Source organism: Gossypium raimondii, chromosome 7, assembly GCF_025698545.1.
Source record: "Gossypium raimondii isolate GPD5lz chromosome 7, ASM2569854v1, whole genome shotgun sequence".
Taxonomy (NCBI): domain Eukaryota; kingdom Viridiplantae; phylum Streptophyta; class Magnoliopsida; order Malvales; family Malvaceae; genus Gossypium; species Gossypium raimondii.
Genome location: NC_068571.1, coordinates 49,996,531 through 50,068,619, shown reverse-complemented (window position 1 = coordinate 50,068,619; position 72,089 = coordinate 49,996,531). Strand labels below are relative to the sequence as shown.

The window sequence follows — 72,089 nt, the reverse complement described above, 5'->3', positions numbered from 1 at the left end:
TTGCCATGTTCTCACACACCCGACATATATTTGCTCCAAGAAAAATAAAATGACTTATGGAAAGTGTTCTCTTTCAAATATGTGGTGTCTGCGAATGTAAGATTGAGTGTGTTAAAAAAAGGTTAGAATATGAAGATGATAAAACCGCTCTTATGATGAAACAACAAAAAATTGGCATAGACAACCAGCAGTGGTTGTCTGTGATTCAAGGTTAACTACAGGTTTCCTAATCTTATGCAGCAAACTATTGAAAGCAGATCTCCAAAAAAATTCAAAGAACAAGGTAACAGGGAAGCTAGAATATGATAACATTCTTATTTGCTTATTTGGACTTCCACATCAATTAAGGATTGGGTTCCGTGTTGTCTTATATTCAAGTTGGGCTTCTCTACTTACTACTAATTGGTTTTAGGCCGAATGCTTAACATGGTATTGAAGTTCCCAACTGATCTCAAAGTGACACGTTAAGGGAGTGTTAAATGGTGTTACCCCACATAATTATTGAGGATTGGCTTTTTATTGTCTTGTAGTTAATCTGGGCCTCTTCTGTTATCGCCAATTGTTTTAAGTAGGATCCTTAGTAGCAAGAGTAAATAACATGCACCTGAAAGGGTAAATTACTTGGTTATTCTGAAAGATGATGTCTTAAGTTCCACGTGGTTATTTATTTGTTACTTGTCGCCTTGTACTTTTCCCTGGAATTAATTACTTCTTAATCAAGTCATATTTCTATTCAGATTTATTAGACCTTTGCCTTGACTGGCTTTGGTGAAGGAACTTAATCATGTAAATGTATATATTTATCAGACTTTCTCCCCTTATGGGTGTTATTCTTTTGCAGATTCTATGAAGGTGTTATTCATTCATTTGATCCTATTAAAAGGAAGCACAAGGTTGACACTTCAATTAAGATACAAGTTTCCTGTTATGTTTTCCTTTTTCCTGCATGTATCATCTGAGGTTTTGCCTCTAACTGTCCATCCTAGAATGTATTAGAATTCATTTCCTTTTTTTGTAGGTGTGCTATGATGATGGTGATGAAGAAATTTTGAATCTTAGGAGAGAGAAGTGGGCAGTGATCTATGATGAGACTGCGTCAGATAAGGTGGGGAGTTTCCTAATTTATATATATAACTACCTTTTATTTGATTCATGTTCTAGGTTGCTAATACTTTGTTGAAACAGGAAGATGGGGCAGATCATCCAAGTCCTGATGGTTTATCCGAAATGTAGGTGGCTCCTATTGTGATTCTTTAAAGCTAAAGTTAATTGACCCACAATCATGGTTCTAGGTGTTGCTGTTATGTATTTTGGCCTTGCATGATGAAACTCTGCTTGGTGCTTTTGTGCACTTTAAGTTGTGATACATCTTCCGTTCTTTAGCAGTCCTAATTCTATGTGAATCCTAGTGTTTTACTCCAGGTTTAGGGATTATTATATTTGGTACTAGCTTTGCATTTTCTTTGCTCGTTTCCTGGTCTATTCCAGTCCACAATATCTTGGCTGGGCTTGTCTTCTTTTTTTACTTGTTTTCATTTCCATTAACAGATCTCAAAAGAAGAAAGCAAAAGCAGTTGATCAGCCAAGCAAGAAAGCTAAGATGGATGCTTTGCCAAAAAGGTTATTGAATTCTTTCAAATGAAAGCCTTTGCTACAATTCATTATTGATTTCTGAATATCTCAGAATTGGATGTCCCAGGGGTGGAGGTGCTTCATCTGGAAAATCCAAGGGTGCTGTCACAAAGTCTGGTCGCAAAATGAAGGAAGATGGTAAAGAGGATAGCTCCAAGAGTGTGGCTAAATCAGAAAATGTTACCAAAGCCAAGCAGCATACCCCTAAAAGTGGTAGTAGATCAGTTGATGGCGCTTCAAAAGTAGGCAACAAATCCAAAAATGAGGACACTGGTGATACACCCAAGTCTACCAAATCCAAGGATGATGTCGCTTCAAAAATAGGCAACAAATCCAAAAATGAGGACACTGGTGACACACCCAAGTCTACCAAATCCGAGGAGGATGTCACTTCAAAAGTAGGCAACAAATCCAAAAATGGGGACACTGGTGACACACCCAAGTCTACCAAATCCAAGAATGATGACAATGTTAAGCCAAAAGCTTCCTTGTCAAAACAAGACACTTTGAAGACAACCGAGTCCAAGCAGGAAGCCCCCAAAGTTTCCTCCAATCCTAAGGACAAGCCTCTCAAAACTGATGGTAAACCAGACAACAATGGTAATGGTAAGTTGAAATCTGGTTCATCAAAGGTGAAAGAAGGTGAGAGCTTAAAAGAGAGCTCACCTGATTCAGCTGAGGTTGTGGAAACTGCAAAGCGGAAAACCCCAAGTTCATCTAAGGGACAGGGAAATGATCCCAAGCCTGCAAAAAAGCTGCGAGATGAGCCGAAAGCCACTTCACCTGAATTGTCATAGCCAGCCAAGCTGGTTCTTGTCCAATGTCGAACTTATCTGAATCCTAGTTTTCATTGCAGCCTTTTTAAATGTCCACAGTGCAGCTAGCCATGCATTTAGTATTGACATATGCTTAGGCTTGTGGCTAGCAATTATTCACAGTTACTAGTGTTTTGTAGGGGTCAAAGTGTTTTTTTTTTTTTTCGGTTGGGTAAAAGAAATTCCTGTTATTTAAGGTGCAGCATCAGGATAGATTGGGTTAGCCTTTGTTTTGTCTTTTGATTACAGAGCTGCTTAGATGGATTAATGTAGAACCTTTGTTAAAGCAGTGATGTTGATTACCTTTTTTCTATCCCAAGTGATTGGATCATGGCGTGCATATTTTACTTAATTGTTATAGCTTGCATGTCACCCAAATCCAATAGCCCAATAAAAAGGGACAAAGACCTTCACTGGGTTGTGCGTGTCATATTTATAATCTAAAAGTCTGCTTGCCCGGGAGATGGATAGGTGCTCGGATCAAACCATTCGAGGGTTGATCTTATCTTTCAGGAGAGTGTCTTAGGCGTGTGCTCTTCTACAGAGGTGACGATTGTTTATTTAGAAGCTTTCAGCAGCAGCTATTTTGAGTTGCAGCTTTGTAATGTGAACACGAGTGTCCACACTAAGGAGAGCTCAGTTTGGGCTTGTTTCAGGCCCTCAGGTGGCCTTTGATCCTTTGTAGATAACCCATATATAGATCCATGGGTTTAGAAGACCCATTTTGTCTTTATTGGGCTTATTTTTCAGTGTTCTAACAAAATTATATGTTATTTTAAAATTTAAATTTTTACACAAATGATTAATAATATTATATAGGAATAATTTATATCATGATCATACTAAAAAGTATAGTTTTTTGGCACCAATAAAATAGTGACACATCATTAAATTTTAAAGATAACAAAGTATTATTATACACTCATCTATATCTACTATATTCTCCAACTTAATTTAACTTGAATTAAATTACTTAAAATAATTCATTTTTGAATTATAAACAAACATATTTTCTTATTTATAATTTTTAATCAATTTTTCCAGAATAATATTTTTATTCTTGCGCAACCATTTTTAAAAAAATTAGTTTCTAGACAGTGATTTTTTTTCATTTTTCCATTTTAAATTGTTTTCTGTTTGATATTATACATTTAGAATTGTGTAAATTTTAAAGTTTCTATGTTATTTGATTTTTTATTTTAATTACTTATGTTGGAGAGTAGGTTGAATATAGATGGGTGTATAATAATAATTTCATGCCTTTAAAATTTGATGATGTGACAAAATTTTAATAATGCTTAAAACCCTGGTTTTAAGATCATCATAATATAAATTATTCCGTGGAAGCTTAAATAAACAAAAGAAAATGTTAAATATGCGGTTCTAAGTTTAAAAATTTTGTATGTAGGGTTGTAAGATTTTTTAACACAGTTCCAGATAAGGAGAATGAAAGTTAATTTGTATATATTGCTTACATGCCTTTCATACCCTACTCCAACTCATAAATATGAGTAATCATTAGGATTGATTTTATTTTGATTAATATATTGAATCATCCAACAACGATCTACCATGTTTACTACTTTTGTTTAATTCCACAGTTATATTGTATGTTAGAATACCGTACGTACTCAATATTTTATTACAATAAATTATTATATTTTAATTAAAATGGAGTTTTTCTTTTAATTTGATAAATTTAATGGAAGGACCCTATTTTTAATGGTGGCAAAAAAATTCAGTTTTAGGGTTAAATTTATTAAACCGAATTAACCGAAAATTAGAACCGAATCATGATGTGTTGAATATGGAATTGTAGGGTCTGATTATTAAGCAGACTTAAATTAGATCGATTATTAATTATAGTAAAGGGACTGAATCACGAAATATTGTCATGAGTGTGATTTAATTGAAGAAATGGTGGAGGCCTTAAATGGCAATTAAATCTGACTTAGTGGGTTAGCATGATTCAGGCCGTTGATTGCCACTGAACTTTTTGCGAAAATGATCATGGCCATTGAGTAATTTAATTAGTTAAAATTCATATATTTAGTGGGGGCAACGCTTTCATCTCCTCCTCTCTTCTTAGTCAAACCAGCAAGGAAGGAAGGAAGGAAGAAAATCTAGTGTTTTCCTCCATTTGCCGTTTTCAATTATTTGAGGTAAGTGTGGTTTTCCACTTGGTTTTTAATGAATATTTAGTTTAAGGTATTGGATGATTGAAGCCCAATTTTTATATTATAGAATTGTTGAAGTTGACCTAAGTTTTAATGATCTAATGCATGGTAGATTAGTGACGGAAGATGATAAGATATTGATAGTTGGGTAGATTGTGAGATACAAGTGTGTCGAATATTGGGTTTTGAAGGACCTAATTCATTAAATGCATTTTTCGTATAGTTGTTATGTTTTTATGATAGTTTTTTCGTTATAAAAGACAATGTCTATATACAGAGGGACAAGGGAAAAGCCAGAGTCGTGGACAGATTGAGACCTCGGTTTGTGCTAACATGTTTTGTTTCCAATCACATAAAAATAATTAAATATTTTAGCTTGTGGATTTATTAATGTTAACTATTGCTTTGATTGTAATTTATAATTGTTGTTGATATGAATAATTAAACATATATATATAGAATTAAATGAAGCACAGGGAGTAAATAGCAAAATATTAATCTTTTATATTACGGACTAGTTTCAGAATGCTTCTCAAAACACTTTTTTCAGAATCTGGAAATTAGCTTCTTCCCAAGAGTGTTTTTGTTTTTCTTTTTTTTTCAAAAACACTTTTGAGAAACATTTTTAAACTAGGCCTACGAGTGGAAAGCTGTAATTGAGAATTAACATCTTATCAAATTTATGTGCATATCTCTCATAATTTGTCTTCAATTTATAAATTAATCGGTGGCATGTTATAATTAAACGACATTGTGTTGGAAACAATAGATTTAAATATATATATATATATATATATATCTATCTATATTGTTCTGGTTCGATCTTTTAATTTAAATCAATATTTTATATTACTGTGTTTATTTTACTAACATTGACGGTAGCATGTTTAGAGGTACATATAAGCTCAATTATTTGATTGGATTGGATTGGATTGGATTATGTCTAGATGTGTACATAAGTGTCTACTTTGTGATAAAGTGATGTTATTTAAATTGACAACAGTTTGATATTTGTTTAATACATCTATATGTGTTGGGTATAATATCGTAGCAGTATTTGTGTTATAATATGATGCGAAGCATGTATATATGTAACTACTCGATCTTGATTGTGATATGTCAGGATATACATATTTTTATATACTTGAGATGATGATAATGTTAAGTCATTCAGTTATAATATGTTTTGATGAATTATTGATAAAAAAAAATATTGCCCTATTAACAGTTTGGATAGAGTTACGAGGATAATTAGCATACTATATGGTCCATTTGATTGGTGGGAGATTCAACGCTTTATGTGTTATACTTGATTTAGCGTTTTATGCATGTTTTACCTGATCCGACTCAATTCCTTGAAGGTATGAACGTATTTTGGTGTATTAGTAGTTAGATCTGTATATTCATCCTCAAATCTGAGTCAGTTAATGAAGCAAAATCGATAGCTTTATTAAAGATGAAAGAAACTTTTTTGAAGATGGGAAATTATTTAGAAAATGAGATTTTAAAAAAAACTATAAAAATTTTAGAAAACATAGAAAATCTTAAAAAAAAACATGGGAATTTTTCTAAAATATGAAAAATTTCAAAAAAAGTAAAAAGAAAAAAATTCTAAGAATACTTGGACCTAAAATATTTTTAATAAATTTTGTATATAATATAAGGCTTTTTATTAAATATCGTTGTCATGTCATCATATTCTAACGGTATTCTACCATAAGTATCAAGGTGCATGCAATGGCTTCCAAATTTAAGTATCAAGTCTAAAAATAAAATTCAACATGAATTAAGTAAAAGTTTCAGAAATAAAATATAGATTTTAAAAGAAATCATGTGAATTGACTTAATTTAGTTAGAATTTTATTTTTAAAATATTCTAATAAATTCTCGAAATGAGAATTTGATAATTTTTAAAAATAGAGGTAACATTACCAATATGATAGTTGATAATAGTGATCCATTTTCCCACATAAAGAAATGCAGTAATTTTGTAGTGTGTCGATGGAATCTAATCATATCATATGATATAAATGATACATTAATAACTAACTCTACTTAAAACACACATATCGATGAATGAATGCATGAGAAGTTGGGGTGCAGTCCATAAATATATATAGAATTGGTGGCAAGGGTTGGGCTTGGAATAATGAGTGGTCCATGATGGATGCCAACTTTGAAGTTAGTGTTTCATTGTTAGATCAATGTGGGACATTCGGCCCTTTAAGAGCGTGGCCTCTACTTCCCATAAATAATATAATTTATTATTTTAAAATGATTAAAGTCCTTTCCAGTCTTCCTTACCTTAATTTCTATATATCATATTTTACACTGTTAACTACTGCATCTTTTCAGTTTTTAATATTTCTTAATTATCGGACACTTTTGATGACCGTTCATTTTCTTTTATATCACAAAAAATTAATTGAATTTTAGAAATGAAAATACATTAAAAAATATAGATGATGTGAGGAATGAGATGTATGTAAATAAAGATAAAGTAGGGATTGAAAGAAAAGGGAGGGCCCAGACGGTCCCCGCCCTCTAAAACCGTATTGAAGCCTAAGCTGAATTTTATCCTTTAACAATTAATCATTGTCCGGTCGTTTTCTTTAAAATTATAATTGAGATTAAATATTATAATGTGAGGTAAAAAAGAGTGCGAAAGTGAAAGACCCAATGATAGCCCTAACTAAAAGACCTCCCGAAGCATCAAATAGCAGATCAAAGGTGGCGGATGTTGGGATTTAAAGGATAAGACAGATATGCCCTCGGAAGGCAATCAATATGATTGGTCTACCCTGACGGTTGTACTAACCTCAGCCCGTACTAGGCCGTTCATGAATAGTTCATTATTTTTTGGACTAAATTATAAAGGAAATATTTAAAGATAAAAATATACTTTTTAAGTCTTTATATTATTTTTATGTTTTCATTTTCTTTATTTTTTAGATTTAAATTTTCAAATATGGTTAATATTATTAAATTCATTGATATAATATTTTAAAATTAAAAAAATCAATCAATAACCGTATAACAAAAATGATATTGCAATGAACTTAAATTTAACAAACAATTTGAATAATATTTACAACTCTTAAAAGTTACATGTAAGATCTCTTATTGAAGTATAGTAAAATATTAAAAAATAAATATTTTTTTATAAAAGAGAAACATGATGTTTTTTAAATGTTACTTGTGAAATTCAAAAATCGATATATCAAATACCAACCCTAAATAAAATATCGATTGAGTTGGGTCTTATAAATAAATCAGATTCTAATTTGATAATATTATAAAATATTAATTACTAAGATATTCATATTAATTAAGGAAAATTATGAACTCAAATTGTGAGTACAAGACTATAAACAAAAGTATAAAATGAGAAAATAAAACATATTAAAATATGAAATATAATAATTATTTGCGAGTATTTTTTAACATAAATTTATTTAGTTTTAGTTAAAATGATAAATCAACTAAACGTCTCTATCGCTTTATTTTTTTCATTCTATAGATTGAGTATTTTGTAAAAGAAAATAAATTATTTTAAAATTTTTATTCAAAAACAACTTGAAAATTTAAATGTTTTTTCAAAATTAAACTATTATTTAAAACCATTTTAATATACAATATTTTAAGGAAGGGTAAAATATTATCATTTTTAATTAAGTGAAAAAGAGTTAAAAAATTCAATTGATTGAAAATTAATATTTTAACAACTTAATTTTAAGAGAATTTTTTCAAAAATATAGAAAATAATAAGTAGATAGAGGCCTATTTATCAGAGAATAAATTCAGTTATTTTTTTAATTTTATTTATTTAAGATTATATTATCATTTATCAAACAATCTAATTATACTTGTAATTTAATTTTAAGTAAAATAATAAAAATATTTTATAACTTCAATCTAATGTTTAATTTTTCAATACTTTTTTTCAACGCTTATTTTTTTCAATTGATAAACTGGCAAAATAAGTGCTGAAAAATATGTATTGAAAAAATAATAGAGCATAATTAATAATAAATTTGTCTTAAAACGTGGTTCCTTTATATTTAAACTTTTATAGTTGTAAAGTTATTTTAATTTGACATTATAATATTTTGTATTTTGTTGTGGTATAATATATAATATATATTATCTAACCACAATGATTTATTAGTGACATGAATTTATTATTTGTTACGTTTAATATATGTTTTATTTATACCTATTCATTTTATTTTTATATGAATAAATAAAATTTTATTTAAAATAAATTATACATTCATTAAGGTTATACAATAAAATGATTATATGCTCCTAAAGAGCTAATATTGCATCAAATTGTAAAAAGCTCTTTAAGAGCTTATATTTTAGCTCCTTGTGATGCAAAATTTTGTAAAATATAATATTATTTTGCAGATCAAGAAGATATATGTTGAATAAAACCTTCACGTGTTTTACATTAAAACTATATATATAAATAACATGAGATACTCATGTATTTCTCAAGGTATGATTGAAATATCTAATGTGCTCTTGCAGTATAAATATTGTGAAAATGACTTTAATAGTATTTTGATTGATCTCATACTTTCTAGTGGCTAAGCAAAATAAAAGTTAATAATGAAAACTATGAAATTCTTTCACTAGTTTTGCTTCATTCCCTCAAGTGAATGTAGCAAGACATAACAATTATGAAAAATGAAAATATAGAGATCATGATTGTTGTTATAATTGAGGATGTGTTTGAAAACTAATCATGACAACATGAATAGATAGATTTTGATTTAAAATTCACGCATGTTTTATGATGGTGATTATAAAATAAAAAATATATTGGGACGTTTATAAGTTCGTCTTAGTAAATCTATTGCATTCCCAAGTGAATGCAAATATATATATATATATAAACCAATATTATTCCAATATTTGGTAGTACAAAATTAGTCGAAAGCTCTAAAAGAGTTAATGTATTATTATCTTGTGATGATTAATCCATTGATTTTAAAAGATATTTATAATGGATCTTATATTGAGATTGTGAATGAAGAAAATATTATATTTCATATGAATCACCATTGCTATAAATATATATTTTGGAAGGATGAAAAGAGAGGATTGGGTTATTAATTTATATTTATTTTATTATGATCTTCTTTTGTCATCATTCCCATTAAGGGGTTGGCAAAATATTTAACTGTGAAAGATCTATTTATGAGTAATAAAATATGATAATTTTATCTAAAGCTTTTTATGGTTGGATGCACTGAAGTTGCAAATTTTTTTAGATATTTGAAGATTCGACATATTACCAAGAATATTGCATATAATGTCACAATAGCACTTATATGTGGATACAAAGTAAAAAGAATAATAGTAAAATTATTAATTTGTTATAATTTAGTATAATTGAAACACATGTTAAAGTAAACCGAAGTTTATTGATACAAATGCATTTACTACTTGGCATGACCAGTTAGACCATCCTGGATCATATATGATGTGAAAATTAATTAAGAATTTATATGAACATTCATTAAAGAACCGAATATTCTTTAATTTAAATGAATTCTCATATGTTGATTGTTTGATTATTAGAAACTCACTAGCCAAAGTTGAGATTTAATGAAGTCGAGGTAAGTTCGTATAACTAAATTGTGTATATTTATATGTTTTAATTTAATGTTGTATATGTGAATTTTATAAATGTCATATGTATGAAATTAATCACATATATGATAATGTTCGATAAATAATAAGTCCAGTTTGGATAAATGAGATTCGATGGATACAAGGTTCCCGAATTGGTTGTGGTCCTGCATATGTTGCGTACACGCCACAGCTCGAAAGAGCGTCCTGTTATTATCCATCTCGAGCTTCCCGTTATATGGTTCCTGGGAGCTTCCCGTTAATAGCTCTTCGGAGCATTCCGATCGGTTGTGATTCTGCATGTGTTGTGGACACACAGCAGCTCCTATTACCGTCTCGATATATGGCTCTTTATGAGCTTCCCGATTAAAGGCTCTTTGTGAGCTTCCTGATTAATGGCTCTCCGGATTTTCCCAGTATAGCTCGCTTGAACTTCCCGATATATGGCTATTCGGAGCTTCCGGAATATATCTCTTATGAGCTTCCTATTATACAGCCCAGATAAGCTTCCCGTTACATGGCTCACATGAGCTTCCCGTTATATGGCTTGAGAGAAAGCTTCCCGTTTATGTGCTCGTATGAACATTTCTGAATATGAACTGACGGTTTACAACTTTGTACACTTCATGTGTACTACTCTTGTATTCATCGATATTTTAAATAATTTAACGGGTAAAGTTTCGATATGGGATGATATGAATTCAAGATAAATTATTATGAGAAATACTTGAAATACAAATATATGATATGTACATGTTCATGGACACTTGAAGCGATGAATACTTGTATGTGGATATTGAATATTGATGAGCTCATTCATGTTTCTTGGTATTTATGTGAATTACATGACTAACAAACTTGATAAGGATATGTATTTAGTCAATTGGCCAAATTGGTTTGAGCATGTTTATTTGCTTATTTTAAATGTAAATTAAATGGTAAGTTAATATTCTATTATACGAACTTACTAAGCATTAAATGCTTATTCTGTTTTATTTTACTCTGTTCTATAGTAATTCAGAAGCTCGTTGATTTGGAAGCTTGGCGGAGATATCATCACACTATCCATCGACTCATCTCGGTATATTTAGTAAATCAACTTTGGTTATAATAGCATGTATAGGTCAATATTGGCATGTAAATGTTTTGTTATGATTAGCCATTGGAATAGTTTGTGTTAGTATAATTATATAAATATATATGTATGTGTATGTGGCCTCATCAACTAGATATATATGTGAGTGAATGAATGGAAATGAAATGTAAATTGAATATGCATATAATAAATCGGCCAACAAGGTAAGTTTATATACTTGGTTGTGTGATAAAATGCTAAGTTTAAGACTTGATATTGGTTTGGTTTGAATGTCTTGTATTGGTTATAAATATGTTAAAATGTTTTTGTAGGTGGAAGACAAGTTTGGGTGAGAAATATGGCTAGGAATGACCTTATTTTGTCCACACGGGCAAAGACACGGGCGTGTGTCTCAGCCGTGTGTGACACACGGCCTAGCACATGGGCTTGTGTTTTGGCCGTGTGTCTCCTCCATCTTAAAAATTTCAAAACAGAATGCTCAAAATTGATCATACGGCCTGGCACACTGGTGTGTGGCTTGACCGTGTGACCCCTGCACCTATTTAATGCAAATTTTCATGTTCACACGACCTAGCACACGAGTGTGTGGCTTGGCCGTGTGACCCAAGTCAAAGAGTTGCACGGGTATGCACACGGGTTGTGACACGACCGTGTGCGCTATTTTGAATATCCACATAGCCTGAGACATGGGCGCGTCACATGGCCTAGCCACACGTGCGTGTGTCCCCTGCACCTAGGAAAATTTTATTATTTTACGAATTTTTTGAGTTTTCGGTTTAGTCCCGACTTATTTCTAATACATAGTTTGGGCCTCAATGACCCATATAAGGGACAATATGATTGAATGTGATTGAATTCTGATATGAATAGTAAATTATATAAATTAACTGTATTTGAACTGTAAACTTCGGTAATGCTCTGTAACCCTGTTTCAGCGATGGATATGGGTTAAGGGTGTTACAATGTTGATTTTCGTGTTGTATGCATCAAGCCAATAAGTTATAAATACTCCCCATTACAAATTATTTTTGATCAATAGTTAATCTTTGAATTTTTGTATGTGCGTATATGCTCCAATTGCTCCACCATAACGCACAAAGATGAATGAATCTTCAAAGAAAGTTGGGAATATATATTAATTACAAGTTTCTTTATGTTATTATATGTTTTAAATGTATTCGAGATTCAATTATGACATGATTTAAGATTACAATTTTGATTTGATAGTTTTCCCGTTATTAGGGAGGGAGAAATAATAACTTGTAATGAGTTAGGGGAGAGTAATTTGAACCGAAGTTCAATAAGGATAACTCATTATAAGTTAATTGTTAGATGTATTTATAAACTTAACGAGAATAACTAAGTGTTATATACCATCTAATATTTTAATTTGAATCAAAGCCCCAGAGGACAATAAGTTAGAATAAATAATAGATTGATCGATTCTAAAGATGAAAATTCTTTTAGAAGGTCATATAGTGGAGGCCGATACTCTAGAAGAGACATAAGACATAACTAATAAGTAAAACTCCGAAGAGATTCGTGTACGATATTAAATTTTAAAATAATGAAAAATAAGAGATCTCGATAAGTTATGTCAATTCAAGAAAATATGGAACTGAATAATAAAAGTAGTCGACAATGATTTTGCATGCAATATTATTATTGAAATAATGAAATAAAAGGAGGATCATGATTAAATCTATTGAGAAATATATATGAAATAAATTGATTAAAATAGAAAGACGCAACTCAAGTACAATTAAATTCGTGGAGTTTTTAGACCAGTAGTCCAAATATCTAAAGGTATAAAGCTAGCGAGGGTGCAATTGAAGTAGTTTTGCAAAAGCGAAATAAAAATATGAAGTTTTTTTGCTAAGTCATAGCATTGATTATGAAAAGATATAATATTTTGTTGTGGTGGATGTAATAACCTTTAGATATATTATTAAATTGACAATTCATAAAAGATTTAACTTGCTTCTAATGGTTATTGTTATAACCTTTTATGAATCACTATACAAGAAAGTTTATATTAAAATCCTTGAAAGATTTAGGATGCTAGAAGAATATTGAAGTTCTCGAGAAATTGTTCATTTATATGAATTGAAATAATTTGAACATATGTGGTAAATTTGACTTAGTGAATAATAGTTGAAGAAGGATCATAAAATGATCCAAAATAACTATTTGTGTTTTTATAAAAGAATCATGATTAAAGCTTATTATAATTATTGTTGAATCTCCGAAGATATCAAAATATATTTTCCCAAATTTCTCTCACTCATTACTTTTAAAAGAATGGTAATATAAATGCTTAGAAAATACATTCAAATAGTCATTTGAAAAACTAGTATTCAAGATTGAATACGTAGAATATGAGAAAATATGTGATGTTTTCATGAGGGGGAGTAAATACGCATTGCACTCTTTTTCCCTTAACCGAGGTTTTGTCCCATTGGGTTTTCTTAGTAAGGTTTTTAATGAGGTCGCATATTATGCGTATTATAGATTTTGTACTCTTTTTCTTTCATTAGATTTTTATCCCACAGGGTTTTTCCTAATAAGGTTTTAATGAGGCACATTATCTACCAATGGACATCCAAGGGGGAGTGTTATGAATATCTTATTAAGTGGATGTCTATTATGATCAAGATAAAGTTTTAATTTACTTTAAATTCTAATAGTTATTAGAATTAGATCTTTACTTCTTTTATACTTCTTATGCCTATAAATAGAGACTTTGATAAAGCATTGTAATCACCCATTTTGATCAATAAAGTACATCTTCTATTACTTTCATATTTTTTTGTTCTTTATTCTCTTTATCTCTCTTTATTTTATAACAATAAAAGATTTTTACATTATTTATTTTCTAAATTAACAATAAAATTCATTAAAAATTACTCTCATATATGTATTGTTAATAAAACCATTGACCGAGTTAGTGTCAACCTCAACTAGGTTACCAACTTGGTTGGAAAAATTATGGGAATGCCCTTTTGTAATTAAGATAAGTTATATTATTCAATGTATTTTACTCTTTTCACTTAAAATAACAAATAAAATATGCATATTGTGGGATTTAAACCCACGCCAATTGTATTAGTAATACATTTAATTTATCACGCAACTAAAATTTTATTTTCATATTTTTATACATTTTAATTTTATTATGCATACACTATTATCTCTATCAGTTGTATATCTACACTATTATTTAAGTTTGTTACTAAATTGGTGTCACCTTCAATCGAGTTGGTGGGAAATTACAAGAATTCCTTTTATAATTAAAATAAGTTAGGTTATTTGAGGGTATTTAAGTCTTTTCACTTTAAAAGAATAAAATATACATATGTTGGGATTTAAATCTACACCAATTACATTATTAAAACGTTAATTTACCACTCAACTAAAATTTTATTTTGATATTTTTATACATTTAATTTTATTATGCACACTCTATTACCTTCATCAGATGTATATCTATACCTACTATTAATAAAACCCCTGACGGAGATCATGTCATTCTCAACCGGATCACCAACTTGGTTAGAAAATTTACGAGAATGTCCTTTTGCAATTAAAATAAGATATATTATTCAATGATATTTTAATATTTTCATTAAAAAATAATAAAAATAGGCATATGGTGATATTCGAACTCACACAAATTGTATTAGTAAAACTTTTAATATATCATTCAACTAAGGTTTTATTTTAATATTTTTATACATTTTAATTTTATTATGCATGCTCTATTACCTCAAGTACTTGTATATATTAATAATGTATTTGATTGAGTTGGTGTCACAAGTTAAGTCGACACTAACTTAAGATCGATGATAACATCACGATAAATAATTTATTATAATTTTTAATTTTAATAACATACATATTTTATGCATTATTATTTAATTTCAAATAATAAGTTTGATTATTTATTGTAAACATACTTTTATATTTTCAAATTATAATATTCACGCGTATTAGTATATATAATATGCTCAAATGTAAAGGCCAAGGGCTAAGGGCTCACCACATATTTTATGTTTTTATATAATTTATTTATTTTCATCAAGATTCACCTCATTGTATTTTTTTTATCTCTAACCTAATTTTATATTTAAAGTTTCATGTTTAAAATAGTTTAATTAAATTTAAAAATAATGTTTCATCTATAATTATATTATTTGTACTTTATTGATTACTAATAAATTCTTTTAAAAATAAATTTATGTAATTATTTTAAATAAAATAATGTATAGGTATTATATTAAATAACTTTTAATATTTTATAAAAAATGTATTTTGATATAGATGGAAAAAACCTTTATAATTTAACTTCCATTTTTCATTTAAATAAAACATTAATAAAAATATTATTTGATATATTATTATCATTTTATTAATTTTTAATTATTTTTAGAAAACCATTATTTGAGATAAATATAGTTACAATAAAATTTTAATTATTTATTAATTTCATAAATTTTTAAAATATTAATTTCATAAATGTTAGATTTTAGAAAATATAGAAGATCAAATATGTGACGAGGATCACACAATTTAAACCTTGAATGCCTAATGAGAGCTTTGATAATTGTTTCATAAAAGTGAAGACATATAATTAAAATTTTATTTTATACAAGTTTTAATCTAATGTCTTTAATAATAAATATACTTCCTTTCATATGAGTGTATTATTACGATATTTAGTATTTATTTTTTGATATAATGTCTAGAATTACTTATAGCTCATCTCCAATCTTTAAATAAGAGAATAATACGTTTCAGAGAATTGGAACACACATTCTCTTATACTGCCAACAATATCAATAACACCTGAACTAAAATTCAATCCACTACCACCATTCATTTTAAATCTTATTATACTCAATCTCTTAATTACAATAATTAATTTCCCCGAATACATACGCATTGTGATCAGAAAAGAAATGAGTAGTGATGGGAGCCGGTGTATGCTTGACTTGTCTCCCCAAATGACGCAGTCCAATCAGCCCAATTCCCAAGAATAGACCCAACAAAGCAGCCACAAACGGACGAAAGTACCCCTGGTCCCTCACTTTCCCCCCTTCTCAGGATTCGTTTCCACAACTCATGCGGCGCCCTTCGATTGCGACGCGTACCCTCTAGCTCAATCTCTACCATCCAATAGCTTTGCTACACACATCTCTCTCTCTCTCTCTTCCTCCATTTGTTTTCTGCAAACGAAAGCTTCGTGTACCTTTGTCTTCCCCCCAAAGGCGCCATCAAATCATGATAATAATAACCACATAATAGTTAACAACAACAACAACAAAATCTTAATGAACCTTCCTTTTCTTTTATCCAGAAGATATGGATGAAAAAAATATGTGTATAAAATATATTTATAAGCTTTGATATTAAAATTAAGTGAGATTTATTTGTGATAGTTAAATTTAAAATTTTAGGACAAATTATATAGTAAATCATTAGTAAATTTTATTCTAGTCATATAATTAAAAACGTAATTTAGTCGTAAAAAGTATTCAAAATTTTTATTTTAATCACTGAATTGTTAAAATTTATGCTATATAATTTTCTTTATTTGTACTTTTGCACCAATTGGAAGTTATTTTTTTCCCTTCTTTTCTACAATTTAATTTTTTTCATGAAACATCTTTAGATGTCATGAATCTGTGAATCAAAATTCAAACAATTCTTTTCTCTGATCTCCGACACTGATCGTCAATGGATCTAAGGTATATTCTACTCGTCGATTGGAGCTTGTGGATGGAACTTCCTTTTAAAAAAAACTAATTAGCCCAGTGACTTTAATAAATTTTTTAAAATAGATTATTAACTTAAAAGAAAACTTTCGAATAGTTCAATGACTAAATTATAACTTTTTTAATTAAGTGACCAAATAAAAAAATTTACCCATAGTTTAATCACTAATGGTAGAATTTACTCAAAATTTTAAAAATTATGTGCCTTAAGTTTAACTCTCATTATAAAATTATTTTATTAAAAACATAAAAAGATAAAAGCACATTTATTAATTACCTTTATATATAATGATATTTTAATAATTTCCTATTGCCTCCTGATACTAACTACTTAATATGAATATAGATAAATAAAGATATAATTTTGAATTTCATCTAATTTAAAAAGATTAAAAAGTTAAAATTTATTAGCCTAATTATTAATAAATGTAGAAATTGTTTATTTCTTATTAATTTACTACTTATAAATTATCGAAAATAATTAGAAAAAACATAATTTTTATAAAGTAAATGGTAAAATCCTTTTTAACTAAAGTTGTATTTGATTTTATATAAATAAATAATTAAAACCCCATGTTTTCGATATATATTTTAATTTAGTTCGGCCGCCTATACATGAAGGGAGAGAGGGAGGCTGGGATATGTAAACTGCCCTACTTTTCATTGTTATCGGAGCTTTACCTTTTTTATATATATTATGTTTGATCTAGATTTGATGGTTTTTCTTTTTCGTTAGTGTCTTTGTCCATGGACATCACTGTTGGATTTGTTGTTGTGTATCTGTGCCACTTGGGTTTGTCACCGACATCTGTACCTTGTGCATGATAGAGAGAGAGAGAGAAAGACAAGTGAACCTGCCATAAGACCAGTGAGTGGATGTTGATGATAAGAAAGAGGGAGAGAAGGGGTTCTTCTTCTACTTCTTTCTTTGATTCTTCTTTCAACGTTTTGGGTTTTGGTTTGTGAGAGAAATAAAACCCTTTTTCTGGACACGTAGTTGGTTCTAATACTGAAAACGGCATGGATCGTCGATTTTGAGGTTTTTAACTTTTGGTAACTTTTCCCTAAATGGGGGTGTTACTGTGTTTTTCAGATCTGACTCATTCCTTTTCTTCGTTTTTCTTTCCGTAATTTTTATTTTTGGGGTTCATTTGTTTTCCTTATTGGTAAGCAGGTTTTACCTTTCATCATCATCTTCATGATCTGTGTAATCTCTCATTCATGGAACATAGAAATTGACAGAAGAGAGTGAGCACACAAAGGCACATGTATAAGCGCATACTTTGCTTTTGCGTGCTCACTTCTCTTTCTGTCAGCTTCCAGTGCCGGAATTTGATCCATCTTTTTTGGTCACTTCTCCGCCTGTTTTGTTCCTCCATTTCTATCTCTCTCTCATGGTCGGTCTCGTCGAAGACAAGGAATATGGTGAGTGGTGTGCCTTGCCATGCCATGCCTTGCGATGATCTGACTGTTTCCTTTCTCAATTTATGCTTTCTTTTTTTTAATGCGATTAGTAGGCTTTTTGATGTTATTCACTGTTGTGGTACGCCTGGTTACTGTGCGGATATAGCGGCAAAAACTATGAATAGCATGGGACCATTCACGTTATCCATTTCCTATTAGTAGCTAAGCCTAGTATGCTCCTCACTCCTCCCCTCTACAAACCCTTAATTTCTTCTTCTTCTTCTTTTTTTCTTTCTTTTTTTCCGATCATATTCAATACCCAGAAATTTGTTCTTATTATCAGGTTGCTTGGAATCTCTAAGTGGAAAATGGAGTTTTGTATTCCTTGGTTTAATTTAACCCTACCCTTTCTCAGGTGAGTAAAGAAGAGACTACTAGGACTTGGATTTATGATGATGTGAGTAAAGAAAAGGCAAATCCTTTTTCCTTTCCAAGTACTTGCATTATGCATGATTTATTAATTGACTTGGCTTTACAGGTGGTGCTCTATATTTTGATACTTCCATGATTGTAATTGTATCCATGTCTTTGTTATTTCTTGTATCTCCAATGGCATTTAGTTATGTTTTAGGATTAAAGAGTTAACATTACATGCAATCAACAATTTTCAAACTCTAAGATTACATGCAATCATTTTTGCAGCCTAAATGTTTGAACTTTTGTGGAGATGAAACTTCATAATATATTGTTTGTTCTTCAATGTTTGATATGAATGATTGCTTCTTTTCTTTTGTTGATTCCTGAATTCCAATTTTTGGGAGAAAATTAATTATGTAAACAAATTCTCTTCTGTTACAGTTTATCAAAAAGATTTGAGACCCTTCCCCCAAAAAAAAAAAAAAGAAAGAAATTTGCTGATTTCGATTTCGATCAACACCTCTGTTGTTTATGTGGTTAATTACTTATAGATTGAAATGAATTGCTAAAACAATTCAACTCGCAGTGAACTAGTTAACGTTTTGGTTAATCATGTTATGCAACTATTTGACACCTTAAAGCTAATGTTGATTGCAAGGCCGATACCTATAGAATCATTTTTCTCTGTCAAAAATTGTTATGCTCTTTTCGGGAATATAAATTCGAAGATTGGATTTCATTTGTTATATAAATTGCGAGAACGTTATGCATTCATTAGGTATAAATTAGTTGAGAATCATTATATTTTTTGAAAGTATAAAACATGAATTTCAAATTCTGAAATGTATTTGGGAATTTCAGATTCATTATTAAATAGCCATCTAACAGATCAATGAATTTGAGAACTAATCATAAATGTTATATTTGTATGTGTCTATTATGTAGCTTTCACTATTTTTAAAATCTAAATATTTGAAAATCCAAGTTCACTTATGTTTTGTTTAAGCATATAGTTCTATTGGAAACAATGGTTATTCCTTCTTTTTTCTTAATGATTCAATTGACTCTAGTTGGTTCTAGCTAGATAGCTTGTTCTTGATTGCACGTGCAATATTATAACTGCATGCAAGGTAATTGTTCATTTTCAACAACATGAAATTGTATTAATTTTTTCATCTTTCTTTGTATTTTGTTTATTGGGGATGGGATGTCAAATTCTGATCTATTAAGATATAAAACATTTGTGATTATCTGCTAATATATGTTTTAATTTTTGAAGGGATAAATGATAAGTAACATGAATAAGTTACTTGTAAGTACCTAAAACACACTGATCTCAGGTTTCAAAGTCTTCACTGAAATTGTTTGAAAATTTCGGGCTTTCATGTTTCATTAGATAAAATACCATGGTCGCATCAAATTTTTGTTTGACACATATTCGGATATGAGTATTAGGGTATGGTTCAATCGGACTTGTATCTGTAATGTCTGCTTACTTGAGTACTTTTATGTGGTTATACTTTTCGCAGGGTTTAAATTCCATTGGAAAAACCTTGCCCCATGATCCACCTCCTTAGCCACTCGCATGTTTGAATTGTTTTGCCTGTTTTATTATTATTGAATCTTTTCCTAAACTATATCGTTTGAATTACCAAGCATCCAATTGGTTTAATTCTCCATATCTTATTTTTGTTTTACTCACTACTTTAACTCCAATCATCAGTTTACATGCCAATGTGCAATATATCTTCTCTACCATACACACACACACACACACAAACACATGTATGTATATATATTCATGCACATTGACAATGAATTTTTAACTCCACATTCTGGGTTAAGAGACTGTTATACATGTGTCTTTTTTGGAATATATTTTAAGAATATGTGTGCACTCTACTAACTTTGCTTGTGAAGTATAAAATTTTGCTGGTGATGGTTGAAATATTTTTTCTTTTCAACAAATAGTAATTTATGGTACAGTTGTATTTTCATCGTTTGAGGTATTGAGTGGATACGTTCTTGGTCTTTTGAAGTTGAAGAGTTCACTTATGTTACAGTAGTAAAGTAAAGCCCTTACATTTGCACATTTCTATATTATAATATACAAGCTTTATTTTTGTGCTTGGTGCAAATGAAAGTTTTGTGTTTTTAATTTTTTGGCTCCCGAATTATACTGACCACAAATGAGTTGAATGAATTTGTAGAGATGGTCAAATTATGGGATCCTCAAATGTCAGCCTGTCTGCAAATATCCAGGTACTTAATTCTTAAAAATCATGCAACTTTTGTCGTCGGCTTTGCTGGGAATCCATCTTGGGGGAATATGACACCTTTTTGATGTTCAGAGACAATTCCGATCGGTGTTTCCTTAATGTATACATTGCAAATATCAATTATAGGTAGACTGCATTTAAATAGACTCATGTTTAATGTTTTCAGACTACTGTTAGCATTAATTTTGACAGAAGTGCATCCAATTAATGTTGGTTTTTGATACATACATACATACATACATACATACATACATACATACATACAAACACACACACACACATATATATGTATCTATATATATAACTTTATATAAAACCTCATCTTTCTGACTAATTCAGACATTGCATTTATGGTATAGTTCTCAGACATTGTAAGGCTCAAGAATGCAATAATGGATTTCTCTTAGAACTTTTAAATTTCAAACCATAATATATTTGAAACAATGTCATTCAAGGTTTGTGCCTAGGCACGCCTGCCCCTTGTCCCTTAGCACTAGAAAACAGAAGTGTCTTGGACCCTTTTGGGGAGGTCCATTTGATCAGGCAAACCGTTTGACCATAAGGAAAGGTATCCAACTCTATACTTCCCAGTGTTTGAGTGTTCATATATATGCATAGACCATAAGGAAATTATACATATTGACTAACAAAAAAGTTTACTAGTTTGGTAGATAACTTAGAACACGCTTTAGAGTTCATTACGATTTAATCTTCATATATATAGACACACATATACATATTGTGCTTTTGCTTACTCGGGCTAGTGCTTTTATTGTGCCTTGTGCATGAGGTAAAATAAGAGTTCTGGCACCTAGAGTGCAAGATGCACCCTTGACTACACTGATTTGAACTTTTTAACATTGTTGGACATTTACATGAATCTATGACAGATTTGTTCAATGCCAGAATTAGCAGAAGTTCATATGATGAGCTGTACTTTTAGTTCCGCACTAGATATCATGTCTTGATAGGTAACTTAATTTGTCCTTAATTATAGTATTCTATATCTATGTTCTTTTTAATCATATAATTTATTCACTATATCTGTATCCGAAGAGATCAATTCATCTGCACGACAATTGCACAATATGGGAGCATGATAGTGCTTGGAACCATGTTGGAATCCTTGGTTTTTTACTTCAACTTTTTCAAAGAAGAAGATGCAACGAAATAAAGTATTGTACATGGAGGTGATGTGTGCACATTGCATGGCCTGAATTCTTTCCAATGTAAGTACTAAACTTCAACAACTAAAACCTTTTCATTGGTGGAGTACATTCTAAATATCAATTTTATATAGAAAAGTTTATAGTGCTTCACTTTGTCGACTTGAAGAGCAAGCATTATCTTTGTTATCCGGACTAACTGCATCGGATATAGGTATAAACGGTGAAGTTTTCCTTTGAAAGTTTTTGGTAGGTATATTTAGAAGATCATATCCCATACTCATATTCAAGTGTGGGGACTTTGTTGTGGGCGTTCGAGCACTAGACATAGAAGTTATTACACAATTACATAAATAAGGTGTTGATGGTTGTTTTGTGTTGGATGAAAATGGTATTGTCAAAAGCTGGAAGTTGCTATCAACTCACTCATTCTTAATGATTAAGATGATAAGTAAACATCGAAGTTCAATCTGACATCAGATATATTAACACCAAAGATTTCATTCCGAAGGGGGTGATTCGTTGCTGTATATAACTAACAGAACCTTGAACCTAGAGTTTTAGATTCAAATTTTGGTATCATTTATGCGCTATCTTTTGCTTGTGGTGCATGCATCTATGGTTTAAGGCTAATGTTTGAAGAATTTAAGTTATATGCTTTCAGTGGAATTTAAAAATTTTACAAGCATATATGGGTATAGTAAAGTTATTAAAAAGTTCTACAAGATGGACGATGATTTATGACTAGAACTATATTGATAAAAATATTGAATTTAGAAAATTATTAATTTTAACCTTGTAAACATAAAATTTAGTATCATTTTGAGTAGTTGTAGATAAAAATTAAAAATATTTTAAAAAGAAAAAATATGCTTACATTTAAGCAAGCACAACACTTTAAGGGTTTCAAAGAAGGCTTGGTGCTGTTGAAAATTGTGTTATTTATTCATGTATTACAATTTTACCTTTTAATAGGAAATTTTCTTTTAAAAGAATTTATGAATTTTCTTTTATAATTACATTTATCAAGTTTTACTGACCAAATTTCATATTTGAAAAAGATAAATAAAAATAGCATAGAATTCAACTAAATGTTTTAAGATTCAGTGTTTAGCTTATTGGTCTTGTGTTGTATAAAAAAGAAAGTAATCCTCAACGCAGCGTTTCCAAAAGACAGCGATAACGATTCATAACTAAGATCTTCAGTCAGCAGAAGGGTGGGTGTTTTTCGGTTTTCATTGATAAAAGGAAAATGTTTGAGAATTATTAAATATGGGGGCAGATTCAATCCTCAAATGCCATATCAAAGTGATTTTACTCCATTCCCACTTCGACTTCTTTCCAACCACCTACTTACTGCATCAAATAACAAGTTTATATCATATTTTATCAATTATTTACTATTAGTGAATCGATGGTTGGAGACTAGGTAAAACTGATACTAATTTAGGGTGAATTTGAAGGGGCAATGCGTTTATCTACAATTATTGTAAAAATAGCGGTGGTGATGAGATTAAATATCATAGCAATATTGTAGCATGAAGCAAAAAATAAACTAAACATAACGCACCGCACCTAATCACCCATCTAAACCCACCGAGTTCTGACTTCTTTTTTTATTCTTCTAGCCCTAAGAAATTTCATTGTTTCCAATTGCTCAATGTTTGTAAGCTACTTCCCAACAACAACAACCATCAATAAAATTAATTAAATACACTTCAAAATTCAGTTCCACGACGAAATAAAGGGGCACAAATCTCTGTATTAGACTTTTGCTTTACCAGTTAACATCTCCAGCGCTGAAAAATTATTGTAATCATTGAATGTAAGTTAATATTTCTTAGAGAGCACCCCAGCCGCAAACAGCAGATTCCTCCTCGAAAACTGCACCATATTCCAATTTTATATACACATTCGACCAAGTTAAACATTGCATACTACGTTGAGAATATGAATTAACTTACCCGCAAACTATACACTGGACTAGACTTGGTTGCCAAGGTTTTCAACGATCTCAGTCTGTTGGGATTTCCACTCCTTTTGTTCATTCACATTCCAGGCAATATTTTTAGTTTATAACTTCAAATAAACATATTAGCAGATCAACATTCTTATATCTAACTTACTTTTCTTCGTTTTTCGGGGCCTTTGTGCTTGTTGTGACATCCCACAATTTTACAGTGCAATCAGCTGATCCAGATGCTAGAACCGTACCTTCACAACTGCATGTGCAGTAACGGGGATGAATATCAAGGCACTAACAGGTATCAACATCTAGAAACAAGTGAATTTCAGTATATGATTTTTGGATATATAGGAGTAAGGATTCCCACCTGAAAGCAAGTGACCATACGCAAGAGGTGTGACCCATCAAAGGCGTAACACACCGTCCACTTGAAAGGTCCCACATCATGATTGTGCCATCTTCATCACCAGAAGCCATATAGCGGCCGTCAGGTGACATTGCTAGTGACAATATCATACTCCTATGACCAATGAAAATCCGAACACATTCTCCACTTTGTACATCCCACAATCTTACTGTTCTGTCACTAGAGCCTGTGGCAATATAGTTGCAGTTGGCATGCCATTGCACGCACTGAGACAAGAAGGTTAAACTGTTTATGATTGGATTTGAAATATGATACAAGAGCCAGCACACTTTCAAAAATACAAAAAATAATTAGAAAGCTCTAAAAGATGGTAGACTTTATTCAGACAGGGAGAATGGTGCCCACCCAGGTTGATAAAACATTTAGACTAGCAAACCAGAGAAAGGGATATCAGTACTTACATCAACATCAGACAAGTGTCCTGCCATTATTCTCAAAGGTTGTATTCTATCCATTGACCAAATCCTTGCTGTTCGATCATGTGAAGAGCTGGCAAAATAGTGTCCTACAGGACTAAACTGCAGGAGATAAGGAACATTGAAATGCATTAGAGGCAGAAGGGAAAATCGGTCCCATTCAAGAGAGCGAAAGTAGATGAACTTTAGTAAGGTAAGACTTCATCAAACATAGCGGAAGATCGATCAATCATACCTGAACATCCCATACAGGATAATTATGACCCTTGTAGCAAACAAGATTTGCATTTAGTTTTGTGCTCCACAAGCGAACTGAAACAAGTCCATCATTTTAAGGTCCCAGGAGTTAAAAGAGTACAGTAACAAAAGCAAAAATATTTGAAAAGGAAAAAAAGGAGGGGGAGGGGGAGACGGCGGGGAAAGTGAAGGTGAAGGTGGAAGTGAAGTAAGACAAATGGGAGTGGAATATATCGTACTTGTTGTATCTGCTGAAGAGGAAAGAATAAAATCACCAAGAGGACTAAAGGTGGCTGAATAAACTGGTCCTGAATGACCCTGAAACAATGTATAGGATCTTTTCACACCATTTGGTCCCGCAACATGTTCACTTGAAGTAGAATCATTTTCACCCTGCAAAGTAGCTGCCACTTGCACTAGTTTGTGAGAATATCTATGTAGACTTAGACTAATTCAGTCAAACAGAACTACAAAAATGTTATATTAAAATTGCAGAGTCAAACCCAAAGAAATTCCAAATATTTTTAGGGTAAAACTTCAAGAGATACTGCAATGGTCACAGGGAGATAAATACAAATTATTTTGACTTACAACTACCAGCTTGTTGGCCCAGCTTTGCCATATCCCAAACCTGTGGTGCACAAATCAAAATTAGAAACCAACATGTTTCCAAAATAAGTAAATAAGACACCAATAAAACAGCAATTATATATCTTGCACACTGATTTAAGATACAACCTTCAGTGATGAGTCTGAGAACCCTCCAGCAACCAAAGATCCATCCTGGGATACTGATGAACAGTTCAAACTGAAGACAGATTAAATAAAACACAATAAGTACCTAGAGACATTAAAGGTAAACTTGACCATTAAATCAATCAATCAATAGACATTACCCATTATGCGTGTTGAGGAACGTATAAAAGCTGACAGATGGCAATGCAATGCTACTCAACTGTACACGGTTTCTTAAGTCCTCAAGTATAGACTGTTCTACCTCTGTAGACCTGAAACAATCATTAAGAAAATAATTCAAAGAAATAACATGCAACATGGCAATCTGAGCATTATTGCTTTTGCCATAGATTTCACATCGAGAGAAGTCCACTGCTATATGGCAGATTATTTCACAAGCATTAGCTGGTAGGAAAAAGACCAAAAAATGCATATCAAGTTCTCACAGTTCTAATTCCTTGGCCTAAAACCACACACCTGGGAAGTACAAGCCCTAGAGAGTCTAAAACCAAAACAAGACAGAAAGTAACAACAATAAAGTCATTTGGGTGAAAAAGTTCCAAGATCTGTATAAACAAATTTTAAACCCTTAAATATTAGGAGTAATTGCAAGGGTGAATGAGTGACCTCTTGACGCAAAAATCAAAAAAAAAGAGAGCAACAAACCATGGTAACTTCTGTTTATATTCACGTATCATATCCTATTAAGAACTGGCAAAAAAGCATGCTGATAGAATATTGCACATCCAAGTTCATTTCCACTAACTCTTTTCCTTTCATTTCACAGGAGAGTTAGACAAAAAGTTGATAATTCCGTGATGGTTTTAATTCAGTGAAGGATTAGCACACTACATTAAGCATCAATCCTACATCTGAAGAAAATAATGAAAAGAGGGAATCATTGAAAATACATTACGGGCAAAGTGAGCTCTGGCTTGACTCGTGGTGCAGCAGGGGTGGGTTTAGCCTCAGGGCGAGCACTTTTTGCTGTCGCATTAACAGCTTTGTCCTTTTTCAACTTTTTTGTTGAAGCACCTTGCTTTCCACCTTCTACTGATCTTTTCTGAAAAAGAAACAGAAAGGACAAAGACACAATTGTGTGTATTAGTTAAACATCAACTTCATTAACCCAAAAGTACACTTGAAAAATCAAGTATAAATGAAACGTCAAACATATACATTTTAAATGAAGAAAGGAAAATAAGGAATTGTTACAGGGATTTACAACAATATGTACCTTACTGTCATCTACATCCCCTTCTTTGTTCTCTGCTTCTGCCTTTTCAGAATCTGAAAGCAAACCTCCTTCCTTCTCCAAACGTTCTTCTAAGGAGTCTTCTAGTAACTATGAAAAGTATATGAGCCTCAAAATTAAAGACAAGTAGAAATATGTGAACATGCATGCACATGTATGTCTGTATAGCTGCTACTCAAAGCCCAAGCGAGTGTTGGATACAGATATGTGCCTACCATGAGTATGCTCAATTTTTTCCCAAGTTTTCCCATACATTTGGAGTATCATATCCTATACTCTTATCAGAATACATGCTCAACAAGGTGTCAGACATGAGTAATTTAAGGGAAAAAAAAAGAGTCCAATTAACATAGCTATGGAGTTTGAAGATAGAGATACGATTTTAGCATAGAGCTTATGGCAGTAGGAACCCCTTTGCTTCAATGATAGCGAATTATATGTGCTAAATCCATCGAAAATTCATTTAAAGAGATAATTACAAGAACAGTGACTCACTCCCCAATGTATTTCTTTCTGATTTATCAGACTAGCTGCATCCTGGCAGCTTCCAATTAGTGTTACAACCTCTGTATCATCAGAAATCGAACCAGGCTGTCCAGAAGTAACTGCAAGGAAACAAAGACAACTGTAATCAGATAGTACACCTTCTTCTCTATGTGTTATCCAAAACATCAGCAATCAAAATGACATCACCTTGGAAATTGATATGTTCATTGATGACCCCCAGCATAGCAGTGGACTGTGTTTTATGCAAATATTGCAGCAGAAGGCCATATGAATACTGCCAAGATGATTAAGAAAACAGTTCAGGCAGTTCGATAGGAGAAGGATAGAGCCTGACTAATATCATTAGCAGTCATAAAATAAAGAATTTGCGGCAGTTACCTGACATATCTTGATGTTAACTTTATTCTGCCTAAGAGAACGAGCAAACTCCATCTCCTAATTAAGAAAACAACTACTAATGAGAAGAGTGATTCTCCTATTTAAGCTAAATACAGAAACAATAGGATGTTAAATAACCTCCAAATGAGACTGCGAAAGAACGCCTTCCAACTTTTGAAGGTCCCGTGAGTGCATCAGTTCATGGTCCTCGTGAAAGGCATTAAAAAAGGTTCTAGCTGCAAAAGGAAGACCAAAAATGTTTGAGAGACAAACCTATCAGATATATTGTGTAGGATACATGAGAATGATAAAGTCAAGTTAGTTTAACACATACCCTCTTGCAAATGTCCTTTCGCCACCAGATCCATGAATGAATGTATAAAGACTGGATAAAGCACGCGAAGCAACTCATGCTGCATACATTCAAAATCTAGCTTATGCCCCCGGAAGTGAAAACACATATCAGATGACCAAATATCAAACCAATACCTTGTATAAATCTAGGGAACTATAAGTCCACGACCTCAGTTTGCTATACCCATCCTGGTACCGTGCCACATCATCCTCTGACCTGGAAACAAGCACCTTGATATTAAAAGAAGCAGTGAAATGCAAACAGAAAGGAGACAACAAGAAAATATTCAAATCCTTCATGGATTAGCGTTCTTCTAATTAGCATTCTTTACCACACTGTCTGTCATGACTCGACTCAGCCCACTGGACATGGGCAGTGTAGTGAAAGAATAATCCAGAGTTGTCCTCTTTGGATAGGCACAGATCCCTCAAGGTTTTGTCACCCTCATGTGCACCTTCAGAGATTCGAACCCTGTCTCAACACCCAAAGAGGACAATTCCGGCTTACGTGAGATTATGTTCTCACGACATGACCCATGCTCAGCGAGATGAGTCGGGTTCTGACACTGTCAAAATAGGCATTCATGCTGACAAGAAATTTGACTAATTATTAACCCACACTTAACTTTGGCTATCACCTTGGACATTTCTTAAGAGTTCAGAAGTCGAAATTTGCATGTTGAAAGATAATATAAACTCAACTTCTCTGGAAATTATAACATTCCACATGCTTCTTATCAATATTCTTCATTTTAATGTTTTCTAGAGTTTATATTTAAGTAAAATCAAACATGAATAATTGAGTATCAAAACAGATTTCACCTGAATAAAAAAAATTAAGCAGTTGACAAAAAGAATGCAAAAAGAAAAAGAAAACCGGAATGGAGGGTTAGGGTTTGCATTGAACTTACTGGGAAAAGTGATGAATTAACTTAGCAAGATCAGGGTCGTTGTGGAAATCGATTGGAGCGGACTCCTTCTTCTGAAGATCCTCCAACAATTGCTCCGCTTCTTTGAATCCTTTCTTCTTCAAATAAGCTGTCACGAAGCTATTCACAGCCTGCATATTTTCCATTTTGGATTCTACCCCTTCTTTCAAAAATAACAAACAATTCTTTACCAAAAAAACCAAAGCTCACACTCTCCTCTTTGCTCCTCTTCGTTTTCTTCTCTTGTTTTGCTTCTTTGAGCGACGATGAATTAGGGATTTTATATCTGGGTTCGTGGGCGGATTCGAAATTTATTTAAGGACCCATTATTAATTGGACTATTTTACTGTTCATACCCATAATTAACTTGATGCTTTTTACGGGTTCATGCCCAATCTAATCCAATCCAGTTTTCCGGAAGCCCATGTGATTTTCTTTTTTTCTTTTTATGAGACTCGATTTTGAACCTATAAATTGCAACATTAGTTTTTAATAGCCATAAATTTAGCCCTAATATTAACTTATTTTAAGATTTTAATTTTAATTTTTTTATTATTTTGGCTCTTCATCATTAAATTTTAGTGAAATTGTTATTTTGGACATGCAAATTTTACTGAATTGTTAAAATTTTAACAACATTGACATTGTTGAGGGGAATCAACTCTTTCGGGAGAAGTCTTTAAAGTGTCGTCTGTCAAACAACCAATTTATCCTTAACAACCGAAAGTATTGCCCTTGTGCCCGGATTTTTACCCCAGCCCTTGTGGAGAGTTGTATATGGTTCACAGAGGGGGCACCTTGGGTGGTGGAGATATAACCTGCAAGACTCGGGAGAGATATAAATATAGAGCGTGTAAATAATAATTGAGCTACCTAAGCGTGAGGCGGCTCGGACCACCAACTTGGTGCTTATATAACCTTTGCAACCATGGTACCAGTCAACTATCCAACGAACGACACATAGAAAACTTCTCTTGAAGGAGTCGATCCCCTTTAACGGACATGACAACCTGCATGGTAGTCTATATGCACTTTATTAATGAATTGGATAATTTTTAGAATATATATATATAAACCTTTTTAAAAATTTTGTTGAATAAATTAATTGTTTTTATTAATTATTTTAAATTTTTAGAAATTATATGTTGATTGCCATACGAGTTGTCACATTAGTATCATTAAATTTTTAACAATGTAGTTAACTTTTCCATCTAAGAAACAAAAATTTGATTAAATTTTAAAGATTGAGCATCAAAATGAATAAAAAAAAGCTAAAATGACAAAAGAAATAAACATAAAGGATTAAACTTATATTCTCTAGCCAAGAAGATCTCAATTTTAAATTTTAAATAACCCATTCCTTATTGGTTGTTTAGATAAAAGGTTTTGATAATGTTGTGGGCCATTCCAATGAGTTTTTATCAAATTTAAACATTTAATTTTCATGTCAATTCCTATTAACACATCACCTAAGTATTATTGGTCTATAGGAATTTTATTTGCACAATTAAATAGATTTTTAATTAGGATTATTTATTTATTTTTAACTGCTGTAACTTGGCCTATTAATTGGGACCTTAAACCACCCCTTTTCATCAATGGAATAATTTAAAACCTCTCTCGATTTTGATATTACGTAAATTTATCTCTCTTAAAAATAATAAATTAATTTTATCTCTATCAAGTTTGAAAATGAGTAATTAAAGATAATTAATCACAATAATTGATATTTTTTTGATCAATTATACATAATTTTGATTGATATAATAACAAATTAAGCCCTTTATGTTTACATTTGCTATCAATTTGATCATAATTTAAAAAAACCCAAAGATATGTATAAAATTTTAAAATAGAAAATATGGGGAAAAAAATAGCTTCAAGTATATATATAGGAAAAATATGTAAACCTAAGGATTAGGCTTTTTATTGTACCAATTAAAATTATATAAAATTGACGAAAATCATTTGTATCATCTCAAAAATTTCGACGTAACACGTGGCATTATTCTAATAACGGATAAAATAAATGTTCAAGAAAATTTGGAAATTTTAGAAAATAAAAAATATTCATGAAGGTGAGGTGATTTTGAATATGGGATTTAATGAATGAAATTTAGAAGTGAAAATGTGATAAAAATAAAATCGCAAAATTTTAAAAGTTTGAGGACTAAAATATAAATTTAGTCAAAAAGGAAATAAGAGTTTTATTTCCTATTTGACATGAGGATAAAATGGATTATGAATTAGTAGGGTGAAAATTACTTTTGGAACTAAATTGGAAAGACTAAAAAATACAAGAACCAAATGATAAATTATTAATGTGATTTAATTTAAAAAACAAATTAACTAATTTAGAATCGGTTATATTAATGTGCTTTGATCTTAAAATATTTAATATTAAAATAATATAAAAATTGATCATGATTTGAATATTAATATTAATATTAATATATTATAATTTAAATAATATTATTAATAATTTCTTACATGATGATTATACAAACCCATTTGCCCAGGCCAACAAAATAAATAAGAAGCCCAAAACATAAAAAAGGGCATAGCCCAGACCGATGCAAGAACTAGGGTTTCAAAACCCTAGTCCTTCCTCCAGCGCCGCGCCACCTACTACCATGTGCGTCTGACGCCTCCTGCCATCGCCATACGGTCACCTGCAGACACGCAAGAAGAAAAGCAGAAGCAGACAAGACTAGACAAAAAAATTTAGCTTTCTCTCGGCTATAAAGCCGAATATTGTAAAATGTAAACGGAGGGGATTTTGTATGAAAAGAGATTAAAAAATAGAATACAAAAAGAGGTGATTTTTCGTTTCTTATGATTCTATTCTTTTTTTTTTTGAGATCTACCTTTTTATTTATTTTGTTTTAAGAAAGTAAAAATAAAAAAGGAGAAAAGGAAAAGCTTACCTGAATCGGCCTTTAGATCTGTCGTTATCGGCCCTTCGCCGCCGACGGATTCAAGTTTAGGGAAGGGCTAAGACCTTTTTTCTCCTTGTTTCCCCGTTCTAAAATTTTGGTCTTTGAACACGTTTCAAAATGCTGATTGGGAACACCCTCGTGCGAGGCCGGCCGTCGGTCACGGTGGCGCAAGCAATAGCATTGTTGGCCGGACTTGGAGAGGACGAGAGAGAGTTTTCAAACTCTCTGTTTCTTTTTTAAAAGGGGTGGCTAAACTGGTTTGTTTCCTCTGTTTTTTTTTGTTTTTATACGGGGTAAATACGACGCCGTTTTGAGCCCTTGATCAGTGGCCAAAACGACGCCGTTTTGTCTTAGACCCGAAATTGATTCGACCCACTCCAAGATCCACGTGTTTTTAGCGGAAGGGCTAATTCGCTTTCAGCCTTTCCACTTTTTAATGGTTTTAAAATCAAGTATTCTTAGTTTTTTAATTTTGCCCCATGATTTGTTTTACGTTTTCAATTTAATCCTTGCTCGAACTACAGCGCTTTGGGGAAGGGAAAATTCCCATTTTGATCCCCCCTTGTTATGTGCGTGTTCAGAGTAGTCCCTCCCCTTAATTATATATATATCTTTTATATTTTTATAGTTCTATTCATTTTCTTTGTTTATTTCTTTATTTACATTTTCATCATTATTTGAAAGAATGTTTTGATTTTATTTGCTTGTATGTATATCATTGATTTGCCCTTTTTTATCTAATTTATTTTCATTGCTATTATTTGTATTATTTATGCTACACCATTGTATTCATTAACATTTTGTTACGCATACTAATATCCTTTTAAAAAAAATTTCAAAATGAGACAATGTTTTGTGTTTGGAAATTCGAGAAAACGTGCCCTAATGTGCTGGGTTTCGATTTTTCTCGTTCGACCAAATGGCCAAATATCCTTTTAAAAACTTCAAAATAAGGCAATGTTTTGCGTTTGGAAATTCGAGAAAACGTGCCCTAATGTGCTAGGTTTCGATTTCTCGTTGGACCAAATAGCCGAATATCCTCTTAAATCTTAATCCATGTCGTTCGAGTTTTTTTAGGATCATACTTCAAATCTCTTTAAAGTTTTCAATTTTCGACATTAAGACATTAACTAATCAACTAGGTACCAATTTTTGGGCGTTACGAGCGTGCTAATCCTTCCTCGTACGTAACCGACTCCCGAACCTGTTTTTCTGAATTTCGTGGACCAAAATCGTTGTTTTAATAAAATCAAATCGTTTATTAAAAACAACCACTTTTTGAGGTGATCCAATCACACCTCATTAAAAAAGAATTGGTGGCGACTCCCGTTTTCGTTTTCATTTTCAAAATCAAAGTCGACTCCGTTTTATAAAAAAAATGGTGTCAACAATGATTATTTTATGCATATTGTTAAATTATTTGTTTTAATGTTAAAAAGTGTTAATGTTTGATCTTTTAGATTTTCTATTTATCTTTGGTGTACTTTAATCAACGAATATAATTAATTCTTATTATATTTGAAAAGAATAAATTTAATTTGATAAATGTTATTAATATGTGTCTTTATTTGAATTATATTTTAAGCTTCACAACTTAATAATCATTAAATTTAATATTATAATATTAAAATTAATTTAATTAAGTAAAATCTTAGAATGAAGAGACAGTTTATTTAAAATCAATTTTATATTTAACATATAAAAATTATAAATAAAAGTCATAAAATAACTTTTAAAAATTAAAAGACAATGAGTAAAAGAGTTATTTACCCAAATTGTAAATAAATGTTTCAAATAAAGAGTACCATGTGTCAAAATTTTGTTATGTGAACATGATTATTATTATTATTTTAACATTGTATTTATATAGTATATATAAATAAATCAATTGGTTAATTTAACCTATAATTCAAGGATAGAAATATTTTACTTGTAAACCTGAAACAATAAAAAAAAAAGGAAAAAAATATTGATCCATGTATTCTTCGACGATGAATCTTATGTTGATAATCCGATTGGTCGAACAATTGAAAAAAAGTTTTTGACTAATTGTCACATTAAGCACATAATGTTCCTAAAAGCCTAAATTTCAATCGGAGCTTCAACGACAACAACCGTTGCTGTTAGATCTTGAAATTGCGGCAGTTGGGCGGGCACTCCCTTTGTCGCCATATTGACCATCGAACAGATGAGATTTCAAGACTCCATGGTTGCAAACGATTTCTCCACCTTTTAATCCTAATTTTCTAGGGTTTCCATAAAACCTTGGGTCTTCATCGGTAATAGAATAAATTTAAACGATGACTTGAGAATGTTAGGGCTTTTAGGGGTTGATAACAACAATAACGTGATTCTATTCAAATCCCCTGAAATTTCCGAATTTTCTTAAATATTGATGAGATATCTATAATTTGTTTTAAAATATAAAATCAATGGATAATTAAAAATTATAAATATTAAATAAAAAATTAAAGAGATTGCCACTTGTGCAACATAATGCTTGTCTATCTTATTTGTATACTTCTGCGATGCGATGCGCTGGCTAATACCGTTTGTCAATGTAATTGTTTTTAAAATGAAATAAAAAGTCTTAACCTAAAAAATTAATAATACATATTAGAAGTATATAAAATATATGTTTTATTATGAAGTTTGAAAATGTTACATTAAAATGTTTATAATAAATAGAAATGCCAGTTGTTAAAATAAATCAAAGAAATGTATATTTAAAATATTATATTAAAAGATTATAAAAATAGATATGTCGATGTTTTATTATAAAATTTTGCACTAACAAAAAATTAATTTATGAAAAAATTACAATTAACAGTAACAAAAAATTATATTATAAAATAATAATAAGATTAATTTTAAAAAAGTCATATAAATTGTAATATATGTATAATAATTAAATTATGTTTAAAATAAATTATCTAAGGTTAGGAGTAAAAGAGTAATTTATCCCAAGTAAAAGTAAATGCTTAAAATGAGGAGGGTCACATGTCAAAAAACTGTAATGTGAAAACACTTATTTATTTAGAACATTGTAATATATATAGTTGGAAAACGGATAAATTTTATTTTTGGTCCTTTTATTATGCCTAATTTGAATTTAATATCTACATTTTAATTTATAATATAATTTGGTCATTATATTTTCTTCATGATAAGACAAGGACTAAATTTCAATTCCGATCCATTTTTTAGATTATATAAGAACAATCAAATTTCAATTTTAATATTTAATATCTATACTTTAGTTTTGGCACAATTTAACATCTCAATTTTTATAATGTCATTAATTAGTCTAAATACTTTAATCGACTAAAATGATAATGTTAGTTTTAAGAATTGTTAACACCGTTAAAATTCTCTGTTAAAATCAAATCCATTATAATATTATTTTTGTTACATGGATGTCAAATAAATATATATTTTTAATTTCTATATGTTATACCAACAAATTTAATAAAATAATTTTAACATGTTAACAAATGAGTCTGAAATTTAACCTCTAAAAATAAACACATCAAAAATATAAAAATTGGGAGGTGGGTGAGACTTTATAATAGTTGTTGAGTCAACCGACTTTATCTGATTCCATCAGCTAAGAAATGTGCTTGGGGGGACAAAATCGTGATGGAGGAACAGCCTCTCTCACGATAGATGATGCGATATTATTATTTGTGCCCAAAACAGAATGCCGAAAGGCTATTCATAAAATAATTGCTGTAATTAATCAAACACCAAATTATTGTTCCTACACCCCCAAATCCAATCAATCATGCTTGCTTTACATCCATGCCATCAGAAACTACCAGCGGAATGCTTTTTTTTTTGGGTTAGATTATTCATTTTTTAATATCTAACATATGTTTTTTTATTATGTTTATCATCTAAAATTGAATCTGTATCATTAAGATTATTAAGGTCTCCTTCTTTTATGTACTTTTCGAAGTATGTATCATGTATCTCAATTCCACATATGATTGAAGTTATAACATATATAACATGCTAGTACGATACAACTTTGTTTTTTTTATGCTATACTAAGGTGAATTATTGTTAGAACAACAAATGTTTTCTCAACCTTGAACGTCTCAAATTAAATAATTCATGAACTATCTGTGGTGTTTGTGTCTGAAACCATTCTCTAAAATAATATCTTACCTCACAATATGGTGCAAGAAAATATTTTTTATTTGCATAATTAGCATCGACCTTATAATATTTGAGTTCACAATATGAATAATTTATAGTTTTAATTATAAAACTTATAAAAACTTATTTTAGAGAAACAATTATGCTAAGTTATATCAATTTTATAATACGTAAATTAAGTAAAAATAATATAAAATTTATAATAACCTTTGTAAAAAATATTTTATAAATTATCCAAAACTTGTATAGAACTTCTTACATAACTTTAGAAAGATATTTTTTATAAATAAGTTATGATAAAAAAATTATGACAATTTTTCATGAATAAGTATATTATTTTTATAATATATAGAATGAACAAATAAATAAATTATATCTACATTTGACCATAATTTTTTATAAACAAAATATAAAAGTAACATATAAATTATATTTTATAATAAAAATTTTTGCCATAACTTTATAACAATTTAGGATTTAAATAATATAAATTATTTTGTTATAACTTTAAAAATACACCAATTATTTTTATAATATAATTTTTAATTTTTAATGATAAATTTAATAATATTTTAATTTAATTTGATAAACTAATATAAAGTCATTTCCAACCGGCCCAACTCTTTTCGAACAAGTGCAGGCCGCGAACCGTCTGCGTGGCTCCTTAGGAGCATATAAAGTCATCAACTTCTGAATCATCATTATCCCAATGAATGATTGGGTTCCTGATGTGACCCTTTCAGCACCAATTTATTCTTGCTCTCTTCTCTAATGTATATATACATATATAATATGAAAACCTTAAAAAATTTGTGTACATTTTAATGATATAAAACACCCATAAAATTAAAGCACCTCATGGTTTTAAGACTTATGATAATTGTAAAATTATTAAGTTGAACGAGAACTAAAAATTTGTTCTCTTTTTCCTCCAATACGTTTGTTTCTTCTTCATCTTTTCTTTTCTTATTAGTTGCATTTTTCCTTTTCAGTTTGCAAATTTATATTGTAAGTATTTTTGTTATCTTTACAGATTGTGATTGATAGATAATGATACATGTTGTCATTGAAACTCCACTGATCACTAACAAAAGTGGGTGGCTCTTCATCTGCTTCTTAATTTATTTCTGTTTTGAGAGTATTTCAAAATAATAAATGATTCCACAAGTTGAATTAGACTCGTGTTGTCTTAAGTTTTATATATTCTTTTTTGTTTATTTTCCATTATTCAATAAGTTCCACTTTTAAAAGCTTTTATTTGCTATTGTAACACATTTTTTAGTCTTGCTTATACATGTAGTATTACTTTTGCAAGTGATTTTAGAGATGATTTTGTTGTCGTCTTCTCCAGTTTGGTGGATGCTTGATTCTTTTTCCGATTTTTGCCCGCCACTTTGAATCAGCTGGGGCTGATTTTTTTATTGTCTTAAGTGCTTGAAGTACTCCAGATACCATGCTTGAGTTGTGACAAAATCAATTGCCTACGTGTTATAATATTCTGATGCTTAGGCTGAAATTTTTGTTGTGTTGATAGAGTTTGTCCTACTATTGGTGTTTGTTGTTTTTATCAAATTATATAAGCCCTAGAATAATATCTTAACTAAAATTTATTATTTTCATTTGAATTAAGAGTGGAACTAATTTTATTAAAATTTAAGACTAGACTAATTTAGTAAATAGTGTAGTTCATGCTTTATATCTATTGTTATAGATGAAAAGTTATTGTAGCAAGTAAAAATAAAACATGAAAATCAATTTTACAATAAACTTAACTATTGTAGTAAAATATCGAGTAGTTGCTATATCGATGATTGACTGTATTTCATATTTGTATACTTTTATACAATTTGCATTGAATTTTAATTAATTTATACATAAATTATGCATTTTTTACAAAATATATAATAAATCACATTCAAATTCAAGAATACCAAGTTTACATTTGTAGACGTAAAAGTTCACTAAAAGTCGCAATTTTAAGAGTCAATAACAATATCTATACTACATTTAAGATTTTGATTGAGTTGGTGTCATTCATCAATTGAATTTTAATTCAGTCGTGTAAAGTTACTAAAATCCCTAATTTTAACAACAAAATACATTCTTCAAGAAAAAAGAAGAATAAATTTATCCTTCCATATAAAATTAAAAAAAATTTGCACATTAACCCAAAATGTTATGATCCTTACTATCTAAGTATTATGGTTTCAATTAATGTTATGCTTGATTGTTATATAATTTTTTAAAACAAATTTATTTATGGGTTTGTGGATAATATAGTAAGTTTTATTTATAAAATTAAAAACAATATATATTATTAGTTAGTGTGTAGAGGATGAATTATGTGAAGTTGAAGATAATAATATTAGGTGAAGGGATTAGTCTAATGTAGCAAAAAATGTCAAATAATAATTAGTCTATTAAAGAAAACAAGAGACGATGATGAAAGGGTAAAGCGAGGGGTTGATGGTTCAACATTGTCCGAATTCACTAAATGTCAACATGAAATGGGATAGAGCGCACTTGCTTCTTACTTTGGTCCCATGAAAATTCAAATCTTAAATAAAGACATGATTTCATGAGTCATGTTTATCAAAATAGAGATGCAATAAATAAATATTTAAATTCGAGAACTCACGCTTATGGGTTTAACATATACAAACGGTTACTGTAAAAGGGTAAATCAATCTGTGAGTTTTGAGATTCAACATAACTGGTCATTAAATTGAAGCTTTCAGAATTATTGCTCAAAAATACCCTACAAACATGGTCTTAGTTTCTGATTTAGACGTTGGTGCATGTTTCTTCTGGATCTACAATTTGTATGGTAACTTGGTATACTGTTCTTTTAATGGCTAGTATCTGCTAATAACTACGTTTTAGCCACAAAAAAGTCATTGAGAAGTGTTGATATATTGAACCAACGGATGTGGAGATGGAGAAGATTTTGGTTTAGAAGTAGAAAAGAAGAAAAACAATCCCCTAAGATGTTTGTAAGATTTTATTATATAGGGTTGGATCCTGGATCTAATTATTTTTATTATAATTATATAATAAGAAGAAGAGAATTTGTTATGTTTTTTTCAGAGAAAATTGATAGTGTTTTTTTTTTTGAGAAAATTGATGGTGTTAACGGCAAACAAAAATATTAAATTCACTTGTACACTTTGGACGAATAAGATTGATGAGGCACTAAAAGGTGTATGCAAAAGGGATGGGGAATTTCTGTTCTTGTCACGCGTATTTTAAAAGGGTCACACCTAGATTTAATCATGGACCAGGTTAGGTTAGGCCTATGCAAAATTTTAGATTTTTTAAGTTTAAATACAACTTGATAAATGAGTCTAAAATTCTACTAACCTGATCTAAATTAAAAATGTTAAACTTAAGCTTGACTCGGCCTGCTCATATTATTATTTTTAGATTATTTTTATTTAAAAATAAATTTATAAAATATAATACATCTAATGTACTATAAACATTAAAATAAATGTTTCTCAACAAAATAAAAATTAATTAAAAAAATTATTTATACTTAAATAACACTGAGATAGTTGTAACTTAAAAAATAAATGCATCTAAAATAGTAACAAAGTTGATAATAAACAAGAGTCATACAAAATTCAAACAATAAAAATAAAATAATAATGAAATGACAATAAAACAACTGATTCGGACCTATTCCGCATACAAGGATCGAGAGGAAAAAAAAAAAGTGAAATGTTGGCACGTGTTGGAAAGGTGAGTTTTGTATATCCTTTCTGTAGATTTAATTCCTCTTTTAATTCTCTGCTTCATCCTTTCATTAGAATATTTCTAGAAAGAAATCTATTTTATCAAGTTCTTGAAATGTCCCCAAGATCGGTGGTTTTGTAGCATTTCCTTGAGGACAGCTTAATCTTTTGGTATTCTCTAGTTGTTTTTGCAGCATTTACATTGTCTTCCACCTCTCCTTCTCTTTGTTTTGTAGCATTCTTTGCTATTTCCTTTTTCCTGGATTTGATAATTAATGTCGAGAGTCGCACGAAAGGGAACCGCTAGGGTTTATCTTCATCTGCAATGGTAGATGCTATCCATTGCTCGGTAAGATTGCTTTTAAAAGATTTATTATAAATACAAAGTTTAATTGATTAAGTTGTTTGCTTAATGTGATGATAAAATCAAGAAAAAAATATTATCACAATAATTAGTAGTAAATTAATTAATACCAATTTTTTATTATCAGTAGTATATTCGTATTTTTATATATATCATAAAATTGGTTCACAATAATTTTATTACGCAATATGGATAAATTGATTAATAATTACAAAATTTCCTATATTTGTGAGGCCTTGTTCAAAGAGTAATATACTACCGATCAACTAGTACAAAATGTTATTCAAGTCCAATTCACTTACCAAGTTGTAACCTCACTGCTATACGCAATCTAGATCGCTCTCCCTAAGACTTTCCCTTATTCAAAGCTTACTTGCAAAATGAGGAATAAAAACTATTTGCTTACAATAAATTTGCACAAAAATAAGTTGTTGATAAGCGCTCCATTAATCTCATTAATAAAACAATGGTATACTTTCACTATCTCTTCGAAATAGCCTTTGATATAGTCTCTAATATGAAATAAAGTGCCAAAGATATTCCGAGCATGAATTTTAAAGAAAACAAATATCTTTTATAGGAAAACATGATCATATTGAAAGTTTTCGGAAGAGCCATTACTTAACTTCTTCAAAATATGTATCTATTTAATTAAGGTAATAGATCAAACTAAAATTCTTGAAAACTAGCATTACTTAATCCAATCTCTTCTTCAATTATAATCTAAGTTATTTGTTGCTCAAAATCATCAAAAATATAAAAATAAATAGTCATGATACATTGATTAAACATACCAAAAAGAAAAAATCAATTTATAATATTTCTAAAACTCATCAAAGCCCGTTTAACATTTGGTTGAATAGTCGATTGAGTTTTTAGTTTGATTTGCATGAATGTTATTATGAATACAAGAGAATGTAGTATCATTTTATTTATAAATTAAGAATGAAAAAAATGAAATCGACTCGAATGCATGAATCTTGATGGTAAGGCAAAAACAACAGAGGAGCTTACTTTGCTTTCCAGTGGGGTCAGTCACACTACAGGGCGAGTCCGCTCCTCTGCTTTCGTGGCGATAAATGAGTTGAACAATCCCCACCTTCCAATCACTAATCGACATTTTTCGTTCTTTTGCCGGTTTGTCGCTGAAATAATGGTTTCAATTTGTTGAGTTGTTGCAAGCTTCTGGATCCTTTATTTCTTAAAAAAATAAAATAAAAACTTAATACTTATTTTTTTAGCTTCCTACTCCGGCTAAATTATTATTTTGGTATCTATATATTTTTTATTAATTTGATCATTATATTTTATTTTTATTGTCAAATTAATTTATATATTTTAATTTCGTAATTTTCGTTACCCAATCCAAATTTTATTATAAAATTTCAAATTCACTTAAAAATTAAAAAAACTAAAAATTATTAAAATTCTCAAAAATCTTTTCTTAAACCCAAAAGATTTGAAACAAGGTTGCCCAATCCCTCATTTGTTGATTAGGTTGATTGATACTTAAATGATCATAACAATAGTGGAAAATGTTTAAATACAAAGAAAAATTAAAATTAGGGAATATTTAAACAGTTCCCATGCTGTGCATTTTGAAAATTCAAACAAAAGTCGTGAAATATGGAAGGGAGCGGTTGCCTTCCATCATTACTTTTACTACATTATTTTCAATATATAAATAATCACTACTTATAAATATAATTCATAATAGAAAACTGTGAAAATCACGGAATATAAAGATATATTTAAAAATAATCCACAATATATAATGAAATGTATGGTTTGAAATTAATTAATCGTAATGACATATGAAATTAACAATATAAATATATCAAATTAATAATACTAAATGTATTACATTTATCTATCACGACATTGTCATCAATTGAGAATTACTGTCAAGTTGATTTGTGACACCAACTCAATTAATAACATTGTTAATATTAGAAATCCTATCATACACGTATGCACGTGAAAACCACGAATTTTGAACATAGATGTTTGTTTAAAAATAACATACAATAAACAATGAAACGTTTGGTTGAGTGATAAATTTAAGGTAATTTTATTAATCCAATTGGCACGGGTTCAAATACCACCGTATGCATGGTTAGGGATTTTATTAATAGTATACAAGTATAGATATACAACTGGTGGAGATACTAAATTGTGTATATTAAAAAATGTATATAAAAAAATCAAAATAAAGCTTTGATGCGTGATAAATTTAAGGTTTTACTAATCCAATTACAATTATTGTTAACCAAGTAAAATAATTTGTGGTAAAAATAAGATACACTTGGACCAGAAAAACCGATGCTAAAAAAAACATTTTTGAGCACGGGTTTTTTGAATAAAAAAATCAAATGGATTCAAAATGTATTTAGGGTTTTCTGGATCGTATCAATAAGTTAAACCCATACTTCGAGTTGTTTCATGCCATAAATAAACTCCAACACTCAAGAAATCCGTTGGACAAGCGGATTCACATCTCTTACAACCAACACAATATTCTGTTCTTGGAGCGGAAGCAATTTGCTTAGCTTTACACCCATCCCAATGTATCATTTCTAACACATCATGGGGCAAGCTCGGACAAATTGAGTACACCCAATACATGTATCATAATTTTTTACTGAATGTGACATGGGATCTATAAATTTTGAACATCATAAAGTTTTGGTTGAGTGATAAATTTAAGGTTTTATTAATCCAATAATTGGCGTGAGTTTAAATTCCACCATATATAATTTTTATTAGTTTTTATTAAAACTAAAATATTAAAATATCTTTGAATAATATAATTTATTTTAATTATAGAAGGATAATTGTATAATTTCTCTATCAAATTAGTAACTCAATTAAAGGTGATGCTAATTTAGTATGAGCTTAATAAATAATATAAATATAGAATAACAATAGGAAAAGCAATAGCCTCCAAAATGGAAAATTGTCTTTTCCATATGTTTGACCCCATTGTTTATCAATCACGCCTCTTTGTCTCCGCTCCGACTCATAAATATTAATACAAAAAACTACCTATAGTTCCTCCCTAACCCATAAATAGGAGGATAATGCGCTTTAGTGCACTTAAACTCACGTCATTCTACATTAATAACAATACACATGTTAGGCTAAAGCTTCTTGGCCCACTCTTTTCGGGCTAGTAGCATGGCGTATATGGAAGAATAGGAATCTATTTGTCTTTCAATGTTTAACATGGAGTTTAGCAGAGATCATCAAGAATTCTGTTTGTTGGGCAAGAGAGTATACTAACTCTCATGTGTGGGATCCATCTCAAGATTTAAATGAAGAATTCGAGCAAAACTTAAAAACAGCTGTTTGAGTAAAGATATAGATTTAGGCTTTGTTTTTCTTTTAATTTAGCTTGTTTTTCCACCAAAAAAAATACCCATGTCAATTGAGTTAAAATTCAACCGACTTCTATAAGATATATTAAATGTATATAATTTTGTAAATTAAATATCTTCTTCCACTTCTACTAAACAAATTCATTGATGTTTTTAAACTGGTTCCACTTCTCACAAACAAATTAATTAATCTTAAAATGTAGCAAAGCTAAATTAATCATTATAATTGATTATAGATATTTTGCATCGGTTGTGTCGATGGAGCTACAAGGCTGCTCCACTTGGGCATCATATATTTCTTATTTAATGTATGTATGAGAGAGACTTGTACACATAATGATCTTCAAAAGTTGAAGCCAAAAAATCATATAAAAGCGGATTGAGAGTTCATTAATTAATAAATATTTATTTTATAAAATAATTTATGCGAAAATTGCCGAGGCGCCTTGAAGGAGGCTAGCTCCTAAAAATATAGAATTGTAGATTTATTTTTAAAAAATAAAATTATATTTTAATTCTTCAAAAATTTATAACCTAATTTTGATTTTAAAAAAAATAACTTTACCCTTACATAGAAGTTTTAATGTGAATCGCGAGAGTTAGGTGAGATAGTAAACGACTTTCATACATTAATTAGTATTTGAGGGTTCGATCCTCACCTTAGTTATGGATCAGTTTTAAAATTCGTGGCCGATATCTACCTCTTAATGGGCATACAAAATACGAAAATTTAATTACTGGACTCATTATGATAGATATATTGAGAAATTAAAAAAATAACAATATTGATATGGAGAGAGGCAAAAAAAAGTGGGTGGTTTATAGGTGTGATTAAGTATTAATAATCGCCTAAAAATGTGTACGTGGAATGTGTTCAACCCTTTGATCAAAGATTTGTGGGCAATTAAGTGAAGTGTTGCTTTAAAGAATGAATAGTCCAAAATTAATAATTTATAAAGGCAAATTTTTGGGGCCTATGCTGAATGACTCATGACTCTAGTTGTGGATAAATAGAACTTTAAAAAAAAAAAATTAATATAACCATATATTTGGGGTAAGTTAATTATTATTTTTAAAAAGTTGTTTATATTTAGTATATTAAGTTTTGATTTAATTTAAAAAGAACTTATTAATTATGTTTTTATTTACATAAGTTTTGTCTTGCTAGCAGGGACAATATTAGAAGTTTTAATGGGCAGGGATAAAATTAAAATATTTTAAGGTTTTTACGTCAGAATTGCTTAAACTGAATTATTAACTTTTTAGAGGGTTTAGAAAAAGAATTAGAATAGATTAAATTGAATTAGTTAGGTTAAGAGGGGCTAAAAGTGTAATTGAACCATTTAGCCAAGGGTCAAGGCCCTACATATGTCATAGACTTGAATTTTGACCGAGCAAACCAGGCAGTCTTAAGCGGATAATTGGCTTCCAAATTGTCTATGAGAGTGAACACTCAAGTTGAAAATCCCAAAGAATTCTTTTTAGGACACCGAAGTTAAAAGCTACTAAGGTGATACAAGCAAGAAAAGTTGGAACACTCGAGAAAGCATGAATAATTGCTTGTTGTATTTTATTATTGAATGATGAATGATACAAATGAAGTTGGGGAAGCCTCCATTTATAGTTGTGTATCCCCTTACATCAACGATATAGCTTGAATTACATTAACGATTCATATTCAAACCTATCTACATTCTACAAGACAAAGTTCTAAGGAATTTTAGAATCTCTATTATCTTTATCCTTATAATTCAAATTAATTTGGTAAATTACAAGTTACCGAATTATTTATTAGACCACGAGACTTCAAGTAGATAGGCATCAAGAATTGGTCTCTGGTAGGTTAAGTAATCTCAATTTACTCAAAAAAAACTTCTTGACTCTTTATGCGTGCCTTGGTCACAGGTCATTGTGCATGTGCCATGAGAGGCTCCCCACCTAATCTATCAATACCCTCTTTATCTCCTCAAAATGAAATTGGTCAATCTCGTTTTGGAAATGCCACAATGCTTCAGCTAATTTCTAATTAACCTCATTATCAAGTAGTCCTTTCTTTTGGGTAAATTGACTTGGCCTATAATTTTGTCGTTGTTGAACTCGATATGCCATACCACAGATTGTACATTTCAATTATAGGTTGTCGCTTCTATTGCCATTTGTTGTAACTTGATTTGATTTAAGTCTTAGGCATACTTACACTAAACACTTGATGAACCTTGAGTAATGATAACTACTTCAATTTGTGGACCGTTTTGTAGATCTATTTCATAACTCTGAAAAGATCTTTGTAACACCTTAGCAAACCCTCAATTTGATGGTCTTGTGTAACCTACATCCAACATTTGTAGCAAATCACATTGTACAACAAAATTTGATGCATAATCCACAATTTTCATAGATGGTGATCTCACCGGCAACTCAACATGTTTAATATCAGAAAAAAGGATGTTGCACCTCTAATGGGTCTCATTAATGTTCAGAATTGTCAAGTCAATTGATAAGTGCTCCTAATTCATGTATTCTAAACCCTTATTACTTTACTCATTATTAATTTTCGAGTAAAACATCATGTCTTAGCTTCATTTATATATTTAGTGTTATGTTTGCATGCATCGATATTTTTATTTATTTTTGTTTTGATTTTATATTAGTTAGTAGTAAATAATTGTTTTAGTGTTTTCATTATTGAGTTATTTATTTTATTTTCTCTCCTATTTCGTTTTGTTGTTTATTCTCTCTTCATTTTTGTTTCACAACAAATTCAAAATCGTAATTATAATGCAAGTTTCATTTCCTTTCATTACTCAAAAGAACAATAGAAAGCAAGAAACAATGGAAAAGGCCAATGTTATGCAAAAATGCTTATAATTAAAAGAACAGTTTTAGGGTAGACTAATGCATAGCATATATATTACAAATAAAAGAGTTTAGACCAAATTGAATAAATATACAAGGATGGAGAATTAAAATTGTTATTAAACCACACACAAAAACACCAAAATAAGTATTTAACTCTTTCATGTAACATACAAAACCCAATTACCATATTTTTCAAAAGAAAAGCCAAAATACAATTCATATAGTACAAAATCTACTATGATATTTTGACCTATTTTAAGCTTATAATAATAATAATAATAATAATAATTTAATATGAGTTAATCAAACCCAACTCCCAAAATAATTAAGATGTGGGATTATTATTTAATACTTTCAAAGGGTCCACGTTTAAAATTATTAATTAATAACAAGTTGGGGAAAGAATCCTTACACCGACAGCCCATTTAAATTGGTTGCAAATTAAAATATAAACTAGCCAAGCATAACATACGAAACAAATAATAATAATATTGACATATTATTCGTCTACAAATAAAATTGGGAAGTTGACTAGTATTCTATAAAACTTTAATAAAATAATTACTTGTAAAGTAATAAAAATAATACACCATCCATCTACTAAATACTGATCCATAATAATAATAATTTAAAAGAATAACGTCAACACTTTGACTAAGTTCTTACATATACTCGCTTACAGTTGGATTCACTAGCACACTTATTTTAGAACTAAAATAAATAAAATAAAAAAACTAAATACTGATTCATAATAATAACAATTGTTAAAATTAAAGGAGAAGAAGAAAAGGAAAATAAAGAAATAAAAATAAAACAAATTAAATTGTTTTAAAAATAAAAGTATAGAGACTAGTTTTAACAAATGCAAAATATAGAAAAATTATGTTAAAAGATATGAAGAAAGGAGGAAAACAAAAGGAGAAGAAAAAGGTAAAAGAATATTAAAGAAAAAAATTAAATTGCTCAAAACGAAAAAATATGGAGACTAATTGTATAATTTGACTTAAATTTTTGTTTAAAATAATTATTTAACGTGCCACGTTAGCTTATCGTTACGCCATTAACGATAATTAACGGCTCAATAACTAAAATGTTACAACATGTTAAACATAATATTTTAAACATAAGTGATTAAAATGTAACCTGAGGTAAATCAAAGTGACTATTTTGATAATTTACTCTTAAAAAGAATTTACCTAGTCAGATATGTATATGCGACTTTCAATGTTTAGAAGGGTCGGACACATTTCAAGTTACATACTTCTTTTATTATTATTTTTATCTATTTATTAAGTTAATGTTATGGATTACTAGAAAACTAATTTAATTGAGTTTATAAAATAAATTGTATTATTTTAAAGGTGTTTTATTATTTTATGTTTTTACATAGAAAAGAGAGAAATATTACCACATCATTGAATTTCAACCTATGCGTTTATAGTTTTTAGGGTAAACTATTTTGTTGGTCACTCAAATTTTAGAGTATTTTTATTTTGATCATCTAAAATGAAATCCTTGCAATTCGACCACTCAACTTTTAGAGAATTTTCATTCTAGTCACCTAAGCTAAGCGTTAAATCTCTAATGATAGTTAACTGTACACGTTACATCATGCTTGCACTCTCATTTTGGTCACCAAATTTTTAGGTCACTTTTATTTTGGTCACTCAAAAAATATATTTTTTAAGTATTGATTGAGGTAAAAAAAACCAAGAATTAAAGTGAGAAAGTAGTAGTCCTAAAATAATACACAAAAATGATCAAATTCTACTTGTTTATCTCATTGTCGAAAATTTTAAATCCTTTTCATTTTAATCCTTGATTTTTTTACCCCAATCAATATTAAAAAAATATTTTTTTTAGTAATCAAAATGAGTGCGACCTAAAAGTTGGGTGACTAAAATGAGGGTGTAAACATGATGTGACATGTACAATTAACCGTCGCTAGAGATTTAACACTTGAATAACTAAAATGAAAGTTGGATGACCAACTAAATAATTTACCCTAATTTTTAATATTTATATTAAACCATTGACTCAAAATCTTATTTGTTATTTATATTATGTTAATTTTTTATAAATATAAAATTCGAATCCCATATCTTACAAAAGCTGGGATGGGGACATGGTGGGCTAAGAACATTAGGATCAAAAGAAGTGACCCCAGTTCCTCATCCTTTTAACACCAAATTCTAGCCACCATACAAAAACAGAGCATCCAATCCTCTTCCCCCAAAAAAGGCAATTACTTGATTAGATAAAAAAGAAGTGAAATTTGATTAGACCAATGAAAGGTTTGTTGTAACGTCTCCGCAACATTAACGCCACTCCCTATTTAATCTCACAAAAATATTTTGGTCTATAGTCTTCATTCTGTGTGCCGCTGTGAGCAGTCCCAACTTCCTAAAATTCAATACCAGGTGCCCCTTCCAATATTTCCTTATACTGAATTCAACTCCTCCAATGGAGTCCTTCCAAATCACCATATACTGTGTTCTTTCTTGGATTCCCTTAAATTACCCATCTTTCAAAACCTACACTAGCACCCTAGATACCATTAGATTCCATTAAGCCACCAACACAACAGCGTTACCAGAAAGTAGTATATAGGGAAAAGGAAAACAGCGATGGAGGAGAGGCATGTTTTGTTTGGGAAATACGAGATGGGGAGGCTGTTAGGGAAAGGGACTTTCGCCAAAGTCTACTACGGGAAAGAATTAGCCACCGGTGAAAGCGTGGCGGTGAAAGTCATCAGCAAAGATCAGGTGAAGAAGAAAGGGATGATGGAGCAAATCAAGAGAGAAATCTCAGTGATGCGCCTTGTTCGACATCCCAACATAGTGGAGCTCAAAGAAGTAATGGCGACCAAGAAAAAGATCTTCTTTGTCATGGAACATGTCCGTGGGGGTGAGCTCTTTGCCAAAGTTTACAAAGGCAAGCTCAAAGAACACGTCGCTCGTAAGTACTTTCAACAGCTGATCAGCGCCGTTGATTTCTGCCACAGCAGAGGTGTTTCCCACCGTGATTTGAAGCCTGAGAATCTCCTGTTGGACGAAAATGAAGATCTAAAGATCTCTGATTTTGGGTTGTCGGCTTTGCCTGAGCAGCTTCTCAATGATGGTCTCCTTCACACTCAGTGTGGGACACCAGCTTACGTTGCTCCCGAGGTTTTGAGGAAAAAAGGGTACGATGGATCCAGAGCTGATATTTGGTCTTGTGGGGTTGTTTTATATGTTCTTCTCGCAGGTTTCTTGCCTTTTCAAGATGAGAATATGATGAAGATGTATAGGAAAGTTTTCAAAGCCGAATTCGAGTTCCCCACCTGGTTTTCGACGGAATCGAAGCGTTTGATCTCGAAACTACTTGTGGCAGATCCTGAAAAAAGGATCACAATCCCAGCTATAATGCGTGATCCTTGGTTCAGAAAAGAATTCACACGTCCCCTTGCGTTTTCGATCCAAGAACCGATAGACGATGATGAATCCGCACCCTCTAAGAGTACTAAACCATCGTCTCCCAAATTCTTCAACGCGTTCGAGTTCATTTCCTCTATGTCGTCGGGGTTCGATCTGTCGGGCATGTTCGAGGACAAGAGAAAATCGGGGACGATGTTTACGTCAAGATGTTCAGCCAGTGCTATAATGTCTAAAGTCGAAGCTGTTGCGAAGGGGTTCAACTTCAGGGTGGGGAAAGCCAAGGACTTCAAGATGAGATTACAAGGGTCATCGGAAGGGAGGAAAGGGCGGTTGTTGGTGACCGCTGAGGTGTTCGAGGTGGCACCGGAGGTAGCCGTGGTCGAATTCTCCAAGTCAGCAGGGGATACCTTGGAGTATGCTAAGTTTTGCGAGGAAGATGTTAGGCCTGCATTGAAAGACATTGTTTGGACATGGCAAGGTGACAGTTTCAATGAGGCAGAAGAACGTGAAAAACAAGTACAACAAGACACAGCCGAGCCTAACACATTGAAGAAATAGGGAAAATTTTCTTTGTTTACCCTTTTTTTTGTGTGTGTTCTGTTTTGGTGGAGGATGAGAATCTGTAAATACGTATTCTGTGATTAGTACAATAATGCATAATATGGATTTGGATATTGCGTACACATAATAAGCAAGTATTTAGTGGCAATGGAGTTTCTGATGAGAAATTAATTCCTTTCAACTTTTTGCCTTCTTTCTGTTGCTTTCTTGGTTTGGGAAAAGAAAACGAAAACAAAAAAGACAAAAGTGATGGATGGATGGCATGTTTGTGGAAGGCAAGCTACAGTTGCAGCAGCCATTGTTTTGTTTTTAAACCAATCACTGTCTTGAGACGAGAAAGAGAAGGACTGTTGCAGCAGCATTCATGGAAATTAATGTTAATTCAAACATTCTTTTCCTCTGCAAATCCAATTCATGGAGAGCATTTTTGAAAGTTGGTTTTATATGCATAGCATAATGATAGCTACTCCACAAGCAGTCGTGAGTTTAGGACCATTTCTTTACTCTTTTCTTTCTCCATAAAAATTTAACTCAAAAATTTGCTTAAAATCTATTCAATTATCCATTATACTAACAAGTATTTGATGTAGTGGTAAGACCCATTGCATTCTTGAGGGAATGCAAATTTAAACTTTAAAAACAACATTATTAGAAGAGATAACCACAAAGTTCAGACATAAACTATAAAATAAATACGGAGAACCTTGAAAACAACTTCCCAACTCCATATTTATATCTATATTTTTTTACAACTCATGTATCACCAATAAGAATAAACTACTACTAGAAGTCCTATCACACGCGTCCGTAAATTTAGATTACAGATGTGTGTTTAAAAATGACATAGAATAAATAATGAAATGTACGATTTGAAACTAATTAATCATAATAACACATGAAATATGTACGATATTAAAATAAAATAAGATTAAATTATGAGTAAAAACATTATTTAAACACATAAATATATCTAATTAATAATATTAAATGCACCACAATTGTTTATGATGGTGTTGTCATCAACCGAGAGTTAGTGTCGAATTAACTTGTGACACTAACTCTATTAACAACATTATTAATACATACAAGCGATGGAGATAATAAATTGTGTATATTAAAATATAAATGTATAACACATGTTAGAATGAAACTTTAGTTAAGCAACAAATTTAAAGTTTCATTAATCTAATTGGCGTTGGTTCAACTCCTATTTTATGCAAATTTTATTGGTTTTATTAAAATAAAAGGCTAAAGTACCCTTATTTTAATTACGAAAAAATATCTTCATAATTTTTTAATCGAATTAGTGTCCTATTCTTATTTTTATATTTTTAAATATAACCTAATTACATATGTCATTTTTTCAATTGACTCCTCAGTGATGGAGTGGAATAATAATTAAATTGTATTATATTAAACAAGTCTTAATCTAAGATTAAGGCAAATGTCGCTGGTAAAGTAGTAACAAATGAGAATGAGGCACCGAGCATAAAGCAACAAGAACAAAATGAAAGATGTAGAAATCAGGTTGTGACACATTAAAAAAAGTCATTTAGTGGAAGGTCCTCCGAAGTAGCTTTCAGATGATATGAATTTGTAGTCTTAGTAGCTAAATTAAAAAAGGTTCATGGGGATACGTGTCTGATCTGATTACATGATCAAATGCTGGTTAAAATAGAGTCGCCATCAAGTTTTAGATAATGTTGAAATTTCAAAACATAATTTTCATATAATGCTTTCATTAAATGTTGGATATAGAGTTAGATAATGTAATTAGATTTTGAATGTTGAGTTTTGATCATCTAATTGGATAATTGTAATATTTAAGTATTAAATAAAAATTTAGGTAAATTATAAAATTAATCACTTAGTTATTAGCAACCTATTTCTAACCTATTTCTGATTTGGTCATTTAAGTTTATACTTTTTTATTTTAATCATTAACATTATTGAAATTCAATATTTGGTAATTCTTGTTAAATCGTTAGCGGTAACCCTTTTTCTATTGGCATAATAAAAATTTAGCTATATAATATTTACTGATTCTATTAATTTAATTTTAATTCTAAAAATTTAGCCTTCAACTTTACACATTCTATTCTATCAATTTAGTTTTACTTATTAAAATTCAAAAATAAAAATATAAATAAATGAATACTCATTTTCTTTCTTTTATGACATGAAATTTATTAGGTCTAAATATCCTCAAATCCTTGTCAATTTTGAAATTAAAAATTTACTCCCTTTTACAAAAGAAAAAGAGAACAATTTAGTTTCTATCAATTTTAAAATTAAACAAACAAGAAAGACTAATAACAATGTTAATTATTTCTGTCTAATTAATCTAAGAATGCAATAATAATAAAATAAAAAAAACATTTTTATGAGCATGTTGTAAAATTTTCAAAAAAAAATACCCTTAGATAAAAAAATAAACCCTTTAAATTCTTTGATTATAAATTGTAAAATTTCGCAATGTGATGAGAAATATCTTTTGGACTGTATTTTATTGCAGTTTCTTTACAAAATATATGAAATTTCAAATTAAACTTGGATTTATTTTGACATAATCAATTATATGAACAACTTTATTTTGATAATTAAAGAAACTAAACAAATATCAGTTTAGGACTCTTGATGTCGCAATTTTTTTTTTAAAGCTTAAGTTCTTATAATATATGTTCTTTTTTATAAAATATAGAACTATTTATAGCCCCTTTTTAACTTTTAAATAGAAATATAATACGTTTTAACACACTCAAACTCATATTCTCGCAATAATGCTTATGCCAGCAAAAGAGTGAATGTGTATGCAATTATAATTAGCATGAAAATCGTATATTACCCTAAAACCCAATTTTTTGACAAATACAAGACTAGGAAGTAAATGGTCTTGTTTTTCCATAAATTGAAGTGAAAAATTGTAGTTGGGAACTTTGTTTTGAGACCCAAACATTTAGCATATTCACCACTGGAAAGTTGAAACATTTTCAGAGGCACAAATGACCCAGTTAGCCCCATTATTCAAGTTGGGCTTGATTGGGCTAAAATTTCATACCCCCAAAGTAACCCCAATTCCTGCTTATGGTCTTCTACTTCAAGTAGGAATTAATAGAACTATTATAGTCCTTACAAATAATTTTTCTTTTGTTGTTAAGTATTTTTATAATATATAATATGCATATAAAGCTCTTAATATGAGTAAATATGGTCAATTTAGGTATTTAAAATTTAAAATCTTTTCTTTTTATTCTCTTTACTATACCGAATAACTCATTTACCTAATAAACCCCGTTACAAAATGTATTTTAGAAATGTTAATTACTTAATTAAATTATTATAATTTTATTATTAAGATACATTTATTTCTAATTAATTATATTTTACTTTCTTAATTTTTTGCATTTTAAAATAATTTTGAGGTTGCAATTTATCTTTGTACATAGATACCAAGTCTTTGAATTTCTTATAATAGCTTCATTTCAATATTTTATAAATTAAAATTTTTTCTATATTGTTATCCTCTAAAATTAAATTGGGTTGGTAACTAAATATGGGTATTGTGATTATCTTTTCTTTTTAAAAAAAAATCTTTGTTGTTTTTAATGAGATATCAATTTCTACGTTTATTAGATATTTCTCCATTTTATTTTATTAGATATTTTTATTCTAAAGCTTTGTACGTTTTATTTAAAATATTTATTAAATTTTATATACTAATTTATTTTAAAATGAATAAATAAAATTTAATCTCAAACTTAAAAAATAAAAATAAAAGTTTTGTTGTTACTTTACACACACATATATGACCTTGATATTTTATATATATATATATATATATATATATATATATAAAACTAATTAAGTCTTCATGAATTTTTAATTATATTATTATATTACTCAATTTTAATTAATTATGATTTAAATATTTTTTATATAAATTGAATTGTTTGTATTTATATCAATTTTAAAGAAAAATTTTACTGTTACATTTTGAATATGAAGATGATTGTTTCTAGTTAAATGCATTCCGCATAGCATGGTATTTGTTTTGGCATGATCCTTTTGTCGCATACAACTATGGAGAGAAGTCACCAAGAATGGTGTTTATTTTATTTTCCAATTGCATTAATCTCGAACATCTAGTTGAGCCATAAATGAGTATTTGAGAATTCATTCACATACCTATATCTAGATATGTATTGAATAAAGTGAAGGGTTGGAGGTAGAGGTGCTCATGGGCTGGGCCGGGCCCATAAAAATTTTTGGCCCGGGTCCTAGGCCCGGCCCAAAATATGGGCCTAAGATTTTTCACAAGCCCGGCCCGGGAAAAATCATAAGCTCGGGCCCGGCCCGGCCCATTTTTATTTTAAAAATTTTAAAATTAAAAAAATTAAAAAAGTATTTTAAAAATATTTTAAAAATAAAAAATAAAAAAAAGTATTTTAAAAATATTTTAAAATTAAAAAAAATTAAAAAGTATGTAAAAATATTTTAAAAATCATTTTTTCTTCTTCCTTAAAAAAAAGCAGAGAATCCTCTCTATTCCCTTTCCCTCCTCCGGTCAAGGGATCAGTTGTGGACCACCGTGCCGGTCACCGATTACCGGCGCCGGCGCCGCCTTAGGCGGCGGTCGGAAGTCGAAAAGTCGGTTTTTTTAAACCCCGTTTCGAAAGCCTTTCATGAATCAAGTCCTTAAAGCCCTAAGGCCGAGAGAAAAACCCCCAAAAGTCGCCATCCCCGTCCATTTTCGGTGACCCGAAGGACTCCGGCGACCACTCAAACGCGGCGTTCGGGTAAGTTCCTATTTATTACTTTTTTAAGTTTATTAATCGAGAGAGAAAAGAAAGAACAAGAACCGATCAAAATCGAAGAGACAAAGACTAAAAATATCACCTTTTCACACTAATTTTCTTTTTCCTTTCTTCAATATTTTTTTTTGAAATCGGAACCCCCCGAAAAGGTTACATTTTTTCTTTTTATAACAGATTGATACAATGTTATAGCTTCCATTACTGTTTTGCTACTGTTTGCTTCTGCTTTGCGTGTTTGTTTCATTTTGCAGGGTAGCTGATGGGCAGATGGAGCAGGTAGCAGAGTTGGTGGTTGCTAGAGGTGACGGCGGCAGCGTGGAAGTCAAAAGGGCAGGTGGTGCGGCTGAAGACAGTAGGCTAGGGTTCTGTTTTCTGTTTAGGTTGTGGGCTTGTTGGGCTTTAGGGTTTTTTTGATTATTTTGGGCCATGGGGTCTTGTAAAAGGACTTGGTAATTTGGACTGTTTATTTATTTATTGGTTTTATTTATTTGGTTTTGGGCCCGGGAAAATTGGGCTTATACAATTTGGGTAAAAAAACCTAAGAAAATCATATACAAAAAAGGTGATACTTTTATTTTTATTTTTTCGAAATAGATATAGGAAATAATAAAAAAGCCTTTTTTTTTACCTGTTTTGGTCGTTGATGAGACCCATATTTGGGTCGAGAAGCCTCGGAGTCCCTTTAGGGCTTCGTTGAAGGCCTCGTCGGAAGGGGAGAGAAATCAAAAGGTTTCTTTACGTACCTTCGGTCTGAGTTTATTAAGCTTGTGGCGATTTTAACCGCAAAACGGGGTTCCCTAAAAAAAGGGATCAAAAAGGGGGTTTTGAAAATTTTCGATCACCGGAGACGGCAGTCACCGTTGCCGACGATCGTGGCCGCGGTAGAGCAACGACGGCCTAGTGGCCAGCCGCGGCAGAGCAACGGCGGCCTAGTGGCCGGACTCAGGAAGGCCTTCAGAGAAAAAAAGAAAGGAGTGAAATTTTTTTGTACGAACAGTTTGCAATTGGCCTTTTTTTTTTTTCTAATTTTTTACTTATATAGGGTCATGATATGACGCCGTTTTGGGCTTGACCTTAAGATGCCCAAAACAACATCATTTTAGAGTGCGACTCGAATACCCGACCCAAATACATCAAGATCCGCATGTTTTTTTAAAAAAGGGATCTAATTTCTGTTTTAGTACTTCCGCTTTTAAACTTTCTTGCAATTTCGTCCTATGTTATTTTTATTTTGTTTATTTTTACCCCTTATTTTATTTTCTTATTATTTAGTCCCCCGATTTGTCAAAGGAACGGTGCATTTAACGGGGTTGGGAATAATTTTCCATTTGGTCCCTGTTCCTTTTCGCACGTCATATTTTAGTCCTTTATTTATTTATTTATTTTATCACAATTTATGTTTTTAATTTCATATAAATTTCGAATCAGTCCTTTATTTAATTTCAACCTTTTATGAACTGTTTTATTTATTTATTATTTCTTTACCCTTTTATATTTAAAATTTATTATTTATATTTCTTTTATTTTCGCATTTTTTGCCCGTATTATTATTTATCTTTCTTTTATTATTCAATTGGTATTAGAGTAGTAACTATGACATGATTATTGCCACTACTACTATGAATCGGTGCTCTATTACTATTATAGTTATATCATTATCATTTACTAACATGACATTTTATTCTTTTTATTATTTTCTAATATCATCGTCATTTTTACACACTTCCATTTTATTTTACTTTACTACGACCATGCCACGAATCATGTTTAAATTTATTTATTCATTTTTATACTATGCCCAAATAAATCAAATGTACATCGCATTAAATGTTATATTCGTTTTACCCGATGCATAAAAGGATTTAAAAAAAAAAAAAACCAAGGCAATGTTCTGTATTTGGAGATTGGAGAAGTTGTGCCCTAACTTACGGGGTTCGACTTTCTCTTTGAACTTAGATAACCGAACGTCCTTTTAAAACTAAGAACACATGAGATTTAAATAGTAATTAAATAATGAGCGATTTTATTTTCGAGGATTCAAAATGTGATGTCCTAACTTACGGGACATGACCTTTTCGTTTTGGTTACTTCGAGATAAGGCCTTTCACATGTGTTTTAATTTATTTAAGTGATTTTAATTAAAAATAACATTACACAAAAAGGTATTGTGTTTTAAATTATCTTCAAATTTTCAATTCTCGATACTATGACATCAATTAATCAAATAGGTACCAATTTTGGGCATTACGAGGGTGTTAATCATTCCTCGTACGTAACTGACTCCCGAACCCATTTCCTGAATTTTGTAGACCAAAAACCATCGTTTTAGTAAGTCTAAACTTTTATCAAAATAATCAAATTACGAGATGATCCGATCATACCTAATAAAAAGGATTGGTGGTGTCACCATTTTTGTTTTCAAATAAAAGATGATTTCCAAAAAGGTTTCTACATTAGCAACAACCATTTGCACATCATAAGATGAGAATTATTTTACCCATTCAAGTGCTGGGATCAAAGAACTGAAGCATAATATGTTGGAACTAAACAAACTACTTGATTCTGCTGTAATATTAAAGGTTTAAAGAGAGGAAAATGCCATCAGAGTTATATATGGTTCTAAGAGAGTGCTGCTACTGCTTTTCTTAATGTTTGCTTCCATCACCTTTTGCATTTATGTATTTTTATTTATTGAGGTAACCTTATTAGAACAGAAAAATTAATGAGAAAATTATGGTTTTGTTGGAATCATATGAAGATTCCCCAATGGTTGTCTCTGATTATGCTCAAAGCTTTGTTATCTCGTTAAAAAAATTTATATTTATTAACATAGAAAGTTGCAAGGCTTGAAGAAATAAATTTGCTTGATTCCACCTAGTAGCCTACTTAGAATTTCAATGAGGGTTTGTCCATCATATATTATCAAGCTAACTTAGAATTTCTTTATTTAATTGCAATGTTCAATTGCATGGATGGGTAACTAGGAAGACCAATTTAGATATTTCTTTTAAGGTCATTATATGGATTGGTAAGATTTATTGTGAGTAAACAACATTGGCCACGTTAGAGTTGTGTGACCCGAATCATGTCACTTGTTAAAGAAATAAAATAGAAAAGCAAAATAAAAGTTGAATTCATATATAACTATACTTTTTCTATTTAACATTGATTATAACATGGTTGTTTAACCCTTAAATAGATATAGTCAAACTCCTATCGTATTGTGTGTTTTCAACATAGATATAATTTACCCTCCAAAAAGCATGAAACACATTGTGCAAGAAAAGGAGAGGTACTAGGGATTATTTTTTTATATTAATCTTTGTACTTTGTGAAAGTTGTAGATTTAGTTCATATACTTTTATTTGATCCAATTTAGTCCTTCTATTTTTAAAATTTAAAATTTCAGTTCTACCCTAAATAATAGTAATTAAATCCGTTTGGTTACATGCAATTACTAGTCTTATACTATTCATACAATTGTAGATTTAGTCCATATTCTCCAATTGGATCATTCTAAATCTCTGTATTTTTGGATTTTGAAATTTCAAGATTAACGTAAAATGAATTTTGTTAATCCATTAATTGGATTTTAGTGAGTAATATATGAAAATAATAATCTAACATGACATTACACATATAATAAAATGTTTGACGATTAGATTTTGGAAATGGTAAAATTTTACTTAACGGTTTTAACAATTTATTATTTGACTAATATTGAAAATTTAAAAAAAAGACTAAAATGACCCATTACTAGTCTTGTACTATTCATACAGTTGTAGATTTACTCTATATTTTCTATTTGGATCATTCTAAATCTCTATACTTTTCGAATTTTAAAATTTCAATCTTAACGTAAAATAATTTTTGTTAATCCATTAACTGAATTTTAATGAGTAATATGTAGAAAAAATAATCTAACATGACATTACATATATAATAAAATATATGACACATTAAATTTTAAAATAATAAATTTTACTTAACGGTTTTAACAATTTATTATTTGGTGAGAATTAAAATTTAAATTTTAAAAATACAAAAGAAAAAAAATCGCCAAATAAATATACAGGAGTTAAATTCAGAGATTTCAAGTACAGTAGATTGATAACACACCAACTCCATACATTAAATAATTTCATGGGTAATGATGTTTACGTAAGAGATGAGGCATCATCCTACACATGTCAAGTTGCTGATATCATGATGAGCAAGTTTAGGTTATGGAAAACGAACAATAATACGACAAGCTTATATTGGATTGACTTTTTGACTTTAAGTTTCGTGGATATGAATTATTTAAGAACATTCCTATTGATTTTGACATGGTTTGAAAAAGTTGGTCTCATCAGGGATCGGTACCACTACTTGTGGAATCAAATTTTAGATGCACCAGAAAAGTAAAAATGAAAATAAAACATTTAAAATGTTTTGTCCTAACCCAACTGGATTTCTACTCCATGTTTTGGTTTATTGAAATGGTCAAATTATTTGGGATCTACTAGCTTCCTCCTTTTCTTTTTTCTTTTTTTCTTTTTTTAGGTATGTTATATAATATAAAATGTGGCAGTTCGCTTGACACGTAAGCTCGTCTATTGTTAACTTGAAGAGTTTTTGGTTATAAGTTTCCGCCACTTGCATAGTTTCATCCTACTCATCCATAATCTTTTTAGGAGTATCTAATAAATAGATAACTCCTAAGGGGTAACGTGTCACCACGCATGGTGCTTAATTACCCCTAGCACGTTATATCAGCGGACCGTGCCTTATATATATGTGTGTGTGTGTGTGACTGAGCCATTATGAGGGGCACAATAGAACAATTACTCAACAAAGTAAAAATTGTTTACTCATTGAATCCATGACTAGGGTGAATATATATTTTAAGATTAAAAAATATAATATTACTAAAAAACATATTTGGAATGAATTTGGACAAATTGTTGTCTAGGCTCATTTAAATTGGGACATTCACTTGTCTAGGTTTGTTTAGGTTTGTCAAGGTTGATTCGGAATGAAATAATCTTTTATAATTTTTAGAAATACTTTTTAGATTTTATATATTATGGATATCTATTTCAAAATAATAATATAAAAACATTATATTTTATAAAAAACTTTAAAATATATAAAATTATCAAAAGAAGGATGCTTTGGATAAACTTGGACAAATAGATGTTTAGGTTCACTTGAATTTGGACATCTATTGCCCATATTCATTTTGGATGTAAAATAATTTTATAGTTTTTTTTTATAATTTTTATATTTTAAAAGATCTTTTAGAATTTATATATTTCATATTTTTTAATTTTAAAAATAATATAAAATATAAAATATTTTACAAAAAAACTAATAAAAAAAGCGCATTTGGAATGAATTTAGACAAATAGACATCTAGAGTTATCTAAATCTAAACATTTATCTATATAGGTTTTTTTATGTGAAATAGTGTTTATAATGTTTTCTTTTTATAAAATTATATATTTTTAAAAGTTTTTTATTAATGCTTCTTGCATGTCATAATGTGAGGCTATCATGTATCATCATATTATTGATTGTCAATGTTACATCATCACATTCTAACGACGTTACAAAAAGGTAGGAAATTTAAGTTTAAGTGCTAGATAAGTCTCAAAAATTTTAAATACCAACTGAACACAAGTCATCAAATTCAAGACACAAATATGTTAATCCTAAATCAAATAAGGACATTTTATATATAATTAATTTTAAAAATACTTGCAAGTCCCTCTTATTTCCTAATTATACAATATTATCTATTTGTTTTATTTTTGTATAACCACTAGGTCCTTAGTTTGCAATCAGAGTTAAAGTGGTGTTCAGATAAAACTCATATCAACAATATTGATTTCAAAATTCAAACTTATTCAAATACTTGAACAGAAGTTCAGTCTCACTCTTTCCAATGGTATCTAATATCTATGTATTGATATGTACTCAATGTTTAAAATCTTGAATCCATTTGTTGGACCGATTCAACTAAAAATTAAAAAATAAGATAATTAAATTATAACAATAAAATCAGTAAACAAACAAATTGGGGGTTGAATGTGGAGACATGGGAATTGAATAAAAACATCCTAATGTGAATGTGCAATGAATGCTAGGAGGGTGTGGCATTGTTTCTACTTTTTCCTCATCAAATTTACTATTTTCCAGTCTCAAAAAGTTGAAAGGTTCAGTTCATACACATGGGTTGTGTTTAACATGTTCAATTGCGGTCAGAGATTGACTGGTTAGAAAAAAGAAGAAGAAGTTATAAATTGTATTCTTATTAGGATGAAATTGTGTTCCATTCCTCATATTAGAATATAAATATCTATTGTTGATCTTGGAAGTTCATCAAGTTCGGTAAATAGTTTATTTTAGTTAGTAAACGTAATTAATGTTATAATGCAACTTTTATCGGGTAATTGCAATGAAAGAATAAAACAAGATACAAAGAAAGATGGAAATTAGGGATTTGTTGATGCAATTCGATTCAACAACTTGTTTTCGAAAAGTCATGCCTAAAGAAAGAGATTATTATATAAATTTTTACAGTACAAACTTTGCTAACCAACCCAATTTATCCAAACCCACAAAGGATAATTGTATAGCTCATCGACTTGCTAGCTGACGAGGGTTTTAAGTTGGAGGATTTAACTTACTGGATGGAAGAAGTGTCAGATACAGTGGCTAATGTGGTGGAAAGGGATCAACAAAGGTGCAGTGTTGGGTGAGCTTCAACGTTGGTGCCGGTAACGATGTTGGGAGTTTGTAGACTAGGTTTTGGCCTTGGGTTCACTATTTTTTCTTAGGGGTTTCTTCTCTTCGGACGCTTCTTGTTCTTTAAAGATCGACTTTTATTTACTATGATTGGAAATTAAAGCCCCGTTCTCCTATGCTGTTGTGACGGGCTTTTAGATGAAAAAGCACTTTTCCATCAAAAGCAATAAAAAATCCATTTTATTTGGAACTAAAATTTTAACTTTTCCATCAAAAGTAGAAAAATTTAGCTTTTCCAGCTAAAAATGTAAAAGAACAACCCATAAGAGGTTTTGCTTGATCCTTTTGCTAGTTGGAGAAAAAGGAGAACACTTATATGTGTTTTTCTTAAGGTAGTCAGTACCGGTAGACATACCATTTTTCTACTAATACTGGTATGTACCGGTACTATTTTGGTGTACCGTTTCGGAGTTATCGCTATTTTTGAAAAACATTTGATATAAGTATATTAAAAATTATTTACAAATATCAAATAATGAGAATAAATAAATCTCAAATGTAAAATACTCTTAAAAATAAAAATTTGGTTGAGATAGTAAAAAAGATTTTAAAAATGTTGGTGGCGTGAGTTTCAAATCTGACCATATGTAAATTTTAAGATACCAAAAAATAAATTCATCAATTATATAAAATATTCTTTCTAAAAAAGCAAAAAAAATTACATAAATTAAACAATAGATCATCTTATACTATGCTTATAGCAATTCATAAACAAGGTAGTTAGTACTGTACTGCTAGATGTATCATTTTTCTATCGGTACTGATACAGACGGGTACCGGTTTGTTTCAGTGTACCGTTTGGGAGTTGTTGTTATTTTTTAAAAGCATTTGATATATATATATATATATATATATGTATGTATGTATAAGTATTTATAAATATCAAATAATGAGATTAAATAAATCTCAAATATAAAATAATCATAAGAAAAATAAAACTTTGGTTGAGGTTATAATTTTTAAAAAATTGGTGGCATGAGTTTCAAACCAGACCATATGTAAATTTAAAGATACAAAAATAAACTCATCAATTATATAAAATATTATTTAATAAGCTTCACAAATACAATCCATTATTAAAAAAATTTAAAATAACTAATAAAAATTAAATTTAAATTTATAATATATTTTAAAATTATTTTATGGTACAAATAAATTATAAAAATAAACTTAAATTAAAATATATTATTTTTTGTACAAATAACAAATAAAAACATTAAATTTAAAATATATTTTTAAATTGATTTTTCTGAGTACCAGCCGATACACCATACTCTGATTGGTATGGCGAAATCAACCGGTACATACCAATACGAGCGATACCAATAAAAATTTGCACTGGAACGGAACCTAAAGTTTGTGTTTTGATTTGCTACTAGAACAGCACGTTCCGACTGGTTCCGAGACGGTATCTACTACCATGATTCATAAATCAACAAATTCAAAATAAAAATAAAAAAAATTAAATTTATAATATATTTAAAATTATTTTTTGTACAGAAAAATTATAAAAATAAAAAAATTAAAATATATTAATTTTTGTTACAAATTGAAAATACATTTTAAAAGTACTGACCAATATACCACATTCTGATAAATACAGATAAAATCAACCGATACGCATCAAGTAATACCGATCCAAATTTACACTCCAACATAACTTAAAATTTATGATTTATTACTGGAACGAACCGTATTAATGTACCAACTACCACGGTTTTTTTCACTTTCCCTTTTGATTTTTTTTTCTTGATTTTATTGCATATAACGTTTTGTTTGAACAACTAGTTTCCAGTCGCTGCATTTGCCTTGTAGTCCCAATGTTCTCTTTTTAATAAAGGCTAGCAAGCATTTATTCTAAAAAATCTTGACTATCTGCTTTGATTACATACTTCATTATTTTATTTATAAATTATTGTTTTACATTTATTAATTGCACATAAATGATGAGAACCTATCATTTTTATTTTACGATTTATTTTATAATTATTCCTTCTAATAATATTATCTCTGGTATTCAAACATATTTTCTATTTGAAATTGAAAATATGATGGAGCTTACCATTAATTCCAACCGTGATTACTAAAAGAAAGTAAACTTTTAATATATCATTTACATTTTCTTTCACATGTAAAATTATAAATAAAACAAAAAATATATTATTTTAAAACTAGTATACAAACATTTGGCAGAATGATAAAATAAATTCAACTTAGAAAAAGATTAAAAAAAAAAAAAAGAGAGGAGAAAACCACGTGTTTTGTGACACGAAGAAACGTGGAAAGGGGGGCATGCGAGTAAGTGCGCTGATGGAGATAAAATTAAGGTCAACACGATGAGTCGACGACGAACCCTTGTTTTAGCCATATGTATGTATGTAGCCATAAACTATCATTCATAGCCGGTGATGGACGGGGGCTTGACGTTGACGCCGACTGACATCATACCCTAAACGTCATGTTTGAATACGAAATAAATACCATTAAAATATATGTCATAAATTCAAGTTTTATCAATATTTTGCGCGACTTTGTGATTTATTCTGCGACCCCCTTTTCTTGTCATAAATCTCTAACTATATATAACGTGGACTGCTCTATCAAATTAGGATTCTAAGTGGGATATGCCTCTCAGAGAAGGCTCTTTCAACCTCATCACTTTTTAAACTTCCCTGAATAACTCAAACCACATTCAAGCCTCTTCTATATATAAGTTTCTGGGTATTAATCTTTCATAGTCGTTCCCTTTTTTACTATCTTAAGAGGGATCCTCATAATTTGTTTAGCTTCAGCTCGCTTGGTTCCCTGTTTGTTTGTTTGTTTTAGAGTAAAATTTGAGTGATGGGATCATCAGCTTGGGTGGATACTACGCTGGACCTCAACATCAATCCTTTCCATCACCGGAACAAAGCTCTGGTGAGTTTAGATATTATCAATTGAGGGACTAACTTTCTTGTCTTTTTGGATTTGTTGGTCCTCACAAATCTTCCCTCGACTTTTTTGAAACAGAGGACCAAATCTGAGGGAGAAATGGCTGACTCTGATGTGAAGCTACCCTTCAAACAAGAGGTATTTCATGGAGTACTTGTTAATTCTCTTCAACAAGAACTTGAATATATAAAGTATTTTTCTTATGAACAAAAGTTTCGTTTTCATTTAGCAGAATGCAGATTTGGTGGAGGAATTGAATCGGATTAAAGCTGAGAACAAGAAGCTAACTGAGATGTTAACAGCTTTGGGTCACTGCTACAACGATTTGCAGAACAAGTTCACGGAATTAGTGACCATTAACTCTGAAAATGAAGTTTCGACATCGAAAAAGAGAAAAGCCGAGTGTGAAGATTATAGTACCAACATGATTGGATTCAGTAATGGAAACAAAGAGACCAGCTGTAGTGATGAAGATTCATGTAAAGTGCCTAGGGAGTGCATTAAGACCACCATTTCAAGGATTTATGTTCGCACAAATCCTTCTGATAACAGCCTGGTAATGTTCCTAAACTAGTTTTCGTCGGACTTTATTAGTCTCCCAACTGCTGAAAATTCTGAATATTAGTGGTTTTCATATGTGTTGCAGATTGTAAGGGATGGATATCAATGGAGAAAATATGGTCAAAAGGTCACCAAAGATAACCCTTCTCCCAGAGCATACTTCAAATGCTCTTTTGCCCCAAACTGTCCAGTCAAGAAAAAGGTGAGTCCAGCATTGATATATGATCATTGTATATGTATTTGATTGTTGTTTCTGATAGTGGTTGTCCATTTTTAGGTGCAAAGAAGTGCTGAAGATCCATCAGTCCTGGTGGCTACTTACGAAGGAGAGCACAACCATGCACACCCTTCTCCAAGTGAAGTAGCAATATTAAGCCCCAAGTGTAGTGCCAAGCCTGTTTCTTGTGCCTCGACCAGGGCTTCAGCTCCCACTACAACTCTTGAATTGATGCAACCAGAGGGGTATGGGGACGGTGCCAAAAAGAAAACCCAAGAGGTTGATGATGCACCAGCAGCAATTCAACAGGTTTTAGTCCAACATATGGCGGCTTCTTTGACTCGAAACCCAAATTTTACAGCAGCCCTGGCTGCAGCCATTTCAGGGAGAGTTATATAGATGAGATGAGAATAGGATAGAAAAGTGGGGAAACGTAGCATCATCCTTAATTAGGCAGAAATTTATAGAGAATGGATTTAAATGCAGTCTTCACTGTTGATATTCACTGCATGTTGGACTGCATTTTAAATCCCTGATTCATAGTTATGTATTTGTTGTTTATGTTGAAAAAAAAAAGATAAGAGACTCAATTGCTCCCCTTCACGAAGTCCTCTCGAGGGACGAAAGTCCTCCCCTCGTATTCCTTTAAGTGCAATCGAATACACCACAGTGGTAAGACACTGTATAACCAACTCCATTGTCGTCCTATTAAAACCCATCCAGATTATCATAGCATTCACAAAGTACCATTACACACGGTGATATGTTTTGTTTATATCCAACTTCAAAAAGCAAAAGAATCCAAATTACCCACCCTCCTTTTCTCATATGCAATTAATATGTTGTTTGAGATCAATCTTCCTGAAACAAAAGCGCTCTAAGCTTTATTGATGCAAATATCCATGATTGTTTGTAATTTATTAGTTATCACCTTGGATACTATCTTATAAATCACATTACATAAGTTAATCAGACGAAAATGAGTCATATTACAAGGCATAAGAATCTCAAGAATTAAAGTAATATTTGTTTTATAAATCACCTCTGTAAGTGCCCAAATCCGTCCAGCCCAATAAATAAATAAATAAATAAATAAATAAATAAACAAAGCAATAACTAAAGTCCACTTACAAACCCAAATAACCCACACAAGCTCAAATACATTACCCAATCTAACCTAACGCTAAAAGCCCCAAACATCCGAAGCCCAAGCCTGAAATCTTAACAAATTAGAAACCCTAGTTGATCCCTTGAGCCTTCGGTGCTGCTCCACGTCAGGGAGTGCATTGCCTGAGGCCTGTCTCTCCCCTTTCACTGAAATGGCAAGGCGAGGCTCCCCAGCACCATTGACCTTGCCATGAATACCTACAAAGAAGAAGACAGAGAACAGAAAACAAAAATGACAGGAAAAAGCAAGAAAAAGAACCAAATATTCTATAATATATTGCTACAAAAGTCATAACAATGGCATGTAATTTTTTACAGACACACAAGGAGTCAAATACAAAAAAAAAAGTGACAAGTTTTAAAGGTAGTTCATTTATACTTTTTTTTTGAAAAATAAATAAATAAAAGATAGGAATTTTTTTTATTTACTTGAACACTGCCTCGTATTCCACCGTCGTGAGTGGATGAGGACACCGTCTCCGATAAAGGACGGCTCCCTCCTAGCATGAAAGACCTCCAAATCATCCTTGGTTTGTCTAAGACCGCTAGGGTGTGGAGGTACCCATAAAAATTACAGAGAAACCGAAAGGCTTCTAGGAGTTTTCTTGTTTTCTATCAAGTTTTAAGAAATATCAACCCTAGATTTGGGTTCTGGGAGTCGAAACGATTGAAAGGGACATTGCTTCATGGATTTCGGCCACCGGGGACGGCGGACCCCGTCGTCGACAACTGGTGGCCGCCATGGGGGCTCGTCGGATCTCATGGGCGGCCTAAAGGCTGTTTAAGAGAAAAGAAGAGAAAGAAAAAAATTTAGACGCATGAGAGAAGGGAATTTTTTTCAAATTTTTTTTACTTATATAGGACCTTAGTACGACGTCGTTTTGGCTTGGCTTTAGAAGCCCCAAAACGGCGTCGTTTTGAAGGAGGACCCGGATGCTCGACCCGAATCCCCCTAGGATTTGCGTGTTTTCGCATGGAGGGGATAATTTCCATTTTGGTCCCTTCACTTTTTTGCTTCTTTTTTATTTTGTCCTATTTCATTTTTATTTGTTTTATTTTTATCATTTTATTTTATTCTTGTGCAATTTGGTCCCTTGACCCACTGTTGATCCTCTAAGGGAAGGACACGTGTAATATGGGTGGGATAATACCCCTTTCGATCCCTTTTCATTTTCGCATTTTAATTTAGTCCTTTATATCCTTTTTTTATTTAGGCATTAGATTTTGTTAGATTTTCAATTTAGTCCTTTATTTCCCCCTTTCTTTATTTATTTTGCGATTTATGCTTTAATTTTCACTTAAATTTCAATTTAGTCTTTTATTTGGTTAATTTTGCCTCTTTATTTACTATATCATTTATTTTAGCACTTAAAATTTATGTTATTAATATTTCCTTTTATTTATACATTTTATTTTTATTTTATCCTTGTTATTACTGTTATTATTTTATTTATTCATATTAGTACTATGATAGTAATTATGACATGATTATCGCTAATACTACTATAAATTGATGTATTTTTATTATCATTATAGTTGCATTTATATTATTCACTAGCATAGCATTTCTTTTATTTTATCTTTTATTTTTCTTCATTTTTATTTATTCATTTATTTATCATTTTAATGTTATCAATTCATTTGTACCCACTATTATTTTACTTCATTTTGCTAATCACCATGCCATGTATCGTGTTAAAATATATTTATTCATTTTATTACTAGACCTAAACAAATTAAAAAGTATATCGTTTTAAAAGGTTACATTTGTTCTACCTAACGTATAGGAAATATTTAAAACCGAGACAACATTCATTATTTTTGGGATTCGAGGAGTCGTGCTCCTAACTTATAGAGTATGACATCTTCTTAGAACCGAAATAATCGAATTTCCTATTTAAAATGAAAACGAGATTTAAGTAAGGGTCAAATGGTGATTATTCTTGTTTTCGAGGATTTAAAGCATCGTGTCCTAACTTACGGGGCATGATCTTTTCTTCTCGACTAACTCGAAATAAGATCTTTTCGTAAAATTTAATTTAGTTAAGTGATTTATTAAAAAGAACATCATACAAAGAGGGATTGTGTTTTATTTCGAAATATCAATTTTCGACATCAAAACATTAAGTAATCAACTAGGTATCAATTTTGGGCGTTATGAGGGTGCTAATTTCCATTTTGGTCCCTTCCTCATACGTAATCGACTCCTGAACCCATTTTCTAGATTTTGTAGACTGAAGATTATCATTTTAGTAAATCTAATATTCTATTAAAATGACCGAGTTTTGAGATGATCTATGTAACAACTCAATTTTGACCCTAATAGGAAAAAGTGGTTTCGGGACCACAAATCTGAGTCAGAAAAATATTTTAAAATTATTTTTGGCATTTGTAGTATGTGAATTACTATGTGTGAAAATTGCGCATGAAATTTTGATCGTTTGAGTGCTCAATTTAATAAAAGGGCTTAATCGCGTCAAATGAAAATTTAGTGGTTATTTCTAAAAGGGCCGAATAGTGGTTGTTCTTTTAATATGGAGGTTTTAAGTTGCAATTTGACCATTGAAAAGATAGTGGACGACATTATGAGTATAATATATAGTTTTTTTATATTATTTATATTTTATAAAGGTTGTAATATATATTATATTATAATGTATTTATAATAAATAAAAAACAAACATAAAATTTATAAAGCCATACTTATCTTTCTTCCACCGAAACTAGAAATGAAAAAAAAAGTTTAAAGCTTGTGATATTCGGCCATGGTCAAGCTTAATTAAAGGTTAGTTTTTGTTCGGTTTTTAATAATTTTTACGTTTTTGCAATCGTTGCTTCGAATATTCAAGACCGATGCTTCAATTTTGTGAATTGATGATGATTTTGAAATGTACCATTGATAGATGTTTGAGTTTTATGATGTTAGTTGATGAAATATGAAATATATGTGTTAGATTAACATGTTTTGTCTTAGGATTTTTGATGAATTTGAGTATTTAAGACTAAATTGTGAAAATAAATTTTTGAGGGACTAAAATACGAAATAAATTAAATGCATGGACTTGTATGAGTATAATGAAGATTCGGCCTAAGCATAGTATAGCCAAAATTTGAATGTTTTGTGTTTTGCGTAATTTGGACTAAATTGTGAAAAATGTAAAATGTTAGGGGCAAATTTGTAATTTTCTCATTTATGTGTTTTTGGATTAAATTGAAGTTAATAATATTTAAACTAGCTCATTTTGAATATGTTCAGATCAAGAACCAAAGAAATCGGAGCTAGATCGGAGAAAAACTAAAATCGTCGACTAATTATCCGATTTCAATTTTTCACTGTCCGAGGTAAGTCTATTAGCTATTTAATGTTATTAAATTAGTATATATGTATGTATATCGATTGTAGTTGTTGTTGAGCTTTAATTTGAAGTAATTTGATTGAATAAATTAGAATTATAAATGGTATATATATGTGTATAAAGTGTTCGAATATATATGTGCTTATATAAAATTTTGAATTAAGTTAAGGTAGGAATGCTATAAAGCATATATATATATAAATATATAATGTATTAATATTTATATATGTATCTATATGAATATGTTCTGAATTTAATTGATTGTACGAAGGTTATATATATACACATAAGATTCGAATATGAGAAAATAAATACATGTATAAATTCTTGCTTTGATTAAAGGTACGTATTATACTCATGTATACATGGGTTTTCAATATACATATATATATATATGTCGAAACCATTTTTTTTAAAACAAAAAATTTTAGGTTGCCGACTTTAAAAAATGAAAATTGGGAGTCGCCACCAATCTTTTATTAAGGTGTGATTGGGTCACCTAAAACGATTTTGGTCTACGAATTTTAGAAAAACGGGTCCGGAAGTCGGTTACGTATGAGGAAGGATTAGCACCCTCATTATGCCCAAAAATTGGTACCTAGTTAATTAATTAATGTCTTAAGGTCGAAAATTTTAAAAATATAATCTTTAAAAACTTAAAACGTTGCATATTAAGACCTTTTTCAATTTAGAGAAGCAAAAATGCCACACCCAATACGTTAGGGCACAACATTCTAATTTCCCCCAAAATGAATTAGGTCAGAATATTTATATAATAAAACTTTAAAAGAACATCCACTCATCCAAGATTTAAGAAATCACACCCAATACGTTAGGGCACGATCCCTGTAGAATCCCAAACTCGGAATATTTCCTTTACTTTAAAAGAACATCCAGTACTTATCCAAGATTTAAGAAATCACACCCAATACGTTAGGGCACAATTCCTTTAGGATCTCAAACTCGGAATATTTCCTTCATGATTTTTTAAAAAAATCTTCATTTCGAGAAATCAATGCGTCACATCCAATACGTTAGGACACAACGTGTTGAATTCCCAATAATCAGTTTATTTTGATTTAAAGAATATCCATTTTGAAAGAGTTTGATTTTTTTTTTAGAAAAAAAATCGAGTACAAAAAAATGTAATGTTATGCTACTTTAAATATATAATGCAATAATAAATACTACGATAGCATAGAAATGATGCAAATATATGAACAAATGAATAACGAA

General features: G+C 30.3%; 5 protein-coding genes and 1 long non-coding RNA gene across 24 annotated transcripts in view; 5 read left to right on the top strand and 1 right to left on the bottom strand.

Annotated features, from left to right (window-relative positions):
- Nucleotides 1-2,760, top strand: part of LOC105773278 (sister chromatid cohesion protein PDS5 homolog C) — a 7,549-nt gene extending 4,789 nt beyond the window's left edge. Inside the window, exons 10-14 of the mRNA XM_012595063.2 lie at nucleotides 842-893; nucleotides 1,019-1,105; nucleotides 1,186-1,229; nucleotides 1,549-1,620; nucleotides 1,700-2,760. Coding sequence (XP_012450517.1) covers nucleotides 842-893; nucleotides 1,019-1,105; nucleotides 1,186-1,229; nucleotides 1,549-1,620; nucleotides 1,700-2,429 — 985 coding nt within the window. The 3' untranslated portion in view covers nucleotides 2,430-2,760. The remainder of the gene's footprint in view (nucleotides 1-841; nucleotides 894-1,018; nucleotides 1,106-1,185; nucleotides 1,230-1,548; nucleotides 1,621-1,699) is intronic.
- A 1,782-nt stretch (nucleotides 2,761-4,542) lies between these two features.
- On the top strand, nucleotides 4,543-5,162 carry LOC128042452 (uncharacterized). The gene is made up of 2 exons (XR_008197964.1): nucleotides 4,543-4,609; nucleotides 4,902-5,162. It is a non-coding gene; the product is annotated as an uncharacterized LOC128042452 (long non-coding RNA).
- A 12,574-nt stretch (nucleotides 5,163-17,736) lies between these two features.
- On the top strand, nucleotides 17,737-22,553 carry LOC128042374 (uncharacterized). 17 transcript variants are annotated; one of them, XR_008197687.1, is made up of 6 exons: nucleotides 17,743-18,173; nucleotides 18,309-18,769; nucleotides 18,882-18,953; nucleotides 21,166-21,217; nucleotides 22,125-22,205; nucleotides 22,291-22,553. XR_008197687.1 is itself a non-coding variant. In XM_052633280.1 (6 exons), exons 1-5 carry the CDS (start codon nucleotides 18,401-18,403, stop codon nucleotides 22,175-22,177), a joined length of 360 nt encoding a protein of 119 aa, XP_052489240.1. In that variant the 5' UTR covers nucleotides 17,743-18,400; the 3' UTR covers nucleotides 22,178-22,205; nucleotides 22,291-22,553. The 17 variants fall into 17 exon arrangements, 2 of the variants coding, with proteins under 2 accessions (XP_052489240.1, XP_052489241.1); XR_008197694.1 differs by lacking the exon at nucleotides 18,882-18,953 and adding an exon at nucleotides 18,954-18,995 and having other exon boundaries at nucleotides 17,743-18,300; nucleotides 18,705-18,769; XR_008197691.1 differs by having other exon boundaries at nucleotides 17,743-18,300; nucleotides 18,705-18,769.
- Nucleotides 22,554-23,884: 1,331 nt separating this feature from the next.
- LOC105773392 (transcription initiation factor TFIID subunit 5) lies at nucleotides 23,885-29,870 on the bottom strand. The gene is made up of 19 exons (XM_012595274.2): nucleotides 29,587-29,870; nucleotides 28,811-28,892; nucleotides 28,656-28,734; nucleotides 28,460-28,557; nucleotides 28,322-28,378; nucleotides 28,130-28,217; nucleotides 27,932-28,041; nucleotides 27,419-27,526; nucleotides 27,093-27,244; nucleotides 26,343-26,453; nucleotides 26,185-26,254; nucleotides 26,038-26,077; nucleotides 25,686-25,850; nucleotides 25,445-25,521; nucleotides 25,195-25,311; nucleotides 24,734-24,999; nucleotides 24,527-24,622; nucleotides 24,365-24,437; nucleotides 23,885-24,284 (listed from the first exon to the last, which is right to left on the bottom strand). Exons 1-19 carry the CDS (start codon nucleotides 29,748-29,750, stop codon nucleotides 24,231-24,233), a joined length of 2,007 nt encoding a protein of 668 aa, XP_012450728.1. The 5' UTR covers nucleotides 29,751-29,870; the 3' UTR covers nucleotides 23,885-24,230.
- A 19,425-nt stretch (nucleotides 29,871-49,295) lies between these two features.
- Nucleotides 49,296-51,196, top strand: LOC105774049 (CBL-interacting serine/threonine-protein kinase 5). The gene has a single exon (XM_012596399.2). It carries the CDS (start codon nucleotides 49,666-49,668, stop codon nucleotides 51,010-51,012), a length of 1,347 nt encoding a protein of 448 aa, XP_012451853.1. The 5' UTR covers nucleotides 49,296-49,665; the 3' UTR covers nucleotides 51,013-51,196.
- A 14,009-nt stretch (nucleotides 51,197-65,205) lies between these two features.
- On the top strand, nucleotides 65,206-66,933 carry LOC105774121 (WRKY transcription factor 18). 3 transcript variants are annotated; one of them, XM_012596584.2, is made up of 6 exons: nucleotides 65,206-65,342; nucleotides 65,448-65,537; nucleotides 65,631-65,690; nucleotides 65,782-66,108; nucleotides 66,199-66,315; nucleotides 66,391-66,933. In XM_012596584.2, the coding sequence occupies exons 2-6, from the start codon at nucleotides 65,463-65,465 to the stop codon at nucleotides 66,727-66,729; spliced, it is 918 nt and encodes a 305-aa protein (XP_012452038.1). In that variant the 5' UTR covers nucleotides 65,206-65,342; nucleotides 65,448-65,462; the 3' UTR covers nucleotides 66,730-66,933. The 3 variants fall into 3 exon arrangements, with proteins under 3 accessions (XP_012452038.1, XP_012451971.1, XP_012452113.1); XM_012596517.2 differs by having other exon boundaries at nucleotides 65,217-65,537; XM_012596659.2 differs by having other exon boundaries at nucleotides 65,218-65,537; nucleotides 65,785-66,108.
- The last annotated feature ends 5,156 nt before the right edge of the window (nucleotides 66,934-72,089 follow it).

What these genes read in the sequence shown, in the direction of transcription:
- LOC128042374 (XM_052633280.1), top strand. Translation starts at nt 18,401, where the DNA reads ATGTATAAGCGCATACTTTGCTTTTGCGTGCTCACTTCTCTTTCTGTC. An exon ending in GGACTTGGATTTATGATGAT is followed by an intron (nt 18,996 to 21,165) that starts GTGAGTAAAGAA and finishes ATGAATTTGTAG; the next exon opens with AGATGGTCAAATTATGGGAT. An exon ending in ATTGCAAATATCAATTATAG is followed by an intron (nt 21,361 to 22,124) that starts GTAGACTGCATT and finishes AATCTATGACAG; the next exon opens with ATTTGTTCAATGCCAGAATT.
- LOC105773392 (XM_012595274.2), bottom strand. Translation starts at nt 29,750, where the DNA reads ATGGAAAATATGCAGGCTGTGAATAGCTTCGTGACAGCTTATTTGAAG. An exon ending in TTTCGCAGTCTCATTTGGAG is followed by an intron (nt 28,379 to 28,459) that starts GTTATTTAACAT and finishes TTTCTTAATTAG; the next exon opens with GAGATGGAGTTTGCTCGTTC. An exon ending in ATCCTGTATGGGATGTTCAG is followed by an intron (nt 25,312 to 25,444) that starts GTATGATTGATC and finishes TATCTCCTGCAG; the next exon opens with TTTAGTCCTGTAGGACACTA.
- LOC105774049 (XM_012596399.2), top strand. Translation starts at nt 49,666, where the DNA reads ATGGAGGAGAGGCATGTTTTGTTTGGGAAATACGAGATGGGGAGGCTG.
- LOC105774121 (XM_012596584.2), top strand. Translation starts at nt 65,463, where the DNA reads ATGGGATCATCAGCTTGGGTGGATACTACGCTGGACCTCAACATCAAT. An exon ending in ATCACCGGAACAAAGCTCTG is followed by an intron (nt 65,538 to 65,630) that starts GTGAGTTTAGAT and finishes TTTTTGAAACAG; the next exon opens with AGGACCAAATCTGAGGGAGA. An exon ending in ACTGTCCAGTCAAGAAAAAG is followed by an intron (nt 66,316 to 66,390) that starts GTGAGTCCAGCA and finishes GTCCATTTTTAG; the next exon opens with GTGCAAAGAAGTGCTGAAGA.